The sequence below is a fragment of the Ictidomys tridecemlineatus genome, chromosome 3 (assembly GCF_052094955.1).
Source record: "Ictidomys tridecemlineatus isolate mIctTri1 chromosome 3, mIctTri1.hap1, whole genome shotgun sequence".
NCBI lineage: Eukaryota > Metazoa > Chordata > Mammalia > Rodentia > Sciuridae > Ictidomys > Ictidomys tridecemlineatus.
This window is the reverse complement of record NC_135479.1, coordinates 200,379,678-200,451,766: the sequence shown is the minus strand read 5'-3', so window position 1 is coordinate 200,451,766 and position 72,089 is coordinate 200,379,678. Positions and strand designations below refer to the sequence as shown.

Here is a 72,089-nt window from a genome sequence, read left to right as displayed (position 1 = left end):
TGATCAAATATCTGACAAGAACACTTTAGAGAAGGAAAGTATATTTGGGATTCATTGTTGCAGAGGTTCAGTCCATGATTGTCTAGCTGCATTGCTCTGGGCCTAAGGTGAGACACCACATCCTCAGGGAAGGGCCCAGTCAAGGAAATCTGCCTTGCTAGTGGGGCCAGCAAGTAGACAGAGATGGTAAAGGGACCTCAGGGTAAATGCATCCTTCCAGGACATATACTCCAATGATCCACCTCCTGGAGCCACAATCCACCTGTCTATAGTTATCTATCCACAGACATTCAAACTAGGATGGACTGTTTGGTTACCACTCTTACAATCCAGTCACTTTACCTCTGAACATTGCTGCTTTAACACAGGAGGTTTGTATCCAAATCATAACAGTGCAAATGTGTTTTGCATATGAGATGGATATGGAACATCAGTGATGGGGGAGAAGAGGATTAAACTGAGGAGATTGAACGATGGTCTCCAAAGATTCCAGTCCTTGGAAGATGTGGTAACATAATTAGGAGGAAATATTTGTAGATATGATTAAGCTAAGGAAGTTGACATGGAGGATTATCCTGGATTATCTAGTTGGCCCATCAATGCCATCACATTTCTCTTTATAAAGGAACACAGAAATTTGACCCAGATGGAGAGGAGAAAGCAGTGGGACCATGGGAGGATGCAACCATAAACCAACAGATGCAAAGAGCCACCAGAAACTGGAAGACATAAAGAACAGCTCCTCTCCTCAAACTGAGGCAGGAAAGTAGACCACCCCTAGGTAGACAGGGTAAGGGCCTTAGAAAGGGAAGGAGGGAAGGAGGGAAGGAAACCATGCCATCCTAGAAGAAGACATCAGCCCTGGAGAACACCCTGTGTCTGCCCCTGACAATTACAACCACAACAGTTCCCTCTTGGCTAGAACATCTTGTCATTGCCTCTGACAGTTTCAAGCACAACTGTTCACCTAGTTACCCCTAGCCCTAGCCCTAGCAATAGTCAACCACAAAATCTACCCCTACCCCAAGAAGTTCCTCTCAGACTACAAATCCTCACTCCCACTCTTATGCTGGTAAAGGCTTAGAAATCACTTTTCTCCATATTTGCTAAAGAAGACAAAATAGAGTCGATTGTTCCTTTTCTGGGTCCTATATTTACATATCATCCAACCCATCACCTAGAGTGAAGATCAAGTTCACAAAAAAACCTAAACCAAAGGCACACACTGGCATCCCTCTTTTGGGACTCCTCCTCCATATTCAAGAGCTCTGCTTTCTTTTCTTTTCTTTCTTTTTTTTTTAAAGATTTTTCCTATTATTCTAAAAACTCCTGTTACTTTGCTGTCATTCTTATATCTGTGAATTTCATTCTTCAAATTTGTGAATCAAAGAATCCACCCATCAAGGCTCCATTTTATAAAACCACCTGTTGAAAGCAGTCCTCAGAAGACTTGAGTTGGCTCAGGGACTTTTTAATTTCTCACCTCCAGAGCTGCACATTGTTTCAAGTCACTCGGTTTGTGATAATTTGTTGAAGAAGACACAGGAAACTAATAAAGATACAAAAAAGAGTAGGACAAGGATTCTTCCACAAAGATGGTCACAGTCTTTGGGTCCCAAGGCATGTCAAAAGTCACTGAAGTAAGAGTTAGTAGGGCACACAAGAGAAAGGATTCATTTCTTCTTGAGTCGGGGTGCAAATCGCAAATGTTTTTCAGCTTAGTGATTAAATGCATTTTATCCAGAAAAATAATAGAAAGAAGGTGATTAAACTAACAAAAACAAAGTAAAAAAGGCACAGAGGTTGTGAAAGTTTGCCTTTCTATTGTATCCACACAATGGAACTGAAACTTATTTGACTGGAGAAATGATGAGTGGAAGGATAGAAGTGAAGCTAAAGAGGTAAGCTGAAGACACTGAACTTCACTTAAGACATGGAGAACTCTAGCAAGCTTTTTAAAGCAGTAAGTCAACAGGGGTTTACAAAATACTATTTGGTTCACATTTTAAACTGTTCACCATAGAAACCACGTACAGAAGAAACTAGACGGGGTCAGACAGAGACCAGGAGGCCAGTTAAGAAACAATGGCACCACCTTTGGTGAGATAATATGACAGAGGGGAGAGAAGGAGAGGAACTTAAGAGTTATTTTTGAGGTCAAACTTCTGGGACTTGCTGACCAAATAAATATTAGGAATGAGAAAGAGTCCAAGGCTTTTTACTGCTACCAATGAGCAGATATAATGTCATTAGCTGAAAAAAGAATGATGAGGGGAATTGTGGACTGTTTACACCATTCATTCATTTACTTAATAAATATTTACCCTCCACCTACTTTGTCCGGACTCTGAGCTAGTAATGTTCAGTAATGTTCCAGATGCTTGATGGGGTCAAGTAACACAAGCAAGGTGAGGAAGGATACGAGTCACTGAGACACTTATGCCAGTTTTTGTTTATTTTTGTTTTGGGGGGTTTTATTATTGGTTTTGATTTAGATTTTTGAGTGAGTGGGCAGTGTGGGAAGGAGAGATAGTAGGTGAGGTGGTTTTAATTGGGGATGATGATGATGATCTTGGAAGTGAGGAAGGTGAAGAGTTGTCACCACCAGGGCTGAATCAGATGTCAATAACCATGTCAGTGTTGCCTTGGATACCAATGAACTTAACTTTTTTGCTGATGGATCGTCTATGAAAGGCCTTTGCTTTAAATATAAATGACATACCATAAGCAGAGGCTCCAGTGAATACTCCATAGCACTGCTACTGTGTGGTTCTGCAGTAGAGCCACATTGAATTATTAGAGGCCCTACAAAGTACTTGGTACTATAAGAAAATGACTTCCACTCCACAGGACATTGCTGCAAGGGAAATGTTATTGTAATCGATATGGAAACTGGTAGTTTTCTCATTTTATTACATGAATAAAATATCATTTGGGACATTTTAATAGATGAGGAATTTCACTGGCAGAATTGAGATTCAAACTAAACATGTGACTCTTCAAACCCAAAGTCATGCTATTCCCAGCCTTTTGAGCTTCCTTATAAACACTCAGCTTAAAATCCTAAAGTAATCAACTCACATAATTCTTCTGGTGGCTTTGACCTAGATTCAGTTCTTTGGAAGAAAAAAAAAATGTACTTTTTCTATTACCATCAAATTTTAGCATAATCACAGGCATTGTCTTTAGTGGGTTTGAAGATCAAGGAGAACATGAGCACTTCAACTGGAGATGCCACATCTTTGGAAATTCAAAGGACATTTATTGCTTTTTAACCAAAGTGTACAACTGACCATAATATTCAAGCTAAATAAAAAGTTATAGCATAGAGTCATTCGATGAAAAATTATTTTTGTTGTTTTTTAAGCATGAAAGGTGTACAACATGGACTTATAGACTCTCCTTTATTTTTTTCAAAACACTAAAAGTTAGAATAATTAATCAACTTATTCTCCTGGTCTTCTGGGCTAATTTTTTTCATCCCTGTCACACTCTTCACCTCTCCAAAATCTCCTTTCTTCATTTTTAGCCAACCTCCTTGTTTCCTATATATTGAGAAAACAGAACTCCCCAAACTATGAATTTTATCTAAAGTGTGTTTAGCTCTGTTGGATAATTAGTTGTCCCTGTTTGTCCTAGGGAATTTGTTTCCAGACACCCCCAGACCACAAAACCCAATGATATTGGAATTCCTTATGTAAGATGGCATCTATTTGTACATAACCTACACAATCATCCTGCATACTTTAAATAATTTCTAGACTATTTTTTTTAATTTTTATTAGTTATCGATGGACCTTTATTTATTTATTTGTTTATATGTAGTGCTGGGAATCAAACCCAGTGCCTCATACATGCTAGGCAAGCACTCTGCCACTGAGCCACAATCCCAGCCCTCTAGATTATATTTTTTTAAAGAGAGAGAGAGAGAGAGAGAGAATTTTAATATTTATTTTTTAGTTATCGGTGGACATCATATCTTTGTTTGTATGTGGTGCTGAGGATCAAACCTGGGCCGCACGCATGCCAGGCGAGCGCACTACGGCTTGAGCCACATTCCCAATCCCATAGATTATATTTAATATCTAGTACAATGTCAAAACTGAGTTCTGTATTGCACTGTTAGAAAATAATGAAAGAGAGAAATTGTATTGCTCAGTATAGATGCAAATCTTTTCAAATGTCTCCAAACCATGGCTGGTTGAATTCACCATTTATTGAATCCACTGATGCAGAACCTATGTTTACAGAGGGCCAACAGGAATGGGAGAAGTATACAAGATCAATCTTTAGCTATTGGGAAAAGTCATTGGATGATGATGGAAATTGGTAAATCAAAGAAAAAAATTAACACAACATCTAGAGATATGGAAATAAATATCTAGTTAGCAGTCAAAACACTTTAAAAATGCAAACAGTTGCTTCTGAGGAATACAGCTAGTGGGTCTACATATGAATGGGGATGCTTTTTTTTTTTTCACCTAAGCCTTTTAGCATTTTTTCAGATCTAGGAAACAAACAAAAAAGAATAAAACTGTCAAATTAGAGGCTTAAGAAAATACATGCAAATTATAATTGCTTTATTATTAAGGTGTTATTCTGGATAGGTACCATGTTTTTCTCAACTTTTTTCAATGTTATGCAATCCATACGATTTACCAAGAAGTCTTCATGAGGAGTACTTTCTTTTATATTTTATTCAACTTTAGAAACAGTTTAAGTGCCCTTTTAAAAAAGTAACACATTGGTGAGGAAAGGGGAAAGTACTGGAATTTTTTGTTTGTGTATATTAAACCTTAGTGCTATAGCCAGGGTAAGGGATTACTCTTAGCTGGTCCCATTATTGGACTCAACACAAGATGAGGGGTGACAGAAGTATTTATCAGCAATAAAGGAGCTGCCATTTTTATCAGGAAATTGACAACACCAAAGAAAGAAAGTACCCAGGAGTGTTGTCAGCACTGGAAAGTGGGTAAACTGGGGTGATGATAGGTCCAGTTTCTTATCTGCAGAACCACTGACTAGACTTTAGTCCATGACAATCCACCAAAGTGATTAGAATCTCTGAGCTGTTTAGGTAGACAGCAAGAGGACCTCAGAAGGTTGGTGCACTGGTACCTCTGAATGATAACCCATCAGAATGTATCAACAAGATATGTTCTTAACAAGGACAGCTTTGGAATTCATTAAAATGGATAGGTTTCTGTGAATCTCTAAATTTCACATTATCTGTACTCCAGAAACAAAGATGAAGATGATATTTCTTTCAAAGCCTTTGCCTTTGCCTTCTATAATTTTCCTAGATCATTCTAATACTAATAATGTTGAATTCTAATGATGTTGAATTTCAAGCTAATCACTCAGGCCATAGATTAAATGATTAAAGTGGATTTCAGTTTTCAAATAAAATGTTGTAATAAAGAATAATTTCCTATTAACAGCCTGATCCTCATATTTTGCCATTGATCAGAACATCTATAAAAATTAAATATTTGTCATTCTTATAAACAAATGCTACATAGCATAAAGACTTTCAGTATATATTATTAACATATTTGAACAATAAAATAATTAGACACAATAGGCTTCCAGAGAAAAAAGAATATTGATTAATCAAAATAAAATAGGAGGGGTTGGAGCTGTGGCTCATTGTTTGAGTGCTTGCCTAGCATGTGTGAGGCACTGGGTTCGATTCCCAGCACCACGTATAAATAAAATAAATGTCCATCAACAACTAAAAAATTAAAAAAAAAATTTAAATTTAAAAAAAGATAAAATAGGATTTTGAATGGGAAAATGTTTATATTAGTTCCCACTCTGATATACATGAGCTTTTTGGTTTTATTCAAGTCACACGTCACTTTATAACCTAAATGTACTTATAAGCAAAATATAGTTTGTACTGTCTCTCTCAAAATCTCTTAAGGGATAAAATATACACAACTACCCAAAAAGATTGCTATAGTGATTGCTTAAAATGTTTGGTTAGGCTGGGGTTGTGGCTCAGTGTTAGAGCACTTGCCTGTCACATGTGAGCACTGGGTTCGATCCTCAGAACCACAGAAAGAAAGAAAGAAAGAAAGAAAGAAAGAAAGAAAGAAAGAAAGAAAGAAAGAAAGAAAGAAAGAAAGAAAGAAAGGTAGGTATTGTGTCCATCTACAACTAAAAAAGTTCTTTAAAAAATGCTTAATTATTAGTACAAAATGAATCACGTGAGCACAAAGATATATAGCAAAGCTTTATATAATGTAGCTGACATTGTTATTACCCCCCCCATCTTGATTATTGACAGGGAATGGTTGAGACAAAGCACCAAAGAGAACCCAGGCAGGGATAACTGACTGGGCTATCAAGAGGTCATTGAAGTCAAGGACCCAGGTCATAGGGTCTTCAATATTAGTGCAGGTCAGAGAACAGACAGTGCCAATGATGCAGTTCTGCGTGGCCTTCTGCCAGGGCTCTGAGTAAGTGGAAGAGCACTGAGCTGGTGACTCATTAGCAGTCAAGTTGCTGTAAGTGGGGAACCACCTGTAGTTAAGACAAGTGCCCCATTGAATTTAGGAGAACATGAGAAAACTCGGGAAAGACTGATCTCTTTGACTCGAGGTGCAAAGTCTTCAGTTCAGGCTCACATTGCTTTCTAGGAATTCCTTCTGGCCATGCCTGTGTCTGGCGAAAGCTTCTCTTCTAAGCCTACATTTTTGGAGGAAACAGGGACCGAGGAACTGGAGGTCCCTATAGCTACCTGTTCTTAGGTGCTGCCTTCTTAATAACACTGAGGAATATGGATTACCCTTAAATGAAAAGTAAGAGGGAAGAAAAGAAGGGAGGAAAGAAGGGATGGAAGGAGAGGAAGAGAAAAAAGAAAGAAAAATTATTTCCCTTTAGTTTTTCTTCTAAACTTAAAATATTCACACACAATATTGAAAGATTCTGGCTCCTGTCACTCCCCTCTCTTTCTTCTCATTTCTAAATTTCCAGCAACATTAGTCCTCCTATTTTCTCTGTGTTGTCTCATGGTTTACCGGGGGTTGTAGGGCTTCAAAAAAGAATGAGAGATATACAAGATTCTTGTCGCATCCTAACACAGTTACATCCATTTTCTTTCAGAGCTAGGTAGATGTTAGTTCAGGACCTCCTGGCTCTGAGGGGCTAGGTTGAGAAATAAACTGATATCTGCTTTAGTTCCTCCCACATGTGATCTGATGTTTGTCTCTAGCAGCCTTTTAAAATTCTATCCTTATTCTGTGTGCCAGGCATTTTCATGATAATATGCCTTGATATGGTTCTGTTGTAATTTTGCACCTTTAGGGTTCAATACGCCTCTTGTATTTGGTGTTCCGTTTCGTTCTTTAGATCTGGGAAATTTTCTGATATTATTTCATTGAAAAGTTGTGCATTCCTTTGGTTTGTATCTCCATGCTTTCATCTATTCTGATAAATCTTAAATTTGGTCGTTTCATGTTATCTCATATTTCTTGGAAGTTCTGTTCATGGTTTCTTAAAATCTTTTTTCCATGGTCAGCTCTATTTTCAAGATTATATATTTTGTCTTCATTGCCTGAGGTTGTCTTCCAAGTGATCTAGTCTATTGCTGGTACTTTCTACTGAATTTTTAATTTAGTTTATTGTTTCCTTCATTTCAAGAATTTCTGTTTGTTTTTTCAGAGTTTCTTTATTGAAGTGATATTTTATTACTGGTATTTGCTCTCTTATATCATCCTTTAACTTTGCAGATCAGTTTAACTATGAACATTCTAAACTCCTTCTCTGACATTTCTTTACACTATGGTGTCAATGGATCTGTTATTGGAATGTGTTGGTTTGCTTGGGGCGATTTGTTTCCTTGTTTTTTTCATGTTGATTTTTGTGTCTACCCATCTAACAGTATGGATCTGAGGCAGTAGAACTTCTACTTTGTAAACATATATTGTCCCTGAAGATTTCCCATACCTTACTATTTAGGGGGAGACAAATAATAACAATGATCATTGCAAACAATTTACAGCATTAAACCAAATAGTTCCTACTATGACCTCTTCAGTGTTAATTATCACAATAAACAGAAATGATATGATCAATTACTATCTATAATAAAAGCAGAAAGTTTGCAAATGGATTTACATTTTTAAATGGTGGACAGGAGAGAATAGAAGTGATTATAGGATGTGATGGTTATGAGGGAGGAAGAAAGAAGACAGAAGTATAAGTTTAAAGGAACAGTGAAAGAGAGAACAAGAGAAACACGTAGGAGAAAGCAGGTAGAGATTGGCTATTAGCAGAAGAAAAGAGAATCAAGGGAAACAGGTAGGAAAAATATATATATAAAGCAAAAAAATATAAACAAAAATAAGAAATACAAAACAAAACTAAAATATATTAATCAAACACAAAAATAACTAGTTCACAAAAACTAATCCATGTATAATAACTAGCTTCAAAAATGTTAGAGATGAGAAGGAAAATAATAGGAAAGTGTAGAAATGTGTCCATGGACCATTAAGGTCACAATTAAATAGTGAAAAAGAATTAAGAGAGGGAGAGAGGGGTGGGGGAGAGAAAGAGAAGAAAAGAAAAAAGAATCTTGATGAAAACTTAAAGAATTCTTTCTGTTGAAGTTCAAAATATTATCTGCTTCCCTTCTCACCAATTTTATGTGGGTTCTTCTGGAGTGTGATGCTCACCCTCTGGACTGCTGGAGTGAGAGAGATAATCCCACAGGCGGAGTTTCTGGAAGCAGGGTTTATGCTTAGGTGGGCTTCAGGCTCTTTGCTGAATGCTAATTGATCTGGAGATTTTAAATCAGCACATCTCCAGTAACCAGTATTTGCTGGTCCATGCTGGAAGACTTTACCCCAAGGATCTCCCTTGGGTTCCATTTGAGTGGTGGGGGACCCAATTCTTTGTCCCCTAAGTCACCTGCAGACCCCATGTTTCCTGGTCTTGGGTAAAGTCTTCAATTTCGTCCGCCCCCATGCTTCCAAGTTCCCCTTTCTCCAGCCAGTCCTGAAAGCAGTCAGGTTGGAGGGAGAGGGGTAGACTTGGGTGAATTTCTGAGACCACTTGTCCCCCGTGGAAACCTCTTGCCAGGTTTGAATTTCTTCTGGGCACTTAAGCACACTCTATGTCGTTCTGCCGTGCAGTGTGTGTTTACCTGGCCTGGACTTTGGGCCAAACCCAGGTTTGCCAGGAATGAGTTTTCTCAGTTGCCAGTCCCCACACCACAACTGCAAAATCCTTCCTTCCTTTGTCCTCCACATGCCTCAGGAGGGAAGGTGGTTTCTTCCCCCATGGACGGATTTCGAGGAGCAAGTCTTACAGGTCTGTTGGGCAATGTCCTTGGTCTCTAAATGCTCTGTAACCAGACATGCCTCAGGCCTCTCAAAAATTCAGTTTCCTTTAATTTGCTTATCCCTCTGCTATGCTCACGGAGGGACCCCTCTGGCTGCTGCAGCAAAATAACCAGGGGGTGACGAGCAATTTGTGAAGACCGATACAGCAGGAGTGGGAGCCGTTTATTGAAGCACAGGAGGGGTATATATATCTTACACACAGCTTATCTTAATTAACATAAACTAGACACAGCAGTCAACCAATAAGGAACCTCCACACTTAATGGCTCGCTGGGTCACTTCACAAACCACTCCCTCTGCAAAATGCCAAGTGCCATCTTGACTTGTTTACAGACCCTAACAGTAACCTCTATTCTGCTATCTTGGATCTCTCCTCATTTTATTTTTTTAGTTAAAAGAAGGAAAAACATATATGATGCACCCTTTTTGTCATGTGACAAAATTAAATATACTTATCTTTTTTTTTTGCATTTATAAGGTCTTGATTTAACATATGAGCAGCCATCTTAAATGTCAACTGTTGTTCTTATGAAATAAGTTTCGCTTTCCAGTACTTCGTATTACCTGAACTCCCCGCACCCCCATTAGTGACCTACTCCATGGTACCATAACCCTGCACCAATTCCAGAAGGACTGGATCCCTTTGCTCTGGAAAGCCCGTGGTGCCATCAACCTAAGCCAATCCCATGCTATTCCCACCCGCCCAGCTCTGACACAAGCCCCCTGAGCCTCTCCCACAGCACCACAGCTATGACTCCAAACCCCTACCCCCCACAAAAGCTGAACCCCCAAACATCTCTCCTCTCTATAGAGAGATGGGCTTTATTTGTCAGCTTTGACAAATAAATTTTCATGTGGATCTCTGCCTGGTTTCAGTCCTTCATTTCTTGCTAGCCTATCTCTTGCTTTCTCGCTTTCCTTTCAGCATTCATTCTATGTTTTTCCTGTGTGCTTATCTTCCTTCTTCATAATTAATATTTTAAACAGTTCCTACATAAGGTCCTCTTGACTTATTCTTAATCTTGGAAACAAATATTTTAACCTTTATTTTGCACTTACTTGTGGAAGATAATAAGGTTGGGTATAAAATTTTATACTTCAACAATTATTTTCCCTTCGTCCTTTAAGAACTTTAATTTGCTATTTTTGTTATGATTTTTGCTGACTCAGGTTCACTAAAGATTTATCAGTCTGGGTTTCCCCCCATTCTGGTGGCTATTAACAGTGACAGTAGTCTCTCTTGTTAGGAAGAGTAAGTGCAAAGAGCCTAAATAGAAATTATTTGTACTAATTCACTTTTGTAATCAGAGCAAACTTTATCTAATGAATTTTGGAAAATAGTCAAATATTTTCTCTTCATATACCACTTCTCTATTATTCTCTACATTCCCTTACACTCTTGAGTTCTTCCTAATTAACATATGCATCTTTTACTGTTCTTTTACTTTTTCTTTCACTTATGTACTGCACATGAATTCTTTTGAACCTTCTTTAAAATCATTAGCTGTCTTCTACTATATGTAGTTTATGAAATCCATTACAATAGGTTTACATAAGAATATTTTTGATTTTCAAAATTTATAATCAATTCCTTTCCATAGTTCTCTTTTTTCATCTTACCTTAATGTAACTTTATAATATTCTATGCTTTAGTAGAACTTATTTCTACATTTATCTCTTCAATTTTCTTAGAAACTTTATTTAAAGTTTGTGTCAACCTCCCCCGAAGTGAAATTCATATTTTTGTTAGATGTATAGATACTCCTCCGCTTACAGTGGAGTAACATCCTGATAAACTAATCATAAGTTGAAAATGTCACAAATCAAAGATGTTTTTAACACCCTTAGCCTACCCAGCATCCTAGGTTAGCAACAGAGTGCCATGTTCGGTTGCTCTCCTTCCTTATCATATCACTGACACTGCCCTACATCAGAGTGTCAGTTGTACCACATTATCACTAGCCTGGGAAATGATCAAAATCAAGTTCTAGTTTCTGGTCTTGTTTATATTGAATGTGTATTGATTTTATACCATCATTCAGAAAATTGCAAGTTAGGCCATTGTGAATCAGGGAAATCTATGTACTTTAGCATCTGATTTCTTTCTTTCTTTCTTTCCTCCTTCCCTTCCTCCCTCCCTCCCTCCCTTCCTTCCTTCCGAACTTAGAGTCACTTTACCACGGAACCACATTCCCAATCTGGTTTTTTTTTTTTTTGGAACTGTCATATTTTATTTTATTTTTATTTTTTAAATTTTCTCAAAATTTAAAAAATAAAAATAAAATAAAATATGACAGTTCATATTGCTGCCATCAAACTTGATGCTGCCATCAAACTTGCAATCCTCCTACCTCAGCCCACTGAATCGCTGAGATTAAAGGCGTGCTCAACCATGCCTAGCATCTGATTTCCATGTAACATCTTTCCCGTACCTCAATGAGATTGTTTTTGTTTGATTGCCTTGCCTTTCATTTTTCTCTGTGCTAATCCATCTCTGGTTAACCATCATTAATTATTAAGATTGCATCATCTGAGGGCTCCTGCTGAAAGAAACACTGGGGACAACAGACATTTTACCAATCCACTATGTTCCTGGGTTCATCTTTTGGCTTCTGAGACTGGTCTTATCACAAACCTGGTTCAGAGCTTTCTACAGTCCATTGCTGCAGACAGCAGTTACTTGTCACTTTCTCAAACTCACTGACAAGACCTAGGCATGGTGTCTTGAAGTTTAGGATCTTGAGTAATAAGGCTAACTGCAAGGCGCCATTTATTTATATCACTTTGTTTTTGCCCTATTATCCTTTAGGGACCAAAACTTTAGTTGTCATTTGTCTGTTTATTATAGAATTCAAAATGACTGACTTTATGACTGATCCAAAGAGGTATTCTTTAAAGAATGCTTATTTCTCTTCATTTTCTATTTTAGCTTACCCATCATTATTCTATGTGTAATTATTAATTTACAACTGTATGTGCTTATCAATGCAACTTTAAATACAAGAGTAAACTTCTCATGCCTTTCTGACTGTAAGTGTTCACACCTTGTTTTCTTGTAAAACATGAATTTTTCAAAACAAAAGAATAGTTAAAAGAATGTCAAGTTATACATCACCACTCTGTCTCTAATAGCTCTAACAATAACAACATATAAGAGCCATATACACTGGACCCAGCATTATACAGAAGACTCTTGGTATGAGTTGGCAATGCTGACATATTTTGGAGTAGTAGTCACAACTCCTCCTGATCCAATAAGCGTCAGAGGCAGGTAAGGATTAAAACATTCATAGGAAAACCTAATTGGAACATGGTTGGAACTTGATTCACTTTTTTCTAATTTGTTTAGTCCAAGAGAGCTTATAGGATAAACAAGACATCTAGCAAACTTGTGCAATGGACTTCTAAGCACAGAGAATTATCCTACACCCTCTGCAAAAGGTCACATATGCTCAAAATTGTGCTTGTCAGCTTTCTATTGCTATAGCAAATCCCTGGTACAACCAATTTGTAAAGAGAAAAAAAATTATTTTTATTCATTTCATGGTCATTTGGCCCTGTTACTTTTCAGTCTGTAACAAGGAGCAGCCTTGATGGCAGGGAGCATATGGCAGAGAGCAAGGCTGCTCAATTCACGACTAGGACAGAAAGAAAGAGGAAAGGATTGGGGTCCTACTATTCCCTTCAAAGACACACCTCCAAAGGCTTCCCATTAGATCTTACCCCTTTTACGGTTTAGATGTGAGATGTCCCTCAAAAACTCACGTGTGAGACAATGTAAGAATGTTCAGAAGTGAAATGAATAGATTGTTATGAGAACTGTAACCTCATCAGTGGATTAATCCACTAATATGGATTAACTGAATGATACCTGTAGGCATATAGGATACGACTGTAGGAAGTAAATTATTGGGGACTTACCTTTGTGGGTTATATTTTTTCCATGGTGAGTGGAGCTCTATGTTTCCTGGCTGTCATGAACTGAGTAGCTTTCCTCCTCCACATCCTTCAGCCATGATGTTCTGCCTCACTTTGTGCTCAGAATTATAAAGTCAGTCATCTATAGACTGAATCTCTGAAATTGTGAGCCAAAATAATTTTTTTCTCCTTTAAATTGTTTTTGTGTCTTTGGGTCACAGCAACAAAATGTTGACTTAAAAGACCCCTTAAAGGTTTCAGTACCTCCCAATGGTGCCAATCTAATGATGAAGTCTTTACCACATGACCCTTCAGGGATATTTATCCAAAACTTAGCAAAAGCCACCGCATTATTTATACCCAACTGGTAAATGCAAACCTATGTTTGTCTCTCTTTTTCTCAGGAGAAAAATCAATGACAGAGGGAAACCAACCTGCAGTATACTCTTATTTATGAATATGTCTGTGAATTATCTGAAGAGTTTGTGAAGATGCAGATCCAGTTCAACCAGGTGTGGCCTGAGGTTTTGCACTTCTCACATGCTCCCAAGTCAGGCAGATGCTGGTTTTGAGTAACAACTTGCTAGAGTGGGGCTTTCGATGTGCATTCAGGGGATGCCCAAGGTCACAAGTATTTTTTCATAATACAAAGCCATTCCGTGGAGTGTTTCGGTGGGTACATGGCATGTGTTGGTTAAGCCACTAAAAACATGTGAATCCTAGTATCTTTTATAAAGAAATTTAAATATATATATATATAATATTTTTTAACAAAAATAAGCCTGACATGGTGGTGCATAACTGTAGTTCCAGTAGTTTGGGAGACTGAGGCAGGAGGATCACAAGTTCAAAGCTAGCCTCAGCAACTTAGAGAGGGCCTAAGCTACTTAGCGAGACCCTGTCTTGGAAAAAATAAAAATAAAAAGGCTGGGGATATGGCTCAGTATTTGAGCTCTTCTGGGTTTAATCCCTGGTACATTTTTTGAAAAGAAAAAAAGAAAGAAAGAAAAACAAAAAAGAAACAAAGGAATTCTCAAGAATCTAAAACTATACCCCTCATTTCACTAGTATCTTATTTTGAAGAACATAATTATGTTTATAAAAATATTATCCATATTAGCATGTAATGGGTTTATTTTCATTACAAAATAAGATAAATATATATTTTCCAGTTCTTATTTGTATTATGGTAAATATCAGTAGATAGAATTCATATGGCCAAAGTTTTGGGGATGCCCAATCATTTTTAAAAACCTTTCCAAGTATTTGAGATTCACTGCTTTCTGGTGTATGAAAGTTTATTTTTCCTTGGTCAAGACAAACATGAAGAAAGAGAAAGTATGTTCTCCTACTTTAAAGCTATGTTAAGAAAACATTGAGAGCCCACATATTTTAATAAAACACCTTAGCACAAAGTACTTGTGGACATTTTTGTAGGAAAAAATAGAAGAGTTGGCTATGGCATCTGCTCTTTTTAATGGAATGTCAATAAACATACAGGGAGTTCTTCTTCAAGTGCCTTACTGTTGGGAAATGACAGAACAAGAAAACAAGTGAGTCTTAATCCCAAAATATGCTACCCTGCCACAAAAGTAGATGAGTCAGTTTATCCTTGGCCTCCTTAAAGCCTCATGTTTTCTCACCCATCTCATGGAGAATATTTGGGACTGTATTTTCATCCAGGATAGGCCAGTATTTTCTTTGTTGAACATGCTATTTCTGTTCTATGAATTTCTTCTACGTGGGAAAATACATGTGAGGCAATGCATCAAAGAATTCATTTGTTAACTTTACATATGGTAAAAATATCAAATGCTTCTGGAAGCTTCCAGCCAACATTACACCACATGTGCTTAGTTCAACTGCTTCCACCATGCCTTCACCACCTGAGCTTGATAAAAGCATACTGTTGACTATCTCATTAAGCTTATTCTAATGGAAACACTCAGACATGGGTTTTGTTTGTTTTTTGGTTTGTTTTCTATGCCTAGCAATGCATTTCACCATTTTTCAACTTTTCTCAAATGTTTACTAATGTGTAAAGTTTGCATTGGGTGGACCAGTTGAGGTGCTGTTTCCCTCCTTTTCTTATGCCTCTGGTATGGTGAGTCATTACTAAATTCCCTGTTTAAATGGACCTATTTTATTTTCTATCTTAAAGCAGATTTTATAATACTGACCAACTTGAAGCCAAGGAAGCAGGTGCTTGTCAAAGGTCTGTACAGGCCAGTTCTAGCTCTGGAGGCATGTGCAATGAGGGACATAGTCCTTATTCTCTATGGAATGACAATCTAGGAAGTGCAAGAGGAACACAAAGATAAACACACAAATGGCTTTAATACTCTCAGGGACTATAGACACAGGAAGACATGAATAAGAAAGATTTTTTTTTTATAGTTCACCCAGAGAACAGAGGTGATGTCTATTAGAATAGACAGTCTTCTAAACTGTTTTGAACTTTCCACTTCTTAACATCAGGCTTTTCTGTAAACTTGGGACCCAAAATGTCTCAAATGTATTTATTCTTCACAGCCTTAATGATTATCCTTCAAAATCTTCTATCACAAAAAAGTCAGAGATGAACTCCTTGAAGCAAAATTTAAACAGACATCAAAGAGTTAAAACAAAATCCTCAACTACTGTAATGGGTATTTAAGAATAATAATGAATTTATTGTTCATTTTCTTTGTACACAATATTTCACACAGATACACACACACACACACACACACACACACACCCATCTTCATAAGAATCAGTGAAGTCTGTACAACTGTTGTCACTCTTTTTCACATGAGTAAATAAGTAGAGAAAGTGTCTAATAGGCTGGGATTTGGGCATTGCTGTTTTTGAGGATGTGCTAAAGTGCACAGAAAGTTTGTCCACAGTAAATGTTCTCATAGTTTGATAGAATAATTTTGTTATCATGCTCAGTCTAGTAGGTTGCTCTAACTACTAAGAGCCACAGTGATCAGTACTCTTCCGTACTGTAGGGTCAGGCACAGATGAAGCAGGTGAGCCAAGTATCTCTTAAGAGTTCTCGTTGGAGGAGGATTTGCTTAAGTTCCAGGATTTCACAGGCATTGCAATATTTAATAAGATAAATCAGACAGAATAATGGAAATACAATTAAATATCAGTTTTGATTAATCATAAATGTGACAATTCTGCAATTAGTACATGAGCCTAAATAAGAGGTGTTGACAATTCTGATACAGACCATCATGGATCTGCATAGGTGAGTGACAGAAGAGAATAGAAACTTCAATAATAGAGTAAGTTAATTACTTGGCATTGTAATTTTTAGGAATAATGTCAAATAAATTTGCTAACATCAGACCAATAAACATAGACTATCTTAGCTCAATATATTTTATTGAGTATTCTTTGGTGAATTCTTTGACTCAAAAGTATTTAAATTGTCTACCATATGCAAGGTACTAGTCTAAGGGTAAGCATAACATGGCAAACAAAAAATGGGGTGTTAATCCAGATTCTTTCTGGTTAAGGTGGCAGCACCCCTAATTATACTGGCATAAACAAAAGGAAATATTTTGTTGACATGGCTGGATTTAATGATTCTAATGATTTAGTGCTCATTATTTTATCCTACTTTTTATCTGTGTTCACCCACTCTCACTTTTGGTTGGCTTCTTTCTGAGTCTCCTTCTCTTTGGTGACATCCCTAGGATAAAAGTGAAATCAGCAGAGACTAAACTAGATGCTTTTTGCTCTTTCTTCTTGACTCTCAGCTGCTCTATATTCCCCAGCTTCCTGCCCACAGTCTTATATCTGGGTGGGGCCATATGGCTTTTTTTGCCAGATGGACTATACTTCATATGCTGTTTCCAAGTATGCTGCTTCCAAGAAAAAGCAAATAAGGGAGGATGTGCCTTTACTTCCTTTCTCTTCTCTTTCTTATGTCAGTATTAAGGGCAACAGGTTAAGAATGGAATAGGATTGCAGGATAGAATAAGGTTGGTTCTCAAATAACTGCACAGAGCAGCACTGTACCAGCCATCAGCCCATAATGGACTATGACAAGAGCAAAGAATGCACTCTGTGTGAAGCCATTGAGAATTTAAGAGTGTTTGTTACAGCATTCAGCTTTCCTTTTAAATGTGTAGTCCTTAGATTCCCTGATGACGAGGTGGGGGCGGAGTGCATTTAGCTAAAGGTTTGAGCAAATGTTCCAAGTAAGACTGCAATGGGCAGAGTTCTTTGCAGAACCAGCTGCTCTGGCCAGGTATAAGGAGCACTCTTAGTTGCCAAGTTTGATGTCCAGTGTCCAGATCTATGGGGAAAAAAAATAGCTTTGTTCAAACACACGGACTGAATTTCCCTGAATAAATATATTTTTATATTAGAAGAACAATGGTAAAGAAAGGTGATAAGTAAATATCAGTAAACACCCACATAATTTACATAATTTTTTAAAAAATAGTTTATCTGTGTTTTGCTTACTTAACATGTCAATTCATGCCTCTCATTTAACAGATACTGAGCTGAAAACTGGAGATAGAGTGGAAAGAAGACCTTCAGGGTTCCTCTTTTGATACAGCATGCTTTCTGGTGAAGAAGACAGACACAGAGAGGGAGAGGGGATCCAGGGAGAAATGGAAAGAATATGGAAAGAAGGATGGGGAGGCCAAAACCGATTCTGAAATATTGAGTTATTTTTATGCAAAAAAGTTGGTTGTCCGGTAGGACAATTCTATCAACAATCTAAAGCTAAAACTAGATTTAGGGGAAAAAAATCATAGTCTCCAGACATAATTTTGCATTTTCCAGAGGGGAAACTGGCTGGGCTGGAAGCTTTTAGCAGAGACTCTAATGAGTTAGCTTGTCCTTTAATCATATTTTTTAGGTTATTTAAGGATTCCCTGAATATTTTACAGATTTAGTAGTGGAATACAAATGAGAGGCTTTCTTTATATCGTACTGGAAGTTTTCTTCTGTCAATACCTCCATCACACTTAGGTTCAACATACAACATTTTCCTTATTTAATTTTCTAAAAGAAAGTCATTGAGTAAACTAATGGATAAAATAATTACCTATTTAACTAATGCTTGCTGTCAGACAAGTGTGAGTCTGAACTGCAGAAAAAAAAACAGGTTAGAAATTGTATAGTTAATTGTAAATATGTCTTTAGTAATTCACAAGTCACTATTGGCAGTTAATTCCATAAAGTCACAAGTCAGAAGAATTCTTTTAGGTTCAACAGTCACTGACATGTTTGGACCCAAACTGACATGGGCCATTAAGGGTCTGGTGACCTTCGTGGTCAAATTTGGTAGGGACTGTCTTTAGAGGATAGTTTTGAACATGGGCCACAGTCTCACCCAATACAGCACCACAGTCGTATCCTTTCCTACTCACCTCCATCTAGAAAGAATGTGATGACCCCGTTTGGCACCAACAGAGACAGGAAAGGATTTTGATGAACTGATGCAGGGTTCTGAGATGAGAAGGAAAGGAACAAAAGCTGGCTCTGGGAAGAGCTATACAGGATTCCATGAGCAAAGATGAGTTTCCTGAACTGTAAATCAATAAAGCCTGTTTCCACTTCTCATTTGATGCCTCACGATCATCTGCTCCCATTTTCAAAGGGCAGCAATGACAGTCTTGGGTCTCTGAGGGGTTCAGCTGGAATGAAAGGGATGTTTCCAGCAGGTACAGGTCCTGCCAACTGGGTGGTGGATGGGGGCAGGATTGGTAGTGGACCCCTATAAGGGAGTCCCTTCCTAGGACTCAGATCAAACTTCCCTTCAGTCAGTAAATCAGGACATCGCTTTCTGTTACCAAAATGATAAGCAATTGGGAAGCCAGGATGTGGAAGAAATGGCATCTTTTAGGTGAAAGAACATGAATCGAAACTGCAATGTCTTTGCCTGAATTGTAACCTAGATAACTGCTTTTCCACCTCCAGTACCCTACTGGGAAAGGTGTGTTATAGAGGTATGTGATATCCTTTGACAGTTATGAGTAAATGAGGCTCTACCTGCTATCTAAGCACCTTGCAAAACCCTCCACATCATGGGGAGGGGGGAAAATACATTGATTGGGCAGCTGGTATTTCCATTTCCTTACATTCAGCTTTGTTTCACACATTAGCTCCATATCAGAATAAAGCAAGTGCATTAAAATGGAAATATTGAGTAATTTCAACAAACACTGTGATATTTCCGAAGCTTGAACAAAGTGATATTAAGACACAAACTTAGCCCAAAAAAGGTGTGATTGTAGGACTCAGGAACAACAAACTTTACTACAATTACAATCACAACGACAACTACTGCTCATTAAGTTCTTTGAAATCTGTGCTTGAAATTTGCCATCATGAAGGAAAAATAAGAAACCTCAAATGTTTCAAATTACTCTTGTGTGGGAATTCCAGATTTTTCATGTGTTTCCAGTAAGGTTTGATTTCAAGATAATTTCTGGAAAATATAGGAAAAAAAGAATTTGGGTAACTCATAAAAGCAAGTAATATGTGCATAATTGTGTGAGAAAAGCTAAAACAACATTTCACAGCTGGTCAGCATAAAAAATGACTTGTCGGTTTTACTTTACAGATAACACCTGTATGTTTTAAATAATACATATGTACATTATTCATTTGAAGACTTTTTTACAGTATGAAGTTTCTGTGTATAGGAAATATAAAAATCTAGCTTTTATAAGGATTTATTTTTATGATATTAAATAAAACAGATTCCAAAGCATATATTATCCATCACAATAGATAGATGGTCATAATTTGTCCTATTCAGATAGCAGAGAAAATGATTTTGAATTTTATCAGGCATGAAGGAAACTTCTTTGTTGGGGAGGGGGAACCTTGACATTGCAGATCTCAAGAAACTTTTCTTTGCAAGGGAGGGGGAACAATTGGTCTAATCCCTTTTTCTGGTATCTAAGCTTTGATCAAAACTTCATATTCACACATCAATGCAGGCTAGAGGGGACCCTAAATTAGGGTGGGTGCTTGGGTATGACTATGCATGCTAATATGTGTTGTGTGTGCTAATGTGCATGAGATTGTGTGTGTGCACTGGTGCATTAAGATGAATGTTCTGCCACTGTGGAGTAAAGGAAGGTCTGGGAAAAGGAAGGAACGATTGTAGAGGAGCAGTTTCACCCTCTAAAATCTTGGGACTAAATAGTAAATATATCCTTCCCCTGCACCAAAATGTAACCTTTGGTTTTGAAGCAAAGTCTTCTGAGAACTAGAATCTGCAAAGCAAAGAGACATAATGGAGAAAGGTTCACCTAGAATCTTTGAAGCATGCATAAGTGGCCAGGAGCAATAGTGAAATCTTTCCACTTCAAGCTAACCATGCATCCAGGGAGAGGACACCAAGAGGACTCTCAATGCAGCAAGGCATGAGTAGGAGTCTTGATGTAAGAATGGAAAACAGAGTTGGGAACTGTGATTATTCTGCATGGGAGGTAAGGTGCAGGTGTTTGGCTGGCAGGGAATATTTTACTGTCAGATATTTCCTCACTCTTGCCATTAAAACCATAGTTTGAGGTGGGGATGAGGAAATGACACTTTAGCAAATGGAAATTGGAGAAAATACTACATTCAAGAACGTAGAAATCCTATGAAGCGATACTGGAAATACGGAGCTCAGAGCACCTGCAGGTGGTGGTGGTGGTGGTGGTAATGGTTGTTGTTGCATCTTATCCCCTCTATATTTGTGTTTTCCTGTTTGGATTCCAAGAATTTGTTGATTCATTTGGCTCCATCTCTAAACTGTGAGTGCCTTGCAAACCTTCATTTTGGCTTATTCATCTTCACAAGACCCTGGAAAACATCACAAAGCTCCCTACCCCTTGGTTTTTAAGAGGTGGGATAGATTAAGCAACAAACTAAAGTTAGAGGATTTAATTTTCCTAAAATTTGGCTACAGGTTAGTCACTTTGACTTCTAGGTCTCAATTTCTTCCTGATAAATGAAAGTTGCCTTAGAGGATCTCTATGATGATTTCCAACTTAGCATCATGATGGAATAGAAAGCCTTTTTTTTCCTTTTAGGAAATGTAAAAGTTATGTGTCAGTTGAATTTGTGATCATATCTATAAATGCAGTGAAGACTTCTCCTTAAACATGCACAAATAAAGCTGTTATTTAGGATAATAAGATAATGAAGTAGAAATCAGCCCACCTAAACATGATCGCCAGTATATTGTCTTCCTATGATTAAACACTTCATCTACTTTCATCTGGTGCAGATTACTTCCTTGAACTAACATTATTTTTCTAGAACATAGCTGCTCATTCTAATCCACTAAAGTAATTTTTTCACATATCACCAAATGAACTTTCTAAAGTAACTTATACAGGGGGGAAAAACTTACTTCCAAGAAGAATTGTTCTGTATGAGTAGGAATTTATTCATTCTCTTCAAAAGCTCTGTTAGTTTCTTTCCTTGTGATATGTGATTCTAATAAATATTCAGCACTTGGTATTGATATTTGGAATTTTGTTTCTAAGTGTTTTTCAATGTACTCATAAATGACTGGATAATCTATCTGAATACAAATATCATTTTTTTAAAAAAAATAAAGGCATAAAATTTGTGTGAGAAGCTCAGCACCTTCAAAAGAGACAAGCTTTAATAAAAAGAAAATTCAGTTGGAATTTCCTTAAATTCTAAATAAGAAATATTTTGTGGATGAAAAGAATAATAATTAATACATTTGAACCAGTGTCATCTTGAAATACCTATCAAAATGATCCACTGAGGTTAACAATGATGAAATGGTTGCATTTACTGAATCGGGATTGCTTTATAAATGGTGTTTAATGCCAAATGCGGGATTATTTCACTAAGACTGGTTAAGAAAATTAAGTTTGCTATTTGTAGGCACAATATACTGATCACTGGAGTAAAAATCATGAGCTTAGTGCTGAAGGCAATTGGTGGAAAATTGGAGATTGCTGGAACCTAGATTCTCTTCCTTTATATTCTGACTCATCAGCCTGGAAGTATGGGCCTTGGACAACTGACCACTGAGAGACTGAGGAGGTTGGAAATTCACAGGCCTTCAACAAAAGCAACTTCCTTGCAGGTTCTGATGAATTTCAGAATCCATCAGCAGCTATTGAATATTCCTGGGACTTGGAAGGTCACTTAATTTATGAGTGAGGATCAGATGTCAGAACACATTTTACTTGCCTCCCAGATGATGACAGATGGTGTTCCAGTCAGAGGGAAATGGACCATCATTACTGGACATTTCCAGAAGTCCTCCAGAGGTTTATTGGTACTTTGAGGACCTCCAGCTAGTTCTGGATGTTCATGGTTCCCTCCCTAAGAAGCAATCATCAGCTTGGGGGCCACTGAGGCATCTCAGCTACCTTTGTCACCATCAGAGTTTTAAAACATGGAAATGTGCTAATTATACCAGGTTCATTTTTCACTGATGTGGTCATGGATTAGCCTGAAGAACATTGGTAGGGGAGGTGCTCCTGCTGCTACAGTAGATCTTCTAGTCATTATGTCAGAAAGCCCTAGGTCTTTCCTTCTACCTTTGTAGAATTGGTAATTAGAGGAAACAAAGAGGACAGAGAAAAAGACCAATGGTGTGTAAATGCCACCCGCTTACTAATAAGCACCAATCCTCTTTCTCTACAAAGTATTCTTTTTTTTCTCCTAAAAGGCATTTCTGAAAAGACTAATAGTTAAAGGCCTGAGACAATGAGTATTTATTTTCTGTGATTGAACATATGGACATTTATCATTTTAATTATCTTTTAAGCAGGAATAAAAAGAGAAAGTGAGAATACAAAATTTACAAATCTTGCGGGGGGGGGGGCAGGAATTGGGGAGAATTCATTTCAGTAGTTAACTATTTCCCTCCTTGCCTTTCTAAAGCAAGGGCGTTCAAGTGGCTGGGATTAAGTGACAGATTGTGGGCACTGACTAGACGCGCGCTGGAGAAAGCGGGGAGCCCACCCTTTGCACACAAAGCCGCGGAGTTCCCATGCCGCTGGCGGCCCTGCCCTGGGGCACCGTCGCGCTCCAAGCTCAGGGACTGGCCAGGAAGCGCCGGCGACTGCTCTCGGCAACCCTGACGCGCTGCTGGTGGCTGGGAGAAGTTAGTCACCCCGCGACCGAACCGAGCTAGCGGTCGGAGCTCGAATAGGCTAGGGAATGAGGAGGCAGGAAACCCAGTACCCCCGGACCGCTGGAAGGAAGCGAAGGAGCGCGGGGGCGAGGGGTCGCTTGGGAAGCTGAGAGCCCCGGCTGGTGGATGGTGTGGTACCGTCTGCAAAGCCGGAGCGCACCGGAATGCAAAGGGGAAAAACTTGCGGCAGAAACTTCCTACCCAAAGCAAGAAAGGCAAGCGAGCAAGAGGCAGGGAGAGACTTGAAATGTCTCCATAACTTTAAAAACACCCCAAAACATCCCTCCAGAAGATGAGGTAAGCCGAGGCTAACCAACCCCTCTTGGTTGTGAAATACCAGACCGACCCGGAGTCGCTGTGACTTTAAACGAGACCAAGTTAATTTTATGTTTTTCTTCCCAAATACCCCCCACCCCCCACCCCGCCCTGGCTCCCTCCTTTGTCCCTCCTTCCTCTCCTTCAGGTCCCGGTCCCTTCCTCCTTCTCGTCTCCCTTTCCTCGATCACCCTCCCCCGCCCTTGCTCTCTCCCTCCCCCATCTGATTAGGCGCAGACGGGGAAGGGTGGGAGTGGTGGGGGAAGCTCTCCCTTTAAGAGGCAGCGTGCAGTGACGAATTGTTGAAATTGCCATTGCAGGATGGCATGCCGCTATAAATTCATTGTTCCACCTCCTCGCATCTTCACAGCGCTCGCGCTGCTCTCCGCGCTCTCCACGGCCGACTGGGGATGACGGCGGGCAGGAAGACACCACAGCCAAGGGGACTCGGACGCGCTGCTTCACCGGCTCTCCTCAGTCTGCCCCCCACATTTTTGTTTTGATTTTTATGGCTTTTTTCTGTCTCTTTCTTCCCTTCCTCCCGGTTTCAGCAGAGCCGAGGAAACCCACAAAATAAGAAAGGAAGTGGCCCCGAAGCTTGGAAACTCCGCAGCCAGCCGGTCCGGAGCAGCCAGGGGGCGGGAGGGGGTGCGCACCAGTTGCCCGCCTGGTGCGCGATACCTTTTTTACTTTTCTTGGTGCAACGACCTTGGCTACATTTGGGTTTTCCTCCCTTCCCCGTATTGGCTGAATCTCCACTACCTAGCTTTTTTATTTTTATTTTTTATTATTTTTTTCTTTCTTTTTCTTTACTCCCCTCTTTCCGGAGCACAAATCCAAACATTTTCCAAACCAACAAAGAAAAGTTAGCACGCTGGCACCTCGGCCCGGACAGGCTGACGCTGCTTCTGGTCCCCCTCCCTCCGACACTTGACTCAACCTTGCAAGCAAGTGTGTGTGTGTGTGTGTCCCCATCCCCCCCGCCCCGGTAACTTCCCTGGCGAATAACAAATACCCATAAAGTCCCCGTCGCGCAGCCCCTCCCCGCGGGCAGCGCACTATGCGGCTCGGGTGGGCGTCCCTGCTGCTGTGCGCGTTCCGCCTGTCCCTGGCTGCGGCCAGCCGGGCTGAGGCACCTGCCCAGGATAAAGCCCAGCAGTCTCCGGTTGCTGCAGCGGCAGCCCAGCCCCGCGAGCGGCAGGGGGAGGAGGCGCAGGAGCGGTTCGAGCCTCTGGGCCATCCATACCCCCTGGCGCTGCAGCGCAGGAGCAGCGGGCTTGTGCAGAACATCGACCAACTCTACTCCGGCGGCGGAAAGGTGGGCTACCTCATCTACGCGGGCGGCCGAAGATTTCTCCTGGACTTGGAGAGGGATGGTTCGGTGGGCACTTCTGGCTTCGTGCCCACAGGAGGCGGGCTAAGCGCATCTCGGCGCCACCGGAGCCACTGCTTTTACAGGGGCACCGTGGACGGCAGTCCTCGCTCCCTGGCTGTTTTTGATCTGTGTGGGGGTCTTGAGGGCTTCTTCGCGGTCAAGCACGCGCACTACACCTTAAAGCCTCTACTGCGGGGGCCATGGCCTGAGGGAGAAACCGGGCGCGTGTATGGGGATGGGTCAGCACGGGTCCTGCATGTCTACACCCGTGAAGGTTTCAGCTTCGAAGCCCTGCCGCCACGCGCCAGCTGTGAGACCCCCGCGTCCCGGCCGGGCGTCCACCAGCGCCTCCAGCTTCATAGTAGTCCAGACCGACATACTGCCCTGGCCTCGAAGCTCAGGGATCAGTCCGCTCTCTTGCCTATGGGGGACCCAGGACCTCAGACCTGGTGGCGACGTAGGCGCCGCTCCATCTCCCGGGCCCGCCAGGTGGAGCTGCTCCTGGTGGCGGATGCGTCTATGGCGCGGATGTATGGCCGGGGCCTGCAGCATTACCTGCTGACCCTGGCCTCAATTGCCAACAGACTGTACAGCCATGCCAGCATCGAGAACCACATCCGCCTGGTCGTGGTGAAGGTGGTGGTGCTGGGAGACAAGGACAAGAGCTTGGAAGTGAGCAAGAACGCAGCCACCACACTCAAGAACTTTTGCAAATGGCAGCACCAGCACAACCAGCTGGAAGATGACCACGAGGAGCACTATGATGCGGCCATCCTGTTCACCAGGGAGGTAGGTCCAGCTGGGGTGGGTGCACCTGGCGCTGAGATAAGGAGGTAGGTGGAAGGGACAGTCTTGCTGATGGCTTTGTTTCTCCTACAAACCATCTGCCACTACGGGACTTGCTTAACTGCATCTTGCAGAAAACCCAGGCTGCGAGCTGTGCTCCTGTGTTCAGATTAGCCTCCGCAGCAATTCTTGCCTTAGTGATTAGACCTGCTAAGGCGATCAATAATGCTCTGTGTCATTCAGTCTGAGATATATTAATACAGAGCCACAGACATGGTAAAGAGAACTAGAATGCTTGAGAAACTGTACACAGTTAAATGGGAAAGGGGGAAAGCAAGATTTCTTTTGGAATCATCAATCTTTTGCTTTCCAGTGAAAGCAAACAAATAACTTTGTCTAACCTAATGGAAAGGGCTTGTTAGTTCATCCAGATAGTTCATCTGATGCTATTCCTTTGCAAATGTCCCTTCCTAGTTGAGCTCCTTCTGCAACATAAGTGAAGGAAAGATTTTCCTAAGGACCCCCTTTCCAATCTGGCTTCCTAATGGAGTCATTGCAGGTCTACCTTACTGTCTTAGTTCCTGGGAAGGAAAGAATGTGGGAGGGCCAAGAGGACACAGAAGCCCAATCAGCTGACAGGACAAACTTGTGAGGTTGCTTAACAAGTTCTTTGCTTAGTAGACCAGTAAATCACAAGCACAGTCCTGGCCAACTCAGCGGCCAAGGAAGGGTCACATCCAATTTGCAGGTTTGGGTTTTGGAAGAATGTTTCTGAAGCTCCAGTGCAAAAGATCTAGGCAAAGAGTCAAGGCCTGGAGAAAGAGTATTTTCCCAAGATTTCCCCCATTTTAAGGATGACTTTACAGGAAAGAAATGGATCTTTATAAGCCCAGAGGCTCTAGGAGGAACCCAATATCTGTTTACATGGTTATTAGACCACCACCTTGGTATGACATTAACAGAAACTCTGGATTGGATTGGGGTCTGGGTTGCTCATAGTTTTGAGCCTCAGTTTTCACAGTTCTGTTTTGATTGGCTGCTTTCTGGATTCTCAAATAACTGGTAAGAATCAACCTTTAAAGTTCATTCTTGAAGTGTTTGAGACTCACTCAGAATAAATGAAGAATTACAAACTTTGAAGTATTATCTAAAATCACAAAATGGAATAAACAAAGGATAAGAAATTAAATGATGCAGGAGGCTTCAGAATCATGCCTTCACAACCCAATTCTTCTATTTTTAATAAGGCACCCGTGGTATGAAGGAAAAGTGTTGATAAATTTGGAGTGGTACATGTGGTTCATGGGTGGACATAATATAAACCACATGTAAACAAAGACATTGCAGGGCAGCACTTTAGAGAGAACCAGGCAGAGCACCCGTGTGGTGCACAATGGAAAATCTTTCTCCTCATTAAGTGATATTCTGGAATCCATCCTTTAATTCCTGTGCACAACATTGGTCTTTGAAACGGTAGAACATTCATTTTGTAGCCGGCCCTGTGAAGTTCTCCTGTAAAATTATCCCTTTCTTATTTAGTTTCCAAGTCCCCCCACCACCTTTTTTTTTTTTTTCATAAGTAACTTTCCATGTCTGGGTTTCCTTGCTTTGCTACATTACAAGAGACTGCCAAGCAGGAAGCTTGGCTAGTTTATGGAAGGAGGCTCCCTAAAGAAATAGGAAAAAAAAAAAAAATCTTTTGTAGGCATACTGCTCTGAAGAGTAGGTCATTTTAATAATTCATCTTTACTACTAATGTATATTCTAGAATTCTAATATAGGTCAAAATTGATAGAAGGCCCATCACTCCTTGCCCTCTGACCCATAATTTTCTTAATGTTTCCGGGGGGGGGGGTACAAACTAGGCAGTGATTGTATATGATGTCTATCTTGCTTTTTCTGGATTTGTTTTTTTTTTTTTTTTTTGCTTGGATAGTTAATTCTGTGAAACGTATCCAAACCTTTTAAATGGATGAAAGCAAGGAAGAAATAAATTGACTATCTTAATTTTAATAAGTACTGTAATAACATACTGTTTTCAAACTGCTTCACACATGAGAAGTATTTGACATGGGTCCTCCCTGGTCTCCTTGCCAAGCAGAAGCATACTTTAAGGAAAGAAAATCTCACTGAGTTTCCAGTTGGCCTTCTAGTCTACACATTGGAATTCACAAAAACCAGTAGTTTGAAAAGCCAAGTTGCAACAAGGTATTATGAATATATGCAGCTAATTTTAAAAGAGTGTTATTAGGCGGCTGAGACAAGTATTTCAAGACCTCTATGCAGTATTCACTTGCGAATATTCCAAATGTAGAGTTGATTTTTGCCTCATTCTTCAGAGAGTAAAAAACAGAAAAGGCTGGAAGAGAGATGATCTTGGTTAATCTATCTCATGGAAATCAGATATCTTAAGGCCTTAAGAAAATCTCTCTCCCCTATTTCTATTTCAATGAGAAATACACAGAGTTGGCTGCAGGCTTCTACTTTTACAACTCTGTTTTGAATGTAAGAAGTGTGTTGCTTAGCAGCCAGACGCCAAGCCATCAAATCCTGTTTTGATGGGCTCTGAGTCCAGCTCAAATTTTGTCTCCAGATGTCTTCTTCTAAATTACTTGTTTTTCAGGCATGAAGCAAATGTGTGAGGATATGTTTTCCACTGTATTTACTAGCCGAGGCCACCTTGAACGTTGTATCTGGAAGTCAGCAGAATATTGTCCATAATTTATCTATCAAACTAATACATTTGCTGTCATATCTATACTCCAGCATTTCAGTACCGCTATAATTAGAGAAACTTAGCACCCGCCAATTTTCTGGCACAGAAGCCATTTTTATTGTGGAATAGCACTTATACTGGATTTCACATTACTTCTGCAGTGGAACAGTTGAAATCCAACCTCCCCAGTCTTTATTTTTGCAAGAATCTTTTCCTGTTCCTAACTTCCTCTTTTATTTTAAAGTAATTTATTTAAATATTTAAAGACAAAGTCTTAAACCCATTTGGTAGAGGATCCACTCTTTTCTAGAAACAAAAGTCTCTCCAATTGATGACAAAATTGGCGGTTGTTTAAAATCCCACTGACACTTGCGTACCACCAGTGAAAGCTATACCCTGCCATGATTGAAAATATGGAATTGAAACTAAACTAGCTAAGAGAAGTGCCATGTAAAAAGTTCATTCACTGTCATTAATTACCAGTGTGCATTTTAATATGCTATTGTCTCCCGGCTCAAAACTCTCTTCTCCTAATCTGATTTAGTTTACGATGCTGGAACTGGAATTTAGATGTTTCTCCTTTACCACTTCTTAGATTCTGACAATAGGGGGTGCTAAAGAAAGACCAGAATCTTGAAAGAGTGAGAGGGATGTTTTTTCTCTTATCGTCCTGCTGACTAGACCATCTGACTCTTTTTGAATTCAAGTCCATTTAAAAAAAATAAAGGAGTCCTTATCAATAAATCATAGCTTATAGTCAATCTTAACTAATAAAAGGCTAAATAACCCTGAAATGGGAAGACTAGTAGCAGATTAAGCAGCTTTAATTAGTATTATTAATATATGACAAATATTGTGAAAAGTCTAGTCTATTAGAGACAAGATCTCACAACACACAGGAGATATTGCCTTTCTGTGTTTCTTACTTTGGCATGTGCCTGTGTGTACCTTCCACGTGTAACACACTCACTAGGCAGTATGGTAGATGCAGGATGGAAAACACCTGGTCCCTGCCTCCTGGGCTTATCACTAGCTGAGAGGATACAGGCATGTGCATAAATCAGTCCAGTGTTAGGAAAACTGATAAATGCATTATTAAGCTAAATGCAAAGTCTATGAGAGAAAAAGTGAGAGCACTGTGAATTCTGCCTGTGGATTTTTATGCAGATCTTATTGTACATGTAGAATTGAATTGGTTTTCAGAAGATGGATAAACTTGACTTAGATTCAACCATCTGTGATCAAGCCCTTTAGAGGTACTACCCAGGGGTGTAAGCCACATGATCATTAATCTTTCAGCAATCTACAACCACTATGTCATTCTTTTAGTTTGACAGATAAGGACACTCATGTACAGAGAAACAGATAATCTTAGAGCAACAGCTGACAAATGGCAGAGAAAGAAGATAGTGCTCTCTAAACTAAAAATATTATCACTAATTTATTCAAACATTCAATATGTTCCTTCTAGGCAGGGATTCTGAGATTTAAAAAGTGGCCACTTTCTTTAGAATCTATTTCAGGAAACAGTGAAGTGGATAATTTTGGTGGAGCATGATGACTTTTATGATAGATGTGGTTGTAGGGCATCGGGAAGTGTTGCCGACCACATTTCAGTTCAGGTTTGAAGAAAAGGTAGGCATTAGCCAGGCTCATAAGGAGGAGTTAGGCATTGGGAATACAGTGGACCTTCATGTTCCATGGCTTAGAAGCATTATGATAATTCTGCAAAATTCAGGAAGTTATCTGTGATGGGATACGGGATGTGAGGGTAGAAAGGACAACTTGGAGAAGACAGTAAGAACCGGATTACAGATACAGAAGAAATCGTATACTATGTAATTTCAGTTTGCTTGGGCTACCATAACAAGATGCCATAGGATGGGTGGCTTGAACAACAGAAATATATTCTCTCAGTTTCAGAAGCTAGAAAGTTTAAGACGAAAGTTCTAGCCAATTTGTTTTTGGGGGAGGCCTCTTTTCCTGGCATGTGCTCAGATGTTTCCTCTGTGAGTGCTCTGGGTACACAGGAGAGTTTGAGAAAGACTGAGCTCCGGTGTCACTTAAAGACACCAATCCTATCTGATCAGGGACCTACCCTTATGACCTCATTTAACCCAATTTATTTTCTTATGGGTCCCATCTTCTGATACAGTAGTGTTAGGGTTTAGGAATTCAATTTAGGAATTTAGGGAGGATGCAATTCAGTCCATAACACCATGGCAAGCAGTATATATTATAAACTAAATGCAATGAGAACCAATGAAAAGAATATTAGTGGGAAAACAACAATGACCTGAAATATGTTCTAGAATGAACCCTCTAGCCTAAGTAGCAGGACTGGATCCACTGGAAGCTAGGCCATCTCAGTCATCTAAACTGAAGGAGCTCATGATGGTCTAAACTAAAGTAATGACATTAGGAACTGAGGAGCACAGGTTCAGTTAAGAAATGTTAAGGAGTTAGATGTGGATAAATGACTCTTTTCTAGCAGCAAGAATATTTTGGTCTAAGGTTTGTGGATCAAAATATTCATGAGATATGCAGGAAATAGTGGACACGACTGAGCATGAGGGTCACTGGAGACAAGCAGGAGGGTTGGATTGCATTGTGCAGGAGTTTGAATGCCAAGCCAAGGTCAGTGTGGAAAGAGTGGAAGACTCTTGTTAGATTTGTGCTCTAAGAAGGAAACCTATCACAGTGTAGAATTAGGAAAGTTACTGAGACTCAGGGCCAGTTAAAAGTCTCAGGTGATAGTCCGAGCAGGAAGGAATAATAGGAAGAATAAGAAATAGAGGGCAGCTGCAGTGACTGCCAGTAGATGTGGAGGAGAGAGAGACAGAGGTAAGTTAATGACACTATCAGGTTTCTCATCCATCACTTCTGTTTTCTTATTTTCTGAAATATCCTTTGCAATGAAATTTGAATACTAAGTTTCCCTCCAAAATGACTTGAGTTTTACCAGACATCTCATAGAGATGAAGATCTCCTGTTTTTTATTTATTAAATTTTATTTATTTATTAAAATTTAAAAATTTTTTAAAGTGCCAATGTAAATGTAAAAGATAAGATTAACATCAAGAATAACATGTACTGATTTAACAATGCCTTGGTAAGCTAAGTCCAGGAAATAAAATGTTTGGTTACAGGTGTGAATTTGAGTTTCCCAGTGATCCAACAAGACTTTGGCCACTTCTGCCTCTGATCTATAATTTCTTCCTCTATAAGTTGGAACATGTAGTTGGACCAAGCCCTAGAGAACACCTTATCCAGTCTCCTTATATTAATGATAAAGGGACTTTGCCTCAAAGGCTGTAGACTATTTACACAATACTTCTTTTTTCTTATTTGTTGTTTTTAAATATACATTAAAGTGGGGTGTATTTTGACATATTATACATACATGGGGTGCAACCTTTTACAATTTTGATTTCACTCTTGTGGTTGAACATGATATGGAATTATACTGGTTATGTATTCATATATAAACATAGGAAAGTTATGTTTGATTCATTCTATTGTCTTTCCTGTTCCCATTTCCCCTCCCTCCCCTTCACTCTCCCCATACTTTTTACTGATAGAGTTAGAATGAAAAAAGTATCAGCTTTCCATGCACCATCTCTAACAGATTTGCTTCCATTCTTCAGAATGACTCTTCCAAGCATCTAAGCCCTTCAGTCTCCAATGTGCTTCTTTCTTTTCCTTTTTTTCCTCCATATTTATCAGAGAACATGTCCTGTCTAGGAACTCTGGATCCAGACAGCCTTTCTAGATTACCCTGCTAGTCCACTCCCAAAATACTGAAATCCAGTCATAGCAAACTTTTCATTCTTCCCCAAACAGAGCCTGCCTTTTACCACCCATGATGTTTCCACAGATCCTTCTTTATTACAGTACCTTTCTTCCCAGACTGCAAAACCAGCAAAGGTGTCTCCAGTCCTTTGGAACCTTTACTGATTCTCTCTAGGAAAATTCATCAATTCTTCTCCTGTAATGCTACAACAGTCTATTCATCTTAGCACAGCCTGGTCCCCGCTTGACATATCTGTTGTGCTCACTGGACTATGAGGTTTCTTAAGGGTCAGTATTAGATCTTATTTCATTTGTTCATTGTAGTATCAGCACTTAGTACAGTAGGTGGAAGATTATAGGCATGCAGTAATTGTTTTATGAATAAATGTACCTGGATTCCTTAGCTTCTTATCCAGCTGAGCTCTGAATATTGGATATCACCCAGTTGTATCCAAAGGTATGAGTAGAGATAATATAACATGAGTCATGGTAATGATGGGTCTAAAAGTCCCAATTAATATAGTCTGTGGTGAAGGACAAAATAAAACCCTTGTGATTAGGGATTGCTATACAAGTAGCCAAAAAAAGTAAATGATACCTCAAGAATAAGATCAAAAAAAAAAAAAAAAGAATAAGATCCATGTTGATGGCACAGAAATAAAGAGAAGTTGGATTTGATTTGTGCATACCATATACACGTGTGGAAATATCACACCAAACCCATTCACATTTACAAGTAGCACATGTTAATAAAAGATAATTTTTTAAAAAAATCAGAACAAATACACATTGGTGTGCATGTGTGTGTGTGATACTTATGATTAAAATATGCACCATCCTATTAATTCTTGTATCACTAATCACTGCTCAGTAAGAGCTGTGTGAAGAGAAGTGTAAACAACTCAAGTGTAGATCAACCCTGTTTCCTGCTCTCCCCTTGAGCACCACCCCTGCCCTTACCAGGAGGTAATATTTACAGAAACAAGTTGCTTTTAATTCCTGTATAAGGTGTTCTTCCTTAACTTGGACTGCTGCCCCTGCAATTGTGGTGGTGTCTATCCTTATCAACATTTGTATTTCCTTAGCTTCTTATAGCAGCAGTTGCATGGAGCATGGGAGACCCATCTCTCAACCAAGGCAGGAAATCCTTCAACTCCTGTGATTTGTTCCACTTTGTATATTCACACTTGTTTGGTTCATTTTTCCCACCTGGCACTGAGAACTGGGATTTTCCAAGCCATACTGTTCTTTGGGTATTGGTCTCCTCAAGGCAGCATTATTTGCTCCCTGCCTCCCTCCCATCCCCACAAACAGGTCTTGGGCTTTATTAGTACTTCTAAATTCCATAATAAATCACAAGATTTGCCACATGCCAGATCTTCTAAAAAGCACACCTGGTGAATGGTTATAATGTCTGTGATCTCCCTGTCAAATCTCTATTGGTCTTTTGGACCATCTCAGATATATTTTTGAGTTAGACACATGTCTCAGTCTTATAACCCTGCCAATGCCATACCACAAGACCACAGTTAAATCTCTGCATACTTTTGCAATGCTTCCATTTTGCTAAATCTTCCATTGCGCTTTTTTTTTCCAAACAGTGGTGATAATATATTGATCCTATATAAGAAGAGCCATCTTTAATACAACAAAGATATTCTTTACCTTCAGATCCACAATGAATAAAGCAAAAAAAAGTATTTGTCAGTACATTTAATTCATTTACCTCTTCCATGATAATCCACATTTCTACAACGACCTCTGACTCCAAATCTAGATTATATAAAAAGATATATAAACACAGATATATGCTATTACTGCAGTAGTACCTGTGCTCCTACTCTGAACTTAAAAAATAAATTGTGTAAACAAGAAATAAGGTTTGCATCTGAACAGTTATAAGCAACCACCAGAAAATAGAAACAAACATGTGTGATATGCTGAATTCTTAATAATTTAATACACAGATTAGTTTTCATGCATGTAGATGAACATTGGTTCACAAGGAAACTCAGATGTTCATTGTAAATCTTGAGTGTAAAACAACAAATATATTGCTAAGGCTTGAAATCATGTGAGTGAAACAGTTTGTAATTATAGCTATGGAAATATAATAGTGTGACTATGTACTCAAGGGATTTAATCAGGGTGGTTGAAAAAATAACAAGTGCTTCTGTTCATAATTTTGTCACATACACACATTTCCATGGCAAAAGGCCAGATGCATTTATTGCAATTCAGAGATGACAAAGAGAACTGATGGCCCTTAATGAGCAATTGATTAGCAGTAAACAGAGAGATATTAAGATTCTAGTTGAAATGCCATTCAGAACAGGAAGGCCATTTCCTTTAGTTGTGGCTCTTTACCCAACCTTATTAGTGAAGAAGGAGTAAGAAGGGAAAATTTACTTCTTGCATTTTATTATTTGATGATTATGAAGCCTAAATTATGAAGAAAAGCATAAACCTTCATATAAAAATTTACAGTCATGCAGAAATAACCTACAAGTATCTAGTAGCTCTCTTAAATGATGACCTGGGATTTGGTCCTAGAACTACTAAAATGATTGGGGAGGGTGAGGATTTTTTTAAAAAAGTCGATTTTACTATATTATTATCTCAAAGACTGATTATTATGCAAAAGCATATTCCAATTTCAATTTTAAAAACTACTAATTTGTTCTCAGCAGCTGTAATTTGGGATCCCATGGGATGACATATGAGGATACACAGGAAACTTTGGAGGGTGTTGTGGGTTTGGTGCCTAGATTCACCAAAGCCACTTGGCTGAGATTGCCAATGTCTGCTGCTAAACTAATATAGTGGCCACAGTGTAATCCATCACAGCTGTGAACTCACAATGTACAGATACAATAATGACTTGAAAACACACTAAAGGGAATAAAATAGGATGTATTTTCACTTTGGTTGGATTTTTAGGCAGCCAAACTGGGAAGAATTTGAAGATTGTGTTGGCCTGGGTAGGTGGCACTGGTTACATGATAATAACAGCCATCTGTGTTGCTCATGGGTAGGGAGCATAGGAAAGGAGTGTGAAAGTCACATTGAGTCTGACCCTATGTCACCAATAAACTCAATTAACCAAAAATCTACTGAATTCCTAGTTATGGCAATTAGGGGAAAGCAAAAATGACCACCGCTATATTGAAATAGTACTTTTTACTCAACTTTGCATATTAATTAACATTTTAAAAAATACTTTCCTTGCAGTTATTAACATATGGCTCACTAGAAATACTATCTTGTTTGAGGGGATATAAATGTACACACTGTTCTTCGAATTTTATTGAAAATAATAGGTAATAATAGGCAATTTAATGTCTGGTAATTTTTTGAGTAACATTTAAAGAAAAAGCTTATCTTTACAAATCTTTTACACAAAAATTACGGCTGAGTCAGGTACAGTGACACATTTGCTATAATCACAGTGGCTCAGGAGACTAAGGAGGATCACAAGTGCATAGCCAGCCTCAATAACTTAGAAAGACCCTAAACAATTAAACAAGACCCTGACTTAAAATAAAAAAATAATGAAAGAATTTAGCAAGACCCTGTCTTAAAATAAAAAATAAAAAGGGCTGGAAATGTAGCTCCGTGGTAAAGTGCCCTTGGGTTCAATCCCCAGATCTTCATATTTTTCAATATCTTCTTGAGGTTCCTTTCAGCCAAACTATTAGTGGAGTGTGATATCATTTCCCCTTTTGAATCTCTTAAAAGCTATGCAATGTCTCACACACACACAAAAAGAAAATCCACATACCTATATCCATCCCATACATGTAAATAATACACCTGCATTGTGCATATTTTCTGAGCACTGGTCAGGTTGAGAAACACTTAAATGCTGTAAGTGAGAGTGCATATATTTCTGAGGAAGAAACTCATGGAATTACAGCTCAGTTTGGAATTTCCCTTTCAAGTTACTGAAAAATTTATCTTGTCGTGAATGTGTGGATGTAGTTTTCCCCTGTGACAGAAAGAAAATTATTAGGACAGTCTTCTGATAAATTTAGCATGTTTGGGGATCAGAATATTAGGGCTTTCCTATGCACAACCGTATGGAAAAGCCATTATTGACATATCATATGTACATTATGGCTTTTTCAACTACAAGGTACAATCCTAAGACATGTTTTTTTTTTTTTTAATGCACTTGAATGCCTTTATCCTTCTGTGCTTCTGGCCCCAAAGTAGCTCAGAAGAGTCTCTGCCTTGGGTTTGTCTTTGGAGCCTTTCCAAGAGCTGAGCAGGTGATACCATAAACATATCCCAGCCTTGCCATTTGGGGTGAGCAAGTGGCTGGACATGATGGCTCTCTCTGGATGTAAATTGATTGTAACGATTTCTTTCTTCCTCCTGGGCAGGATTTATGTGGGCATCATTCATGTGACACCCTGGGAATGGCAGACGTGGGGACCATATGTTCTCCGGAGCGCAGCTGCGCTGTGATTGAAGACGACGGCCTCCACGCAGCTTTCACCGTGGCTCACGAAATTGGTATGCAGTGCCTTTTCTCCTCCCTCGCCAAGTCAAACACTTGTAGCAGCTGCAACAGGAACCGAAATATTTGGCAATTAATTCCAGATTTCTTCTGGTTCAGATGTACCCGTTGGGGATTAAATTTGTTTATATTTGCACTTCTAGGGTTAACTAATATGTGAGAAGGAAGGCAAAGTCAGCAGCAACACGGTATATGTTTCCTTCTGACAGTGTCACTTCTATGTTAAAGAGAAACTTGCTACTGCTACTATCTTCTTCCTGTCCTTTTAAGCTTTGCTAAGTGACTCCTAGACGAAATTTGTCACAGTCGCCTATGGAATGTGGAGATGTTCCTTTTGGAAGTCCTTCAGCACAGAACTGACTCATCCAGGGCTAATCAGTTTGCACAGAGATTTAACATGTTTGGCTCTATTGTGAGTGAGAATAGCAGACTCCCATCAAAGGTACTCTGTAGCTTGTAAAAGATATTCCTGTGTCCTTCTTAATAGCATTGACAAGGGAAACCAAACTCAACAGGGTTTGCTTTAAGATGTCACTTGCCCAATTCGTTTGTTTTAAGAAACATCCAAACCCTACAACTCTAAATTTAGGACTCAGTTAACTGTTAAAATGTGTATGTGCCATAAGGAATATGTGCTTTCTAATCATTGACCTACACTACTATATGTTTGTGAAATTGGCTTAATACTTCCGACTAGGTGTTTGAATTAGACACTCTGGGGTCACTTCTTGCTAAAGTACCTTCTACCTGGATCACGTGGGTCCAATTATTTTAACTCTCTCAAAGCTTCAATTTTTATATGTGAAATAATATGAGATAATAATGTCCATTTCATGGAATTATTTCACGGGTATTTATATCCACATGTACTTCTCTTTTGCCTTTTAGTTAAAAGAATTCATTTATTTTCTTAATTTATGTATCACCTTTTGGCATCGTTGTTTTGGTGGGACAAAATATGGTTTGATCATTATTGTAGCTTTAATTTTTTCTGTGTTGTTTTATAAACAGATTTAGTTTCTTTAAAGCTAAAACCATAAATTTTAAATGGAAATTAAAACTTCTATTTCACATTCTTGGCAGGCAGAGAATATCTAGCTGTCATATTTCTTTGAGGAGTCAAAGTAACCTCTAAGTAAAAGTATAATCTCATAAGTCCCAATATTATAGCAATTAAGTAGAACTAAGTAGTTATGTTTCACCTCTTATGGAATAATCATGACAGTAATGTTCCTAGCACTCCTGACACTCTTATGATCTCAACTACAACAACAAAACACAAACATAAAGCTTTAATATAAATAACTGTACAACAACATCATGGATGAGAGTTCAGTCCACACTCCTTGAGCATCCAGCATCCTTGGCCTCAGGAGCCAGATCTGAATTGGAGTGCCAAGTGCTGCCTGAATGTTCTCCGTGTTCTGCAAGTGATTTGGGCATGTTGCACTGGAGGAGCTCATAGGCCTGATGGTGTTTTTAAAACACAAGCCAATTGATCTTCAGGGTAAGGGGCTTGTCTTCACTTGTCTCTCACTTATGCCTGTGAAACTAACTAATAACAACACATTCTGATAGAGACCATTAATCAGTATTTATTCCACTATCGATGTATGTACATGAGTAAGCAGGAGAATGTAGCAAGGGAGCTGCTCAAGGCAACACCCAGATTCTGTAATGGGAATGAAGAGGAATTCATTCCAGTCTTCCAAAGGATTGTAATTAAATGGAGGAGAATTTAAAAGTACACCATTGTTCATCACCATTATACAAAGTGAGAGAAGTCCCATATGAAAGCATCTAAATCCCTCAACAGCCTAGTGTGTCTCAGCAGGGTGGAGAAATGATAGGGAATGGGCAGCCACGTTGGGTTTTGATGTTATCCACCCACAGGACCCAGAGCTCCAGATCCTGCACTTCACTGGAGAGATCAGGCATTCCTTAAGGAAGGACTGATTCTTCTCTCTTCTGCTCTCTGTAGTGATCTGCTTTCCCAAGATGGCAGCATCTGGGAGGTCTTCTGTAGGAGAAATGCCCTGGCTGTCAATGCAGCTTCTTCAGGACTGCTTTGACTCCCAAGCCCGTTAGGCTGGAATGAGGAGCCTGGCAGTGTCACCTTCTCCCGTCTTCCTGAATTCCTCAGCCAGTGCCTTGGTGACACCAGCATGCGCACAGTCTGAGTGGTAGAAAGAAAGTCAGATGTGATAAGAACAAATGTTATGTTAAAACTATATACACATAGGCAATGAGAACTTATCTTAATGGCACAGGATTACTGGACATAGTTATAGAACAATGTCAGAGAAATGTAGACTTTCATATGCAAAATCAAACCTCAGTCTTTGATGTATGATCACATCCTTTGGTCCCCTTTAACTTCTTGGTTGGATCACCTCTGTTTACCTCTTTAAAACTCTCTGTAAATCATTCTCCAATCAAATAGTGCCTGCTTAATTTCCCTTTTTGGATTATGAATGGCCTAATTTGAGACATATAAGGTGTAGAAATATGGATTTAATTTCCTTTTCATAAAGAAAATCTGGCTTCCTTTGCTTTATTTTCTAATTGCTTTATTATTTAATTGTGCTTTTTGCCTAAGTATTACGAACATATGTTATAAAGTATCAGCCATAAAATTTTTAGAAAATACACAAAATATACCTAATCTTCTGTGGATTATTAGATTCTTATCCCTACAGTTCCTGGATCTTAAATAATATAGCTCACTGATCTGTTTCCAGTGCTTTTATTTTTGGATCTTTGTTTCAAGTCTTCAGCACAGCTTAAGCTCACCGTGTCCTGGATTCAAATTCTGCTGTATTCTTTCCATGGGATTTCCCTTCTTTCCTTTTATTACGTGTTTGTTGCTTTCCAGATTTAGAAGCTGTGTAGATGGACTATGTATAGTGACAAAAATGACATTTGGAAACCTCAGTTTCCCAGTGTTTTAATCCTCATTCCAAACTGTACAGTTTGTTTCATGCAAACAGATAGTATAAATGTGTTACAGAGCTCAAAACACAAGCTGGGAGAAGATTTTCAGGCTCTTCCCATAATTTTTTCTACTTTCTTTTTTCTATAAGCAGTAAAAGGATATGTCTGATTAAGAATAACACTTCCATTAACTGGCTTATAAGTTCTCATGGGAGAGTCCAACTGCTTCCTCTTTCTCTACATAGTAGTTTCAAATTTAAGATCAGATTTATTTTTTGAATGAATAAGTGAATCTAAATTTTCTTTTTTACTCTACCCTCTCTACAAGGAAGAAAAATTACCTTGAGACTCATAAGATAGAGGAAAAAATGAAATTTTTGTAAATTGCTTAAAGTTAGAATGCCATGGATGGAATAAACAATTCTGAAAAGATACTCTTTCATGTACTACATATTAATTGGATTATTTTTTTCCTGCTAATTCTTTTTTTAAAAGAGAGAGAGAGACAATTTTTTTAATATTTATTTTTTAGTTTTCAATGGACACAATATCTTTATGTTATTTTTTTGTGGTGCTGAGGATCGAACCCAGTGCCCCGCGCATGCCAGGTGATCACACCACCGCTTGAGCCATTGAGCCACATCCTCAGCCCCTCTGCTAATTCTTAAAAAAAAAAAAAAAAAAAAAAAGACAAGAAAGCAGCTGAGTTTTGGAGGTGCATAATCTACCAATACCAGGCTTCTGGAAAATAACTATTGATTAGTAGGTTATTGGCACTGGCAGTAATACATAAATTGCCTTAACTTCTTAGAATATTTCAAAAAGTTACTTCCAACCATGAAAAACACAGTCTCCATCCATGCGCCTTGGGTGGAGGTAGGAATGTGTTTACAGCCATTTTACAATCCAAATGTGAACTGCAGAAAGTTTTCAAGTTGATGTAAGTTTACATTTTGAGTTTATATTTTTAACTTGTCAAACTTTTATTATAGACTTAGAATAATAAAGATTTCACCTGCTGCACACATGGTTGTTAAAAACAATAATTTTATTGATGTCAAGCCAGCTTCTAATACACTAGGGAGAACAATCTGATTTTATTTAGATTAATGAAATCCATAATTTGCAAACATGCCAAAGGTTTGCTTTATAGTAGTTAATTATAAAATGTGTTAAGTGAATCTCTGCACTATGAAAGACTCCAATGTGCTTCCTAAGCTAAAGCCAAGCAATTTTAAAAAGTCAAGACCAAATATTCAGTGAAGACTTGGGAAATAGCTGAGACACAACAGCAGGGTTGCCTGTGTTTTGCTGCGGTTAGAGGGTGTTCTCTGGTTGTGCTGATCAGCCTGTGACTACTCCCATCGATGATTAGATTAAACAAGGCCATGTTTTGAAAAGCCGTGGCAGCCCTTGACACACCATAGACCAAAGCTAAGTGCACAGCATCAGATGTCCAAACTGGCTGTGAGATGTGAGGTGAGAAGGAAGCTGGGATTTAACTTGTTATTTATCCCCAAACCCATCGCTTTAATCAATGTGAACGGAACTTTTTTTTTTCTATCCAGTTTGGAGCAGTGCCACACTGTCTTTTTTGGCCTCAGATGAAAGGTAGGAATAGGTCTTTGCTATATGTCTAACAGTATTGAGTGATTTAGTGCTTGTTAAGTTTTTAAAACATCAAATCCCAATTCGTGTTTCTCTAGGGGAGGCCGCTTGATTTTCTGCTGCATGTGTGGAAATCAAGTTGAAGTTGGCAGAAAAAGGAAAATTGCACTTACTGTGTAATTTGTTTCTCCTCTAGTAACTAGGAATTTTTCTCTTCCCCTCCCAAATCAAGGGGTTTAGCAATATTAAAATCACCAAAGACTAGCATACCCAAGTGAGAGCACAGTGATCAATGAGGACAGTAAAGTTAGCTGGTCCCTTGGTATATACCAAGCACCTATTCTAAGCAGTTTACATCTTTTATGCTACTTAATCTTTACAAAATGCTCGGGGAAGTAGTTACGTTTCACTCAAGTGAGGAAGAAACTGACACACAGACAATTTTCTAAAGCTAAGCCTAAGAACTATTACTGTTAGGAATAAGATTCAAACTCAACTCCCCTGGCTCCAAAGCCCCCAATTTTTATACTATCCTAAAATGAATGTTTTCTTAGACAGTATTTAGTTTAAAGGAAATAATCTCAAATTTAATTCAAAAGGACATTGATACAGTTAGGTATACAGTGAAAGGGATTATTTTCTTCCAACCAAATGTGTAACTGATATCATGTTTACCATTTGTATTTAATTTTTCAAATGGTTATTTGAGAATTTTATCACTTCTGTATAAGGATCTGTGTTTAAACAGTGATAATCCAATTGTTAGAGCTCATGGATGATTTCTTCAGTTCTAGATTCCGATCCTGTTTGAACTGTTGACTCACATTTTAATCCCTGGCCAAACCTTCTTGTACCTCCATAATCCCAGCTGGAAAATTAGGTAAAATAAAAACATGACCTCATTAAGAAACAGATGCTTCATCTGAGCACTTTCTTTCCCAAGTAAACACATTACAGAGCTTCTGGTAACTTTTTTTAGGATGTGGTGCTGTGTCCCCTTGACCATTGGTCAGTTTAGGATCAGGAGACAGGAGCGTGAAATTTAGTTTAATTCGCAGACCAAAGTTCAGAAAAACAACCAGTTTCCTTCCTGAGGTTAATAGTGTAAGTCAGCCATAACTGTACTGCAATACCTGAGTTGACTAGGAAGCCTGCCTACCAGTTTCCCTTAATGTGTCCTGACTCCTCCACTTGTTATCACCTATTTTTCAACAGTGAATTCATTGATAAATTTAAAGAGACTCGATGTTCTTTAAATCTCTCTTGGGAATTCAAAGATGAAATTTATTTAACAAAACATAACCTATGTACCAATTTAAAAAGAAGATTGTCACACTGGAAGAATATTCAAATGACCAATTGTTTGCTATTTCTGCAAGAACAATATAACTGAGAATTGTTACTAGGGGCTTTGCTTTGACATAATGCACCATTAAACTTATTTCATTAGTATAATTCAGAAAAAAAAAACACTTTCTTGATCTTATTTTGTGGGGTGGGTACTTATTAGCATGGCTTTTGTATGTATTAAGAAGAGATGGATATTTCCTAACAAATTATACCTTGACTTTTGCTGGTGACTTCAAACATCAAAATTTATTTTGAAGTATGGGAACACCTCACATTTTCCCCAACATGTTTCTTGAGTCTCTCAAAAAATACTCATTGATTAGATAGTTGCATGATTCTGGAAATTTCACTCTGGCTTCAATCTGTCACCCCCTCCACAATTTATTTTGAGACTATTATCAAGTGAATACACTATATTAGACTGTTTAGCCTTTCATTACCTCAGAATTTCACGTGAGAAGTTTCCAATTACATCAAAAATTAAGGATTCTCTATAAAAGATCGCATTGTAAACAGAATTGCCCAAGCAAACTTCTTTTCGATGTTTTGCATGTCTGCTAATTACAAATGGCTCTAAATACAAATACTGTTTCTTCCCCAAAACCAGACTTTGTGATATTTAGCTGAAGCCCCAACAGTGAATGGCTGCCCCTAAGTCTCCCTCCACCTTTTCTCTCACTAGTTTTCACTCCCTGTTTTACTGAAGGAGCTTTCTCAAAGATCTTTTTTAGCTCCCAATTCTCCCCACTCTTCTGTTCCTACTTTGTGACTCTGGAGAAGGAAATAACTTCATCTCTTCAAGGGCATGAATTGCCTTTCTCTGTCCCTTCCACCAACCTTGCTGCTGTGTATTTCTCTAAAACCTCACTGTGAAATACAACGTAATGAGAACAGCAAACTCCTTTAGTGTTGTAGACGCTTTCTCCAACACTTCTTCAGATGCTGCAGGAGCTGTTTCAGCCTCTGCGGCATGAATGTCTAAGTCCGATCTGTGGGTGATGCTGCTGGGTCCTGCCTGTTTCAGAAATCCTTCATCTCCAGTCCACACTGTTCATTCTGAACATTCCCATAAATGATTTATGAGCAAATTTCTCCCTGAAAAGGGAGATGTCGGAGAAGCTTAAGTCCATCCTGGAGGATAAGTCTAAATTTTGATTCACCTTTGCAACTGTTTGAAATACACAGTTGTCAGCTGTGGTGTTATATTTAATTTCCTAGAGTCCAGATTTTCTGTGTTAGTAAGCATCAGGGTTATAGTGTGAGCTCTCATGTAAGCTTCCTTTTAAAGTATCTTCGTGCTGGTATAGGGACCTTGCCATTTCAGGGTTCAAGGACATTGGAAAATTTAAGACTGACATGAGACATCTTAGCAAAACTGATGGAGGACTCATATTTTTAAAATTCTACTCCTTTTGCTGTTCACATCCTTTAGTATGTGTGTCACATCTTTCCTGAAGAGCATCCAAGCATTCCTCACATTGATCTTCCTTTTCAATTTCCATCCAGCTCCTGAGGGGAAGTCACATGGGTCCCTCACTGTGACCTGGTTCCAGCCACTCTGGAACTCACTGCCTGTTTCAGGGGTGCTCACATGTTCTTCCCATTGCCTGTCACTCTCCCTGCTCTAGAGAGAGTCTGCCTCTCCCAGCCAGCTCATGGGCTTACCCCCATGGAGAGCAGAAGGCTCATTTGCTCTTTCAATTAAACCCCAGGCAGTCCATTTCTGCCTGACTCTGGGGATCTTAGAAAATTCACATCTCTTTTCAGCTTTAGAGGAGGTGGAGCTAAGATTTGTTCATGATCAGCATGGCAATCTTCTCTGGTACAATTTCTTAGATGTAACTTTAGTGGCAGTTGAATTACTGGGAATTGAAATGGAGAAAACTATGTTATATGCATTCTTGACTATGTCAGAATGAACTCCATTCTTATGTATAACTATGATGCATTAAAAATTAATAAATAAAAAGATTCCATGGATTAACTAGTAAATTTGGGTAGCAAAAAGAAAATATCACAATATGATGCCGCATAGCATGTCAAATGATCCATTAAATTATGCCATCTTAAAAGATGCCTTGCTGAAAGAGTTAAAAATGTTTTACATCTATATGCCTTGCCCCTCTATATGAAAGAAAAAAAACAAGGTACTTTCCCAGCCCCTCAAAGTGAATTTGATGTTGGCCATACGGCCTGTATTTTAAGTCAGAAATCTAAAATCTAGCCTCCAAATGAAGTGAAAATCCCTTGATGCAGTAATAAAACTGCATATGGAAAGTGCTATTTATATCAATTTGAAGGAAAAGGCTGTTACTCCATTTAATGCATATGAATATCTTATGAAAGAGAATGCAAAAATCACATTTTTCAATATAGAAAATCTGGATTCAAATATATATTGTATTACAGAGGTTACTTTGGGCCACTTTTCCTTTTTTCTCTTATGTACCAGATCAAAAACTTAAATATAAAATTTTTCCACACAACTCCCACAGTGCAAGCTGATAAAGCTTCTACCTTGAAAAAGTTCAGGATCTGTGCAATGGATTCTCAGTGAGTGTTTGTTTGACAAAATGACTTCCAGTAATTTTAAGGAAGATTCTGTTTTTCTGTGGCCTGTGATCCTAAAACTCTTAACACACTACTCAAAAATTAGATGGTCCCTCCTAATCTGCCTTTGCACGTTATCCAGGACATACTTTATAATGTCTGATGCACATTCATGCTTCTGTCCAAACAAACTGAGCATAACAGTGGGAGGGTTTTCCAGAGAGACCTTGCTAGCCTCATAAATACTGTTGAAGTCAATTACCAAATAAATAGCATAAATATGTGGCGACTTGGAAGGTCACCGAGCCCTAGTCACTTAATTTCAGCCACAACAGCAGTCAGCTGCTCAGTGAACAATTTTATTATGAGGTGTCAGTGATTTAACAAGTTGGCCAAAAGTAGTCGGAATGCAGCATGAAAGATTTCCTGTCTGTTGAGTTTGACCGTGTATGCTGGACTCCTGATAGAATGGCCCAAGTTTCTGTACTTAGCACTCAGGAACCAAAGGAAAATGAAGGAATCAATTTGCTCTATTATATTCTACATGCTTTTCAGTGGATTTTATATGATTCTACAAAGCTTTGCTAAAAGCACTGTTAGGGTAATTTGTTGTCTACTTTTTAGAGTTTCTGCAAACTGCTAGAACTGCTTATCTGAGTTTTTTTAAGGTAGTCTTTTAGATATATTGGGGAATGTCAATTTATCCTTAGACTGCTTGAAAATTGGTATTAGGTAATAAAAAGCAATTTACTCAGATTATAGGAATGTGGTGATGTACTCTGTGTAATGGTATCTGACTAACAGAATGGCAATAGTGTGGGCTGGGATTACAGAGAGCCTGGTTGGGAAATTTAAGCACAAGTACCACCTGGCTGATCAATCACATCACAGTATCTATTTGCTTTGCAGTCTTGAACACTCCATCAAGGGCATCTTGATCTTTCAAACATTTCTTAAATGGAGATGAATATACTTTCAAAATAAGCTGTTTATTTGTGAGACTAGTAATCAGTCACAGTTCCCTAAATAACAAAAAGAAATGAAGGTATGAAGTAAGCTTACATTTGCATGGAACCTAAAAGCTGCTCGTTTTCCCTCTCTGTCTTTGCCTCTCTGGTACATCTCACATAAATACTTATGTACTTGACCAAGAAAATAAATCTCTGACATTCAAGAACCATCTCTCAAGTGTTTGCAACTTGCATGGCATTAAGTTAAATGCAAAGGTTTCAGCAGAGTATTGGGGACAGATGCACTTTGATCTCATGGGGCTTAGGGTTGATCAGAGAAGGCAGAAAATTAGACAATCAAAATAATATGTGGTGAGGGCTATGACATAATCCCACAGTTGCCTTGCAAATTCTAGATTCTAAATAAGGCTTTGTTTCTACGTGTCTTTGAGCATATGTGAGCCAGATGAATTATGGGAATATCCATTCTCAAATTTTTCAGTTTTCTTCCAAATGTTCACCCCAAGTAATGGTTCCACTAACTACACTCAGCTTTTATTTCTCTAGAGTGCAGTCTTTGGGTGAGGAAGAAATTAAAATGAACTCATTTATAATTGGGAACAAAAAAATCAAGTGTCAGCATAATTGTCAGGGAAAAATAGAAATGCAAAACCACTCGTCATTGGCACTTCCTTTATTCGCTCCCACATTGGTGCCTTCTCTGTTCTCTCCCTTAGGACATCTACTTGGCCTCTCCCATGACGATTCCAAATTCTGTGAAGAGAACTTTGGTTCCACAGAAGATAAGCGCTTAATGTCTTCCATCCTAACCAGCATTGATGCATCCAAGCCCTGGTCCAAATGTACCTCAGCCACCATCACAGAATTCCTGGATGACGGCCATGGTATGTATCCTTCAGGACAACAGAGGCTCAAGGGAAGAAAGCTGGGATTCTTAGGAACTTTACTTTCTTGCTTTCCCATAATGTTCATTTTGGTTGTTTAGACAGTGTCAAAATAGGAGCAAGGAAATTGATTGTCTGTTGATGTGTAATGCCAGCATCCCTGGTGGCTTTATAGCTATGGTATTTTTGCTTTTGAATTGTAAAGTTCAAAAGAGAAACCGTGTGGGAGACCACACAGAATGCCTAGCGGGTGCCCTGAAAGCCTGGCTTTTATTCCCTCTCTCACCACTGGCTTCCTGTGAGAACTTTGGCAGACATCTTGGTTTGCCTGCTATTAATACGACTCTCAGAATTATTTGTTACATGCCTATTACAGGGGTGTGGTTTAGGTGTAGGTGACAGTTCTAGCGGATTCCCTTTATGGCAACATAAAACCCGCAAAGGAAGCTCTCTAGATTTTCATTGACTGGAAGAATTTGATTTCATTCTGACAGCAGATTCCCCTGAACGTAGAATAAAAACTGCAGAACAGAAACAGAAAAGGAATCTAAATGATGGGAAAGCACTTTAAGAACTTCAAAAGAAAGTCTTTGACTTTATCCTTTAGAGACAGTTCAAGAACATAGTACACTTTATTAAATCTTTAAGACTAGGATTAGAGATGTAAATTATATAGGAATAGAGGAAATTATAATTTTTAGAAATAATAAATCCTAGCCCCGAAATAATCTCTGAAGCAAGCTATTGCAAATTTTCTCACATCCTTTATTACTTAAAATTAATAGGAAATCAAGAGGGTGAACACATGAGCATCGAGGAGAAATCTTCAGATATCATATATTTCACTTCACATCATCTACTAAAAAGGACATATTCTTCATTTTTGCTCTTTTAAAATTCATCTCTTTCTAAAATTAGTGCTTAAATCAAATATCATAATATAATTTTTCATAAAGTTACCTTATGGTGTATGGTTCAGCATCTGTGATTTTGGCCTTTCCCAAATCCACAAAGTTTATAACTTATTATATTTGTAATTTCTTAAGAGTATTAGTGGGGCTGGGGATGTGGCTCAAGCTGTAGCACGCTTGCCTGGCATGCGTGTGGCCCAGGTTCAATCCTCAGCACCACAAACAAAGATGTTGTGTCCGCCGATAACTAAAAAAAAAATAAATATTAAAAAATTCTCTCTCTCTCTCTCTCTCTCTCTCTCTCTCTCTCTCTCTCTCTCTCAAAAAAAAAAAAAAAAAAAAAGGTGTTAGGATCTTGAACTTTGGCCACACAGTGTCAAAATGAGGGTAATTAAATTCATTTTAGACAGAAAGAACTTCAGCCACACAGTTCTTTGATATTATGTAGCCAGAATTTGCTCATTTATTCCTTCTTGTTACATCACTGATGAACTCTGAAGCCTTTTGCTACTTGCTGCTGTTTACATTATCTATCCCTAAACTAACCTGAGTCCAGCTTGGTGTAAAATTCCTCTCAATACAAAATAAATGTTGTTTGTTAGTGAAAGGTCAGCCTGATAACTTAAAAATTTCAGAATAGACTAGAAAGCAATATATTAGGCTTTTCCTTTAGACTAATAATAAAATAAGCATTTATGTTTTATTCATTAACAATGCTGGTTAGATGCTGATAAAGTCCTAAAATAAATGTTTACCTAATTCTTTTATCTACATAGATCAAGTCAATATCTGATAAAGTCTGTCTTCAGTGGAACCTTAACACTTCACCCCTAATATTACTTTTGCTGTTTTATTTTTTTTTCCTGAGAATGAAATAACATTAATATCTAATTTCAAAATCACACTTTGTACATTCCAAAAGGTTGAGCTAAACCTTGACTCATTAAATGAATGGATTTAGTTGCTAAGGCAGCAAATACTTATGGCTAAAATGGGACCAATTTTTTTTCCTGAACAAGTATTAGGTCAACTAATTACAATGCTGTGCAGAATTTTGTTCCTTAATGCCATAATTTTGGAATGATTCGTGTATTTCATATTTTGAAAATCATGATCTTATTTTCTGTGCAGTAAATAGGCTTTCAGCACTGTCTTCAACTTTTAACATTATTTCTGTATTTAAAGAAGTTCATACTCTGAATTTTAACAGTTGCACAACAAATTTACTTTTTTAAATCTCTGTTTCTGTTCAAAAACACTCATGATAGAAAACAAGAACATAATTTTAGTAGACATAGATCTTCTTCAATTGCACTGATTAAAATTTCTGAATTTTCCAGATGTATATTAAATAAACATATTTAGTTATTAGAATTCTTTGAACAGAAAATTCTCAGTTTATGTATTGACTTTTTTCATCAAATTTAGATTCTCTTATTTTTGAACACATTGGTTTGGTTAGGCAGTGTTTTATCCTAGCCAAAACAAAGAATTCTATTTTATGAATCACATATAATGATTAAAGTAATTTCAGAACAATGAAATATAAAAGAGAGTAGTGTGGAACAGTGGCAAAGCTAAATTATGTCTCAATTCTTCTAAAAATAGCATACACAGAATTGGAGCACGTAAACTATAGTACTGTTATTTAACTGTGAATTCAAATTAGTTTAATTAACTTTTTAATTGGCACCCTCCAAACTGACTTAAATCATTTGAAGTGCAAAACCAGCCACAGGAATTAGGAAACTCAATTTCTAGATGATTGAGGTTTTGACATTTGAACTAAGGCACTTAGGAGCAAACCAAGGAGAATGTCGAAGCTCAAGGAAGGAAGAAAAATGAACATATATTTTGTCTAGGGATCAAAAGACTTTAGGATCCTTGTCACAAAACCTTTCACTTTACTCTTAGGGAGCTATGCAGACTTCCAGTCAGATGCCTGTTATTCATATTTTACACTTTTTACTATTTTTCTGCTCTAATTTTCTAGGACATTAACAATGTTAAGCAATAAAATAGTTGTAGGGCATGGGGAAGACTTCAGATAGGTAAACTGAGGGCAAGAAGTGGCATTGTTTAACAATAAAGAAGAAACAAAAACAGTGAAATATAGCCCAAAACCATAAAATGTCCAGTGGTCTGATAACCATTTTCCAAAAGGTCAAAAGTGCTATCACATTAGTATTATCCCTAAAGTTATCTCTATATTTTGGCATGATGCAATAAATTCAGAAAAAGAATGATTTTTCAATTTTATTGAGGAAGGCTAAATGGTAAAACTAATATAAAGACTGAAAAGCAATTGTTATTTTTTTAAGTAGGTATTCTCAATTACACAAAATGTGTGTAATTGTGTCTGTGTGGGTGTGTGTATGTGTGTTGCTGAGGACTGAACCAAGGTCCTCATATACGTGAGGTTAAAACTTCATCACTGAGCCACATCTCCAGACCCCAAATGTGCATAATTTTTCATGGTATCTTGGTATCTAAAGATTACTTTATCTGGAACATCTATCCATCTTATCCTTCCCTTCCCACCTCCAAAAGAGCTGGAGACAAGAGAAATTAAATTCAAAGCACTTGATTTATTTTAAAATTATTAGCTATAAGTGGCTGGACATTTGTAGCACTCAACCACTGCCAAACTTAAATTCATTAGCACTGAGTGTTTCCTGGTTTAGATCCAACAAGAAATATGCAGCAATTAATTTATGGTTGAGAAGTCAATGTGCACACTCAAAAGTAGCTGTCTCTGGAGATTGGTGATTCAGAAAGGAGTAGCCATGTCCCCTGGGACTCCTCTATGCCTGGCCAAGAGACTTTCAGAAGTCCTGAGTGTTTATACCCATTAGTTCTAGGCAAGCTGGCTGGGAGTGTGCTCTTCTAAAATAAAGGTAAGCACTGCCAGAGAAATTGTGCAGTGAAAGCAGGTTATTGAATTTCCTCTCTCCAATACTTAATAACCTTGAGGCCAAAAAAGATAGCTGTGTTTGCTGTATCCCTGAGTCCACAGTGCCAGATGATGAGAAAGGTCACCACCCAGGTAGGGACAGCTCAAGATCACCCGCAACACAGGCTGCTAAGAAGAATACTTAAAATATTAACATGTAGCTTATTTCAAGAGCAAAATTTATAGTCCCTCAGTGAACATTGAACTTTAGATAGAAAAAATGGTTTTGGAAAACCAGGTCTCTGAATCTTTTGCCAATTTTACAGCTTATCTGATTATATAATTTAGCATAAGAGCTCAACATTGAGTTTTTAAGGTAGTCTTAGTAAAATTCAAAGTCACTATGGTTGTACCTTGATTTTCACGATAAATGTTCTTTAAAAGGAATGCAAAGAAGACATCTAAGGCAATGGTGACCTATATTTTTCAAAAGCTTTGCTTCTACCTTTGGGATGGGGAGTTTTCAATCTTATTTCCTTGCCATTCCTTCTACTGAGTGGGCACCTTATGCCTCTAATAGCTTCTCAAACAGACTTTAGAGTTACTTTAGGTCAGTGCCCTTTGTTCTTTTCTCAATGCCCTTGTTCAGTTATCTACCTCTGTCTCCCAAATGACTCATGGAATAGCAGGCAAATGCATCTATTTCTCTTTTAATGTCAGACATTTCAGCTAAGACCTAAAAGAAGAAGCACAAAGGCAGAGAGATGAAGTAGGAAGCAACATGAAGTCCTGTTGGGCCTCTTTGGATGCTTCAGTGGGGACAATGATTTCTTCTATGCCATGGCTATTTGGGGGTCAATTCTTAATTTTATGCCTGAGTATTGAAAGGATGGAAAGATTGAAATAACTAAAGTGCTAGAATTACAGAAGGAAAGTGAAAATATAAAGAACAGCAACATTCATCTGATAATTCCCATGCACCATTTATATGAAAGATGAATAGTGCTAGAAGTTAGGTATGTAAAACCAGAGATCACCTGGAGGAAAGGACTACCTTCCACCCCACTGGTGGACCCCGGTGGCCAGATGGAAGCAACCACATTCTTTCTGTGTCTATCAAGGTACAACCATAGTGACTTTGAATTTTACTAATACCACCTTAAAAACTGAACGTTGAGCTCTTATGCTAAATTATATAAACAAATAAGCTGTAAAATTGGCAAAGGATTCAGAGACCTGGTTTTCCAAAACCATTTTTTGTTCCCTGGAATGGGTCTGCCATTTAGTAGAGATGTCCATACTATTTTATTGCAGAAGGACATACATCAACTTTTAAAAAGGACATCTATAGACTGTATGACTCAGAGTATGCAGAAATGGTACAGTAACATATTCTAAGACTGAGAACATGGTGGTAATAAGTTAGTTATGTCGATCACTTGATAAAAAGAAATCGTTTTATTTTTAAAGGTTATCTCCACACAACTGCTAAGGAAAACGATATATATCTATTTCTTAATAGCAAAGCAAATATGTTCTTGGTTTTCAAATTTTATATTTCTGAATTAAGTGCCATGAAGAGAACCCACATCTTGAAGTCTCCTTGTTGTTGGCTGATTTCAAATAGTTTTCCCTCTATCCGTCTCTTCACTCATCATCAGCTGATGAGGTAGAGTCAGTGTCAATGACTTTGCAACCATAGTGAGTTTGCGACTCATTTTGCCTCCAGATAAGTAAAGTAGACCCGTGCCACGTGCATCCACACCTGGTCAAGACTTCCCAGCTAATATTTAGTTACCCAGTCCCAAGATCTGTGCTTTTGAGTAAAATTTTTTTTAAAAGTTTCTTAAGACAGCACTTTTGAGGAATTGGAAAGCGTTCTTGCTGATTCAGATTTGTTGACAGTCTTCTAACATCAGCAGTCTGCTAAGCCATTCTGGTTTCCACAGCATGCTTTTTCCATCTAGCAATGAAGATAACGCTCTGCACGGAGTTCTGAAGTGCCTCATCTTGGTCCTGTAAACAGAGCTTAGTGAGGTTTTCCTGTCATTCTTTCCTATTGACTTGATGTGGATGTTTTCCTTTCAACTTGATGTTTTTCCCACACATTCTCTTTGGCAGGCCTCTTACTTTTAATGCTTTTTCTGGGATCCCTTCAGACGCTTTACTTCTTCAAACACCCTGGCTCAGAAGTTAAATGGGAACTTCGCTCTTTATTCATTTTCATATAATGCCTCCATCACAGATGGACAAATTCTAAGGTATTCACTTTGAAGAAACCTGAGTGTCGCTGTAAAAACATTTGCAGAACACTTAAGAGGGGTTATTCTCAATAAAAAATAAGGATTTGAATTTGTTGAATCAAAGAATAATACATCTAAAAGGTTGGCGGATACCTTGGACAGAGAACTATCTATCTTTGTTTCCTATTTTTCTGGTCTACCTTTCTATCTTTGTTTGCCAATTTTACCTTTAGACTGTTAAAGTGAGAAGAGACACATTTCTTCATAGTGAATTAGGGAGAAGTTAACTGCCTTGGCCAACAGCACTCACCTTGTTCGTGTTTCACCAGCCTTAGAGGGTAGACCAGGTGTCTGTCCCATTAGCCTAGCTGCCCTTCAGCAGCAATATTAGACAGCTCTCCCCATGCATGCAGAAGACAAAGTGGCATGCAATGAGGAGGGCAGATTCTAGGCATAAGACCCTAATTTAAACTTTGTGGCCTGGGGTAAATTATCTGCCTCTTATGACCCTCAATTCTCTTGTCTATAAAATAAGCAAAATAAATGAAACTGCCTCATAGGGTTCTTGTGAGGATGAAAGTTATTACATGTAGATAACTGAGAACAGTGTGTGGAACAAATGTTTGTTATTTTTTTATTAGCTTTATCATCAGTGCATAAATCTAAAATTAAGTAAACAAAAAATATAGAAATAGATGGGCAGTATGCATGCATATATGACAAAAGAAGATAAATACAGTAAAGCTCACTGGGCAGGGATTCTCAGGGAAGCATTTTAGGGAGAGAAAGCCCTGTGTCACCTGTGGATCTGCTTCATCTGTGTCCCACCTTCTGTAGACCTCTCATCTCACCCCTGTTTGCCTGTGGCCACCCTGATCCCTAATATTTGCAGTAAGACACTAATTTGGTTTCGACAGATATACTCCAAACACCCAACAGATACCTGTTCTCAAAAGAATAGACACCAAGGAAAGAAAAAGAAGAGTCAGAAGGCTGGCCTAGTCCTAAATTGTCAAAAATTGTTTCTTTTCTTCTCTCATCACTCCTTCATTCTATGAATCTTGAAAGAATTTCATTCAAATTTCATCAGTCTGAAAGGAACATTACTTTTTTAGTCCATCTCTTTCATTTTATTGGGAGAACTTAAGGGGTAGATGTGGGTCATTTTTTTTTTCCACATTCTTGATACTAAGTATGCTTTCTAGAACATTCTAGGCACTAAGCAAATGCTTGTTCAGTGAGTGCTATAATAAATGAGGTAAGAACTTGACAATTATGGAACTAGTGGAAAGGAGACATGGGATAAACACATAGGGATAAGGTAAGGGAGAAATAGATATGGGATGTAAATAGAATGCCAAGGATGAATTCTGTTTCTCCAAGTTGTGGAGGATTTATTATTGCTATTAAGTAAGCTATCAGATTTCCTAGAGGTGCATCCTAATTTTCTCTTGTTTTAGTGTTTCAGCATAATGGATATTTTCAAACTACTTCAAATAATTTCGTGTACTTATATGCTGCCAGCCACACCTCCATTACAGGCATTCCATTACATGCATCACCCACGAAGGGTGTTAGAGGGCACTGCTGAGTCCCACCCTTGCCGCTTGCAGAGTCCCTTTTCCATAGAGATTGTGGATGCACAGTGCTTCGGCCTTATCTGGAGCCTTTAATTGTTAGATCTCCCCTTTTAGCGATGTGAGACCTAAACTTATTACGGAGGTCAATTTCCGTTGTTCTTTTAGGTAACTGTCTGCTAGACATACCACGAAAGCAAATCCAGGGCCCTGAGGAACTCCCAGGACAGACCTATGATGCCACCCAGCAGTGCAACCTGACATTCGGCCCCGAGTACTCAGTGTGTCCTGGCATGGACGTCTGTGCCCGCCTGTGGTGTGCCGTGGTGCGCCAAGGCCAGATGGTGTGTCTGACCAAGAAGCTGCCGGCTGTGGAAGGGACACCCTGTGGGAAGGGGAGAATCTGCCTGCAGGGCAAGTGTGTGGACAAAACCAAGAAAAAATACTACTCAGTAAGTGGCCACCCAAATCCCTGAGACCTCGCATGGGATGTGTGTGGGTACTGTCATAGAGGGCATCTTGGTTAAAAGATTCTTCCTTTCTGATCTATATAAGTTTCATTTTTTTTTTTTTTGCCTCAGTAATCAAACACTGGAGAATATCTGACAATAGGTATTTCTTTAGGAATTATAGCCTTTCACACGTAAATAAAGGACCAAGAATCTGTCTAATTGAGACCCCAAGTAGGGCCCCAGAACTCATCTTTTGGAAGCTCACTTTTAAACTCCTCTTGCTAAGACTCCAGATACATTTATTTAAATTTAGTAAGTAAATAGTAGCAGAGTCAATGCCATGGTCCTTATACGTATTTGGCAAGCTCCAAATGGTCATTTTTCTTCTGTTGATAGCAAGTTCATCTAACTTTAGCGATTGCAGTAACCTCTGGCTGCTCTGGGGAAATAGGTTTGCACTAAATGCACAGTCCCAGCTTCAGGTCACAAACTGCCTCCTTAATCTTCAAGGCCAGATCATGCTGCGTGTTCACTCTCACTTGGAAGATTTTGCCACATCCCAGAAGAATGCTGCTTTGTGTTTATCACCTGTGTTTCTACAGGCTGTCACATAGAAATCATTTGTAGAATGGGTTCCTAGTCTTTAACACTGTCAGATACTCCAACACAGGCAGCCAGAGGTAGCTCTGTGCACATTCCCTGGACGAAATAGTGTGAAATATTTTTCCTTTCTGAATCTTTTCAGCTTCATCCCACAATGTTTCCAGGGAACTAGACCTAGGTTGTCATTACAGAGCTCTTCTTTCCCTATGGGATCCATGCATGTAGGGTACAGGTGTCCTTCAGTTTCTGTCACATCTAATTAGGAATCATCCAAGCCTTTGAAATACATTTATATAAGGATCAGAGTCTGTCACAGACCAAATGCATGATATCATCAGGGGGACCCTACAGCTTCAGGGCTAAAGAGGAGAAAGACACGGACTTGCAATCACAATTGAACAATGCCGGGCCTCCTGCAAAGCTATCAACATTGTGCACTTTATCAAAGACCTGAGATCAGCGTGTACAGAAAGAGAACATGGTGGTCCAGTGGTTACCAACAGAGTTGTACAATATCAGAAAGCATAATTTAAAATGTCTCATAGAAAACAGAAGGAGCTCTTTGTGGTATCTTAGTATTTAGTAGGATGCATTAGATCCTCTGGCACTGGCCATAAAGGCTGGGAAAGATGAATTGCTTGGAATTGGAAATGTGTTGCAATTCCAGAGCACGATCATGTTCAAATTTGATGAAAATGTAACTGTCATGAGGTTTCCACTATCTCATTATATGCAAGTGATTTCTAAAGGTACCTTTTGAATGTTTTCCTCCTGGGTTAAAAAAAAAGAAAAAGAAAAAGAAAGAAAAGCTTCTCTTTTTTATTTCAGACATCAAGCCATGGCAACTGGGGGTCCTGGGGACCCTGGGGCCAGTGTTCTCGCTCATGTGGGGGAGGAGTACAGTTTGCCTATCGCCACTGCAATAATCCTGCACCCAGAAACAGTGGTCGCTACTGCACAGGGAAGAGAGCCATCTACCGCTCCTGCAGTGTGACGCCCTGCCCACCTAATGGTATGTTACTCTGCGTCAGTAACTACCTTGTGCCACAAGTGTTTGAACTCTAACAGAAATAAATAGGAGAAGCTAGGGAAATAACATTTATATTATGCTGCACAGTTCCACTAGTATGCAAATCAATAACAAATATGTGAGTGATTTTAAATTATTTTATAAACAAGTTGTGTATTCAGGGAACTGGAAGATAATGATCCTGCAGACAGAAGTGGAAGACAATGATATAAAATCTTTCAGCGTGGATGCATGAAGAAGCTCTGTGATAAAGTTAGCATCATCTCCTTAAAATTAATTATTTAAATGCACAAGATTAATATGTAAGGCTCAGAACAGGTCAAGTGTTAAAGTAACATGTTTTGTTTCCTAGGTAAATCTTTTCGTCATGAGCAATGTGAGGCCAAAAACGGCTATCAGTCTGATGCAAAAGGAGTCAAAACATTTGTAGAATGGGTTCCCAAATATGCAGGCGTCCTGCCAGCAGACGTGTGCAAACTGACCTGCAGAGCCAAGGGCACTGGCTACTACGTGGTGTTTTCTCCAAAGGTAACTACACACTGGCTGTGCAGATGCAGGAGGTGTGCTTAGTGCAAATTATTTGGTAGAATGAAGGCTGCAGGTGCCAAATGTAAATAGTCATTATTTTGGGGGTGGTTTGAATTTTGGAGATTTTTATTTTCACTTCTATAATTTTTATATTTTCAAACTTTAAACAATGAATAAAAATTATTTTTCAACAGAATAAGTAAATGTTTTAAAAGCTATTTTTGAAAATTATAAATCACTGTCAGGGCAAGCAAAGTATGACATAAACCTCAAAATAGCCATGAAAACAACTAGTATTTCTTAGGCACATTTGCAAAGGAGAATATAAAGCAAGCAACTTTTTAATTTTTCTGTCATTTACTTAAGAATTCTTCTGCTGAGTCAGGAAGATAGGCATCAACATCATTGTCTCTGACCCAAGGTTTTGACTAAGTCTTGGATCCTCAATGTGAATCAAGTGTCCTTCAAGCTATGTATAAGTTAGGTTTGTGGTCATCTCTTATTTTTCAAAGATGAACATATCTGCTTAGGAAATATACTGCAGGCTTTTCTTTTTTTCACTATTATGCAGCAACTATTAAATATTGTTTATCTATTTTGCAAAGAGGTGCTACATTTAATAATACTTCTGAAACTGGCCTTCAGAAATGTACATTATTGAAAACTAAGCTAATGTTCAATTTATGTGGCTTTTTTGAAAAATATATTTCATTTAGTATGAAATAATACATTTCATTTAAAAAATAATATAGAGTCAGATGGGATGGCACACACCTGTAATCCCAGTTACTTAGCAGGCTTAGGCAGGAGGATTCCAAGTTTGAGACCAGCCTCAGCAACTTAACAAGTACCTAAACAATTTAGCAAGACCCTGTCTCAAAATAAAAAATAAAAAGAGCTGGGGATGTTGCTCAGTAGTAAAGTACCCCTCCATTCAAACCCAAGTACCAATAAATAATTAGCACAGAGAAATAAAAACAAAAACATAACCTGGAAATAGCTCTATCTAGAGAACCATTGATCTATAGAAGTATATTCTACTTCACTTTACATACATGCACACCTTCACTCACATTCTGATATATATATGAAAAGAGTTTTGTCTATACACAAACAATAAATGCAAGTTTATATATGAACATATATATATATATATATATATATATATATATATATATATATGTTTGTGGTATTATATATACTCACATACATAAGCCACAGTTTATATGCATATGGTTTTTTAACTAGCTTTTTAATGGAAGTTTATACTAACTCCTTTATTCAAAATATATTCATTCTCTTTCAGTAGTATTTTTGTGACTTCCTCATATTTTATTTTCCACATTAACGTATTTATCTTTACTTCAATGCACAATGGGGAATGCTTTTCAACCAATCACATGGGTTTGAATAAGTTTAGATTTTCAAATGTGCTACCCTAAGAACAGTTATGCAATAAAGAAGAATCTCTGTGTCCGTAAGGCTGCTCATATTCAGTTCTCTACAGGCATGATAGTTCCACACAATAGATGAAAAAAGAAGTTTCAATCAATATAAAAACCGGATGATACTGTGGGAACATGTTATGCATACCAAAATAGAGATAAGTACCTAGGATGGCCTAGCACATTGAGAAAAGGTGTCAGATCTTCTTACCGCTAATATAGCAAGGATGTTTCAGTCATAAATCCCTGAAAACTAAGTGGTTGGTTGATTTTTGATTGCTGGTTTATTTTTCAATATATGACTTATTCCAATCAAACGTAAATGAGAACTTGCTAGTTTACCAAAGGAATCAAATAGCAATGCACCCATGTTCCCACTCTTGCTGTGTCTGCCATTTCAGGTGACCGATGGGACTGAGTGCAGGCCCTACAGCAATTCCGTCTGCGTGCGCGGGAAGTGTGTGCGCACGGGCTGCGATGGCATCATTGGCTCAAAACTGCAGTATGACAAGTGCGGGGTGTGTGGAGGAGACAACTCCAGTTGTACAAAGGTTATTGGGACCTTCAATAAGAAAAGGTAATACGATAGAATGCTTGCCCTTACGTGAATAGAACAAAGCTTTAGACACTTGCAAAATTGATACAGGGGACTCACATTACCTCATAAGCTGTTTTTAGGGGAAGTCTGACATGGCTGTAGGAACACATTATGAATGTGAGAAGGGAAGGAGAGGAGATGAATAAATCCCTGATAACTCAGGAGAAACTCTTGGTGCCTCTATAAAAAGATGGATGGCCACAGCTGTAGGGACCAAGAGGACAGCATCCAGCTACCGTGATATTGTGCAGATCTGTTACCCTAAAACATAGTTGATGAAAGGATGCCTGGTTTCTATTTTAACTATTTTTTTTTAACAAAGCAGTTTTTACTAGCCTGAGTTTTTGTTGAGAAAGCATTTCTTCTTTGCATACTGTAAGTTAATGGAAGCGGTGTAGGTACCAATCCTGGTGTATAATGAATATTCTGGTTTATATCTATTCTAAAGAAAATTTGTAAAACAATGTCTCCTGCATCTTTAATTGCACTTTAAATATGTAAGTGTATAAATTACCTATTTCTGGCATTAAATGTCATGCTAACAGAGAGGATGGCTAACTCTAATGGAATACAGGATTATTTTTTTTTCTTTGCAAAACCACTTTTTGCTGAGTGGTATTAGCTGAGTGGAGCTATATTCTTAATGTAGGTGCTGTGTTATCTTTAGAGAGTGAAGCACAAACCAAACTAACTATAAGAGTTTAATTAAAAGATTAAGCATCATGTCAATGTAAACACTTGAAATTATCTTTGACAAGATAAAAAAAATGTGTGGCTAAAAATTTATTCTGGGTTAAAATATGTACTACCAATCTTACTTGATAATGAAATAATAATTAATTACCCAACACAGATGTTGAGCCATCTGTGTTGATAAATCCTGCACCTCCAATTACATCCTGCATTTTTATACATCTCAAAGACATGTTATAGATGATGAATTTAGCCATTTGTTTAACAAATGAGGAGACTGGTGCTATGAAAGTTTAAGACGTACAGACTTCTACGTGGCTAATGGGTGTTGAGATGAGCAGAGGCTATAACTTAAGTACAGACCATTTTGTAATTTTAAAAATAATAATAAAGGAAGGCAGTAATGCAAAGAGGAAGAAAAGAAGGGAGGTAGAGAAGGAGGAAAGAAAGATTTATTAACTAGTTGGGGAATAAAGTTAATTTTAATAATATTTATCATAGACATATATCCTATGTATTCTTCTACATAAAGTTTAAACTCCCTTTTAAAATGCTAAATATAGGGCTAGGGCTGTAGCTCAGTGGTAGAGTGCCTGCCTCGAATGCGTGAGGCACTGGGTTAGATCCTCATCACTACATAAAAATAAATAAAGATATTATGTCCACCTACAACTAAAAGAAGAAACAAAGAAAGAAATTAAAATTTAAAAAAAGATTTTAAATGCTAAATATAACATTTTAAGTTCTTTATATTGACAACTAATATCTTCACATAAGATGTCACATGAAAAGATGAAGAAATTCATGATAAAGACAGATGATGTACAATACAACCACTTGCAAACTGGTTTGACCAAGACTACATTATGTGATACAAATAATCTGTTTGAATGTCCCAAATAAATTATCTAGGAGTAACATTAATCTTGGAGCTAAAATATTTGCAATTAAGCTCTAGTTCAAAAAAAAATAATTCACTAGCCATGTAACCTGTGAAAAGTCACTTAAATTTTTTTATCATGATATTTCTCAAAAGTAGAATGGAAATAAGAGCAATTATCTTGCAATTAATGAAAGCATAGGTGAGGATTAAATGAGGCAATACGAACTAAAATACATCAAGTTCACACCTGTTCACAAACATGACCACTCCTCCCTTAGCTCAGTAAATGGTAACTCAATTACTTAAGCCTCCACTTTCAAGTTGGCTTTCACTTCTCATTTTCTCTCACACCCCATATTGATCTACCAGTGAAAACTTTTGGCTTGCTTCCCACCATTTTTCCAGATGTGTTGCCCTTTACCATGACTTCCTCCCCAGTCACCAAGTCTTTTTTTTTTTTTTTTTTTTTTTTTATACTGGGGATTGAAACAAGGGCCTGTGCATGCCAGGAAAGCACTCTTCCAACTGAGCTGTATCCCTATCCCTCCCAGTCACCAAGTCTTGCCTGGCTGACCAGCAGTCTTCTCACTGATCACTCTGACCCTGGCCCCTCACAGCCTCTTCTTCTTCCCTTGAGAAGAGTGACTGCTTTATTACCTAATCAGATCCTGGTGTTCCTTGGTCAGCACTCTCTGATGGCCCCATGTCACTTAGTGTCCAAGACTGCTTTATCCCCTAGCCTGCTAGGTGGTGCCTCATTGACACTGGTCCTCTCACTCTGCTCCTGATTCCTTTCAAGCAAACAACTTTCATGTATGGGCCATTTCCTCTGCCTGGCACACTTTCCCCAATCAATAAGCTGTAGTCTCTGTAAGCCTCTGTCAAATATCACCTTCCCAGATAATGGCTACGCTAACAAGCAGGAAGACATCCCCCAATCCCGCCATTACTCTGTCTTCTGACCTTGCTGAGTTTCTTTGCAGGACATATAAGTTTTATTTAGGGGAAGGGTGAGGGGGTATGACTGCCCCTTAAAATGTCACTTCCATGACAGCATGCTAAGTATGTGAATGAATTTACTCCTTCATGACAGGCAGGCACTGCTCTTGGTACTGTGCAGATAGCCCTGCACAAAACCAACTTCTCTTGCTCTTCCAGTCAGACTTTATAATAGTTAAGTGAAAACAACCTCATTTATTTATGGTAGTCAAGGAATCTGGTTGCTCTCCAGAATTTAAATGATACCCAACAGGATGCAGAGAAACTGAAATATTAATCACAGATAATGGAACCCATCTTTTAATTAGTGCCTATGAAATCAGGGCACTAATCCTCAGCCTTACCAGTGCCTTGTAAAACTCAGCTTGAAAACCTGTTATGGTGCTGACCTCACTGATTCTCAGCAAAATGAGACAGGCTCTGAGGAGCAAGATAAAAACAAAAAGCTCTCCTGCCAATTTTCTTACCATTCAATTTTTCTTTTTCTTATATCTTGCTTAGTATCATTATAACCAGAACTTAGTTTCAGTTAACTGTTATAAAATATGGATAAGGATTTCAGGCAAGGGGACATGGTGAAAAGAACTCAAATTGGGATTCAAGAGACATGACTTCTAAGCTAAACACTGCCACTAGTGAATTAGAGTGAACTTGTTTAAATACTTGAAAATATCCCTTTTTTCTTAGCTTTGAATGAAAGATGAGACTCCCCAACATTCTTCCTGCTTCATTCACCATGGGTTTGCATATCATTGATTGGTATTAGACACTACAAAAACAAAAAAGGTCTGGAAGAAAGGACTATGCATAATATATTTAAAAATTGAAATGATGAATCAAGCCGGAATAAGCAATATCCTCCGCCTGCATCTTTTTTCTTCAACACTGTCAGAAACTCTGATACATAATTGGCAATTACTGTGGAACAGATGCCCAATAAACAGGGCACTTCCTTAGGGTGAGCTTCCCCTTCCATCCAGATGAAATTCTGGAGCAGGGGAAAGACTTGGATTTTTAGTGTTTGGGTAGTGACCCCATAGCTTCTAACCTTGAGTAAGAAATAAACAATTCAATTTCATACAACTCAGTCAAACTGTACAAGGAATTTCTATTTAACTGCACCAGGAGTTTCTATTTAAATAACTGGAAAATTATTTAAAGTAAGTAGTGGGACTACTGGTGTAGTCCCTTGGTGCTTAATTAGCATTTTTCCCAGCATTTGCACAGGTTTATGAGTATTAGAGATATCTGTGACTTTTTCCCTTCTCCTAAGCAGATGGACTAGCGACCTATCTTATTTGTCATCCATTGTAACATTTTATTTGGTTTGTCATAATATCTCCATGAATACTAATTTCAGGGAGTTTTGATAAGGTGTTAATTTTTTTTCTTTTATTTTCATGCTGGTAGTGAGTTTTCATTACCTAGTTACAGAATTTTAACTTCTATTTAGTGTCTATCTCTTAACACTAAATAACTTAATAGTTGTAGTAGAAATGGAAACAGAGCTTTTGTTCTGACCTTAGACCAGCAAAGTACTAAATCTCTGCCCTTGAACCAGTCCACATTGAAGCAGTGTTGGGAACCCTGAGAGCGCTGCTCTAGGTACCCCACCCTGCATGATGGCCATTCAGTTGGCCTGGAGTGTGGCATAAGCTTTGGAACTTCTGAAAGATCTCCAGGATATTCCAATATGCAAATAAGTTTGAGAAACAGTAAAATTTTCTATGAGATTGAATGAGGGCAAATGTTCTTTATTATCTTGTGTTTACATATGTCACATTGTATCTAGAAAAGAATGTAAAGTGACATTGTAAAGATGATAGAGTAGGAAAAGGATGGCAATGGTTGATTTCTTAATCAAGGTAGGTTGTTGACTTCATCCTAAATTTGAACATCTCAATACAAATGCAGATGGTCACTTTTAATGTGTCATTAGAAAATGCCTTTCTAAAGTCAATCTAAATTAATCTTTTAAAAATATTGATAGTTCGTGGGAAGATGTTTAGTGAGTTTCTTTTTGTTCATCCATTTGCTGAGAGTTTACCTATTTTTTTTTCTCTTTGCCCCCCTCCTCTTTGGAAATTCCTCTCTCCAGTAAGGGCTACACTGATGTTGTGCGGATCCCTGAAGGGGCAACCCACATAAAAGTCCGACAATTCAAAGCCAAAGACCAGACTAGATTCACTGCCTACTTAGCCCTGAAGAAGAAAAATGGCGAGTACCTAATCAATGGAAAGTACATGATCTCCACTTCCGAGACAATCATCGACATCAATGGAACAGTCATGAACTACAGTGGTTGGAGCCAGAGGGATGATTTCTTGCATGGTATGGGCTACTCGGCCACAAAGGAGATCCTAATAGTGCAGATTCTTGCAACAGACCCAACAAAAGCTTTAGACGTCCGCTATAGTTTTTTTGTTCCCAAGAAGTCTACTCAAAAAATGAACTCTGTCACTAGCCACGGCAGCAATAAAGTGGGATCACACCTTCCACAGCTGCAGTGGGTGACAGGCCCCTGGCTTGCCTGCTCTAGGACCTGTGACACGGGCTGGCACACCAGGACGGTGCAGTGCCAGGATGGAAACCGGAAGTTAGCCAAGGGATGTCTTCTCTCTCAGAGGCCTTCTGCATTTAAGCAATGTCTGCTGAAGAAATGTTAGCCTGTGGTATGCTCTTAGGCACAAAGACGACTGTAGGATCCATCACTGTGGTGAACATGAGGTCTACCCCAACGCACAGAAAGTCATGCTTCAATGTCATTGTCACCAGGAGTTGAATTATGGGCAGAATCTGCTCTCTGTGACCAAAAGAAGATATGCACTGCTTCATGTGACAATGGTAACCTTGGAATATAGGAAATTTTTTTTAGTTATTGAACATCCCCTGGACCTACAAGAATGGAAAATACACTGATGAATGTAGAATCAGGGGACGTTTGAAGATGGCAGAACAGTCTCCCCCTTGTCACCTACCTCTTACAGAATGTCTTCAAAGACATCGTAATCATTTTCACCCATGATGCACAGTAGCTTATTTTTACTGTTTGTAAATACCTTCTTCCTTGGTATGTCACTTTATATCACTTGGTTCTATTAATATATATATACATATATAAATATATATATATATATTTCTATAAAATAGTGTTTGACCAAAGTAGGTCTGCAGCTATTTCAACTCTTTCCAGTTTCCAGAAAGAGCTGTGGATGTTTTACTGGAAATTAAGAACTTGCTGCTGTTTTAACAAGATTTAGTATGTTTTCTGAACACAGGAGATGAAACATATTCAAAAAACATTTTAACAGCAAGCATCTCTTGAGCAATTCTGAAAAGGAAAAGGATCTCATTGTATCTAGTCATTTAAATACACACATGGGTCCATTTACTTAAATCATTGAATGCCTGTATTTTTTTCAGGCAGCCAGCCAAATTTAATATATGATTAGGATGTAGAAGTAGTGTGTGTGTGTGTGTGTGTGTGTGTGTGTGTGTGTGTGTATGTGGTCAGCATTCAGGAGTATAAAAATGAGTTTTCCTCGTGTTGGAATTTAAAGGATAAAAACACATGTCATCCAGTTTTCAATTTAGATTTTCACAACTTCTTTCTCTTTCTACGGCTCTCATTTGATATATCACAATGTGTAATGTACATGCAGAAACCACAACCCACACCCTCAACACTGGTATACCTCTTACCAGCAAGCCTTTAAAATGTGTTTGTTTTTGCTTGTTTGTTTGTTTTATTGATGGGTTCCAAAACACCTGCCATGTTTTGTACTTCTTGTCAACCTGGTTTAATAGGAATATTAAAAATCACTTGGAAATTAGTCATATCTAGAAGAGATCATTATCACTAATGTGGTCAATGCAAAAAAAATAGTGTTTAACATGAATAAGGCTGTTTCCACACCATAGGCAATAATTTCTTAATATTTTAATATATTTCTACTTTACTAAAGATTTTTCCCAACTGGAAAGTATTTGGTTGTATCAGTAAGTGTTTGAGTGACAAAAATATCATGATTTCCAGGAAGTTTGTTACTTTTATTCCATAGCCTGTGTAGGTAGGTTATAAGTTTGAACAGATAGACATTGAAAATATTTTACAATCATGCATATAAAAGTCTTTTTTAAATAAATACTGTAAACTGCATTCTCCCATTTCATAACTCAGAAAATCAAAGGTATTTATTTCACTGGTATTTCTTTCTTCTTTGTGAGTTATCACAAAGTTAATTAATTGTTTTCTATAAAATTTTATAATAATCGCACCAAATGTGCCTATTGTTAAAAGATTTGCATATAAGAATTTTAGGGAATTGTTGTTGGAGTTTCATTAAACTTTTGAGAGTTTATTTTTATTATAATATTTTATAACATAAAAGAATTACCTAGTTGTTCTGGCTTTATCATATCTGTTTCAGTGGATCAGGAATATGGATGTCTCATTCTTTGAAGTATTGTCTTTGGAAATTCCTTTTGTAAAACAGATAATGTTTTACAAAACAAATGCCTATTCAGATTTTCACAGACTGAGATTGCTTTAGAAATAGTAGTTTTATCTTAAGAAATTATCATTTTTAAAAAATGGAGTCTAATAAGACTGATAACATACATTTGATGGTGAACACCAAATACAAGGACAGGGACAAAAGCCAGTCAAATAGGTAAGAAAAAAATTTAAAATCTCATTAATTCAAAGATACTTTATAGTTTTAATATTTTTCCTAATTTAGAAAATAATTTTAATCAACTAACTCAAATATCACAAGATTCATTTTTATATTTTGTGATTCTACTTCCAACAACATTAAAGAAACAATTAAAGAGTACACAAGGCTGTCTCCTACTCTTCTTTACTGTATTCATAGATTTTTAATAGGATTTATCCATGATTCATTCTTCCCCCAAATAATGAAGTTTTACACTTCTCTTTGAAAAAATCTTAATAGGGTTAAAACAAATAAACCACTATTACATTTTTATAAGGAGCTTCTTTATCTTTTTTTTTTTAAAAAAAAATAAGTTTTAATAGATTGACTGAGGAATGTACGTCTAAACTCCTGAGAAACATGATACAGACTGGAACCTGAAATTCAGAGGTGGAGTGTTCAGACTAATGAACAAAGGAAAAAGTACTTTTCAACTCCATCTAATTCAGTCCAGTTTGATATTGTACTGTCTTACCTTTCCATTGTTGCATCTTGAATTTTTTTTTAAAAGTATAGGATTCAGGATGTTAAAAAAAGAAGAAAATGTATAGTTTTTTTGAAAAATGCTCAGGTTTATAAGAATCTAATCTCACTTATATCACTAAATGCTTCAGCATAAGTTTCATTAGGTACAAAGGGAGCCCAGAAGAAAATAACATGTATTTGTTATAGATCATAAAAGATCTAATTAACCCCTGACTTTTTGTTTTGAAGTATAATAACATTGGTATAATTTATTTGACAAATTCAACTCCCTTTGCCTTCCTGTGGAAACAGTTTTATCCCATAAAGTAAGAATTAAGGGATGAATCACAAATTACAAAAAAAAAAAAAAAAAGTTGCAGCACTGAAAAATAAGTAATTTATTGTTTTTGCAACTGGTATGTGAATTTGTGTGATAAAATTATTTATTCTTATTTAACAAAAGTATGTGCAAATTCTTCTATATTTAAAATGTTTTGCTGTTGTCCTGCTTTTTAATTTATGCTTCTTGTTTGTGTATAAAGTACACTTTGTGAGTTTACATGATATACAGCACTGGTTGCTTTTGTATTTTTTTTTTTACAGAAAGCTTTCTGCATGAAATAGACTCATGTGTATGTGTATATATTCTTTCTACACCCTTACTTTGACACTATCACTTTTCATTGTAAGGAAAATTTTAATCTTTCATGACTAGAGGTGTTCATTACCTGTAGCTTTGTTCATAAGTCTTTCATATCCCATAACACTCTTTTTTCCAAGTCACAGACATGAAAAATGCTTACTCAATCAAATAAGGTGCAAGTTCCAAACTCGAATACATACATAGCTGGGAGCTTCCCATAGAAACTATGACAACAAGAAGACAGACTCGTTCACATCACTGATGAACATGGACGAGAAGTTATTGGTGCATGATCTGAAAGTTGCGCATGCACATCTCTGAGAGACATGAAAAAATGATAATGAAACCAGAAATCACCTTTTGATGATTTAGATTTTTGGTGTTAGAGATACTTCCCAAAATCAATATGAGTTAATATCCAGTATCTGTAGGATTCCATACATGAGCACAAATTGGATTTGTGTGGTTTAGATGCTGGTAGTCCTGTTTCTTCAAATGGGGCTATCCTTTGACTGAATGTGTGTGACATTTTGTGACTACCATTCAGTCACAGAGCATGGTGATTGTACCTGGGATAGGCAGACACCATTGCTAAGACCAGCTTGTCCCTGACTGTGACTTCAGTCCGATCCCAGGAATGAGGCAAAACACCCTTCCACTCACTGACCATTTCCAAGGTCAATCTCTGGTTCTGATGCTTCCCTGCAAACTCATTCCTTGCAAATAAGGTCTCTGTAACAGTGTAGGTGAGGGCATCAGCTAGATTCAGAAGTCTATGACTTAGAGGTCACTATTGTAAAATAAGATTGAATTTAATAATAACTGGATTTTACTAGGAGTCAGGTTGAATGTGAAATCTCATTGCATGATGGGTAACAGTACTGATTCCTTTATAACTAAACTTGAGATCATACAAATACCCTACATTTTTAACATTTCAAAGCACAAAATAAATGAAATAACCCTGAGGACAGAAGTGGACATCTAAAGCTATAACAGAACCAAATTCAAGGTGCTCTATCACTTAGGTACTCCAAAAAGGAACTTGTATGTTTTCTCTATTATTTGTTTTTTCATTTGTCAGAAACATATAGATTTGGATCAATTTATAAAACTAAAATTGTTCCTAATAGCCCTCTGTTAGCATGAATTATAGAAAGAACATATTGAATTATATCACCATGAAACACATACTTTCTATTCAATTAAATATAGGAACATATTGAAACATGAAACCACGCACTAGTCAACCAAAAAAATGGGAATACAGATGGTGTTTGGATCAGCAAAGAATTTAATCAAGCAAATGTCTGGTGCCATGGTATGATTTTAGTGCAGGTTTTGTGGGGAAAATAAAGGAATATGTTGTTAAATGTTGTTGGTTTTGTAAGAGAGTAAGACTTTAGCATACACAATAGTTGTCTCAGTTAATTGCACCTTACCAATATACTAGCACTTTAGCAATAGTTTTGCTGTCTCTAATCCTTATTCTGTGGCTCCATTAACTACTTGTGAGCTGTGTAGGTCAAATGAAAAGATAAATAAAAATCCATGTTCTAAGGCACTGCCACATCAGCAACCCATGGTACAACACTGTGAGGAAAAACTCATTTATAAATAGAACAGGGAATTGTGTTTTTTTTTTTAATTTTTCTTTGGCACATGGAATGAAGAATTTTAACTCTTTTTGAGGTGCTAACATTTTCCCTAATCAGCTATCAAACGTGCTATATCGTTTTGAAAAATTTTGATTGGTGCATTATAATTATACACAGTGTAATTCATTGTTACATATACTTATATTCACACCACAGAATCTGGTCAGTTTCATTCCCTACAACCCTCTTTGTGCCTCTCTTCATCAACCACCCTGTTCCTCTTCTTCTATTCTCCTGGTTTCCTTTCTATTTCTAAGTTATTATTCTTTCTAACATGAGTCTATAATTTCCAAGAAAGGCCTCCAAGCTTTTTTGTCAAGTTTGAGCATCATTTAATACTGAACATTCAATAAATAAGCACATTCAATGGTCATTTTTTGACCAACCATGGTCAATAGCATAGACCCTCTGTACCTCTGAGGATGTTTAGATTCAAAACTTGAAGAATGTCAGGCCAGATTCATGAGTAGATGAATCATGTTTTACACATTCCATACAAATTTCCATGTATGTTTGGCCTAACATTTTTGAAACTTCTCAATATTTTATGACCACACTAAATATTTAATGACCATATCTTAGCCTTTTAACAACTCAATCTGCTAGAAGCATTGCTACCTAAACTGATGGTATGTTTAAAATAGAAGTTTATACTCTGTGTAACTTTGTTAGGCTAAACTTTTGATTAAGAAATATTGAAATAGTATGTGCATTTTGCACTCAGGCATGGCATTATTGGTGCATCTCACTACAATTAGCAGTTGACAAACTCTGCTTACATTTTATCAATGATTTATCAGTCAGTGAAAATCATGCACATGCTTTGTGAATAGAAACTGCAGATAACTAAGTAGATTGCATAAATATGTTACATTTGATGTAAGCAGTGGCACAGATTTTTTATTTCTGAATTAGTGTCTGTGAGTAAATTCAAGTAGTAAATCTACGTAGGTTTCATTTTTGAAACATACCTTCATGGTAGACAATAATAATGAAGATTTACATAACTAAATAGTAAATATAAAATGTAAGCTCTTATTATCCTCAGTATTCCAGAAGGGATGGTGTATAATGCAATCAAAAGACCAAAAATTGTGGAAAACTAAGACCATCATGTTTTAAATGTCTCTTGAGCTTTGGTAAACTACAAATTGGAATCAATACTCTAAGCATTACTGTGTCTTGTAGCCTACATTCCATAATTGCTCTGTTATTCAGGTAAACCGCTTGAACTGAGCCTCCAGGGACTTATTCTGTAATATTTTTCATTGAGGAACAATATCCTACTTTGTAAAATACTTCCCTGTGTGTGACTTAACAACTGTAAAATTAAGCATTGGTCTTGTGGTTTCAGTGGACATAATAAATACAAATTGTAAACTAGGTTAAAGTATGTACTGAATGTTTTGGAGGTGAAAACTATTGTCCATATATTTTTAATTTTCCCATAACCTTGGTAGCACATAGACAAGTCTCGAGGAAGTCCTAGGTGACCTGTAATTCTATCATCTTTCAATCACTTTGTCATAGACAGTATTTTTTCTTAGTTAAATTACTATAGAACTATTGCTTCAAGCTCTTCTTACCAGACTATCACTCTTTAAAGTCTTCTTAGTATTAAGATTAAACAGCAAACAAATTTGGCTTCATTTTAATTTTTTTGTACATAAACTTAGTCCAGAAAGAGTTGAGATATGAATACAAGCATAGAATATTTTTTTAGTTTGAAATTCATTAGAAAACTCTATAATTGCTAACAAATTTATAACATTAAGTTACCTAAGGATATTAATTTCTTTTAAATCCTGAAATCATTATGCTTTAGTGTATGTTGCAAACACTGAATTTCCCTCTCATCTCAAACTGTAGTTTAGAATAATGATACTTTAAATTTTACCCATAGTAGGACATATATGTTTCAAAGAAATCATTAAAAATTCCTATACTTTTAAAAAGTTGATATATAAACTTGGTCATCACAATATGGCTAATATTTGTTAAGCATCTCATTGGGTCATACACTGTAGTAAACATCTCACAAACCATCTCTATGGTCTTGTGAGGCTGGTCTTAAGATTTAAGTATTACAGATGACTGTCATGATATGATGACCATCAGTAGTTATCTAGCATTCACCCAAGTGCCAGGCATAATTGAGAGTATCTTAAATATTTATTATCAATCACTAACAGCTTTAATCACCGAGAATCTTAAATCCTTATGGACGGTGTGTCTGAGGGAGGGATTACTGAGTGAATGGAGAACTGTGAGGGATTGGGGAAGTGCAGAAGTATGTACTGAATGTACTGTTTAAAGGCCCAAATGTGGACCCCAATAGTAAATCAAGAGCAGTCTTAAAATTCCAATAAAAATTGCAAGAAAATGACAGAGGATAAGGCAAGCAGTATGGATAAAATCAGAAGCCAAGTGGAACAAAAGATTATTGTTGAAGGAGAAAGGAGAGAGAATTTGACTTGGAAAACTAGTAAATTACTGGCAAGTGTAAAGTGATATAAATTGGTGTGAGGGGTAGCTTTT

General features: G+C 37.8%; 1 protein-coding gene across 3 annotated transcripts; it reads left to right on the top strand.

Moving 5' to 3' along the window:
- Positions 1 to 23,271: 23,271 nt before the first annotated feature.
- On the top strand, positions 23,272 to 70,934 carry Adamts5 (ADAM metallopeptidase with thrombospondin type 1 motif 5). Of its 3 annotated transcripts, none has more exons than XM_078044503.1 (9): positions 23,272 to 23,706; positions 24,095 to 25,888; positions 36,779 to 36,911; positions 47,045 to 47,212; positions 55,005 to 55,288; positions 56,720 to 56,903; positions 57,274 to 57,449; positions 59,296 to 59,471; positions 64,166 to 70,934. In XM_078044503.1, exons 2-9 carry the CDS (start codon positions 24,785 to 24,787, stop codon positions 64,731 to 64,733), a joined length of 2,793 nt encoding a protein of 930 aa, XP_077900629.1. In that variant the 5' UTR covers positions 23,272 to 23,706; positions 24,095 to 24,784; the 3' UTR covers positions 64,734 to 70,934. The 3 variants fall into 3 exon arrangements, with proteins under 3 accessions (XP_077900629.1, XP_077900627.1, XP_077900628.1); XM_078044501.1 differs by having other exon boundaries at positions 24,045 to 25,888; XM_078044502.1 differs by lacking the exon at positions 23,272 to 23,706 and having other exon boundaries at positions 23,993 to 25,888.
- Positions 70,935 to 72,089: the final 1,155 nt, after the last annotated feature.

Bases quoted from the DNA above. Each gene is read 5' to 3' on its own strand.
- Adamts5 (XM_078044503.1), top strand. From the start codon at position 24,785: ATGCGGCTCGGGTGGGCGTCCCTGCTGCTGTGCGCGTTCCGCCTGTCC. The intron at 47,213-55,004 runs GTATGTATCCTT...TTGTTCTTTTAG, and splicing joins ATTCCTGGATGACGGCCATG to GTAACTGTCTGCTAGACATA. The intron at 57,450-59,295 runs GTAACTACACAC...CTGCCATTTCAG, and splicing joins ACGTGGTGTTTTCTCCAAAG to GTGACCGATGGGACTGAGTG.